The 71,787-nt window shown below is 37.9% G+C and overlaps 2 protein-coding genes across 2 annotated transcripts; both read right to left on the bottom strand.

The window, feature by feature from the left end:
• Nucleotides 1-12,229: 12,229 nt before the first annotated feature.
• Nucleotides 12,230-25,500, bottom strand: LOC308687608 (sodium/potassium-transporting ATPase subunit alpha-1-like). Its single transcript, XM_081360267.1, has 22 exons — nucleotides 25,271-25,500; nucleotides 20,775-20,894; nucleotides 20,620-20,679; nucleotides 20,305-20,508; nucleotides 20,090-20,203; nucleotides 19,873-20,007; nucleotides 19,674-19,791; nucleotides 19,322-19,590; nucleotides 18,894-19,202; nucleotides 18,395-18,529; nucleotides 18,117-18,315; nucleotides 17,859-18,034; nucleotides 17,644-17,780; nucleotides 17,406-17,556; nucleotides 16,902-17,070; nucleotides 16,662-16,816; nucleotides 16,448-16,571; nucleotides 16,168-16,313; nucleotides 15,955-16,085; nucleotides 15,778-15,879; nucleotides 15,434-15,525; nucleotides 12,230-15,053 (listed from the first exon to the last, which is right to left on the bottom strand). Exons 1-22 carry the CDS (start codon nucleotides 25,280-25,282, stop codon nucleotides 15,025-15,027), a joined length of 3,087 nt encoding a protein of 1,028 aa, XP_081216393.1. The 5' UTR covers nucleotides 25,283-25,500; the 3' UTR covers nucleotides 12,230-15,024.
• A 5,448-nt stretch (nucleotides 25,501-30,948) lies between these two features.
• atp1a1a.4 (ATPase Na+/K+ transporting subunit alpha 1a, tandem duplicate 4) lies at nucleotides 30,949-41,072 on the bottom strand. Its single transcript, XM_081360268.1, has 22 exons — nucleotides 40,932-41,072; nucleotides 40,670-40,783; nucleotides 40,499-40,558; nucleotides 39,605-39,808; nucleotides 39,394-39,507; nucleotides 39,176-39,310; nucleotides 38,240-38,357; nucleotides 36,843-37,111; nucleotides 36,415-36,723; nucleotides 36,132-36,266; nucleotides 35,860-36,052; nucleotides 35,606-35,781; nucleotides 35,207-35,343; nucleotides 34,970-35,120; nucleotides 34,709-34,877; nucleotides 34,467-34,621; nucleotides 33,634-33,757; nucleotides 32,205-32,350; nucleotides 31,640-31,770; nucleotides 31,447-31,548; nucleotides 31,269-31,360; nucleotides 30,949-31,086 (listed from the first exon to the last, which is right to left on the bottom strand). Exons 1-22 carry the CDS (start codon nucleotides 40,941-40,943, stop codon nucleotides 31,058-31,060), a joined length of 3,075 nt encoding a protein of 1,024 aa, XP_081216394.1. The 5' UTR covers nucleotides 40,944-41,072; the 3' UTR covers nucleotides 30,949-31,057.
• Nucleotides 41,073-71,787: the final 30,715 nt, after the last annotated feature.

Below are 71,787 nucleotides of genomic sequence, written 5' to 3'. Positions count from 1 at the left end.
GCCTGCTGGAAAAGCCCGCCGATACCAGCATGAATGTCCATGCGGGTTCAGATAATGCTCATCTGGTGGGATTCTAGCAGGCTTAGCTGGTAAAGTGGGTCGGTCAGCACGATCTGTGGGAAACTGGTTGACCAAAGTAGATTTGCAAGTTTCAGCTAATTACACATCTTAAAGCTACAATATGTATTTTTTTCACCACTAGGGGTCACTAACCTCTTATAATAACAAAGTTGATGACGATTAAGCGGAATTATGGAACTTGCCGTCATGCTGATGGATCTAATAAGTTTATGGATGAGTGATACCCTCAAGTGCTGAATTAATACTCACACAGGTCAGTTTATTAGACGAATGAAACTTGTGAGATAACGCAACTCTGTTTCACTGGGTCTACACGATCACACTAAACTGCATTTGAGTGTGTTGAAAGTTATAGGGCCCTATTTTAACAATCTGAAACGCAAGTATCACGTGCAAAACGCAAGTAACTTTGTAGGCGGATCTCGATGCAAATCTAAAATGTGCTGGTCTGAAGTCGCTTCATTACTCATAGGTGTGGTTTGGGCGTAACGTGAAATAAACCAATCAGAGCGTCATCTCACATTACCTTTAAGAGCAGGCGTGCTTGTTCCATGGCGGATTGCTATTATAACGGCGGATTTGCCAGGCGCGGTTCACAGCCGAGGAGACCGACATTCTCGTTAGGGCCGTAAAACAGAGAAGTGACATTGGGGATGGAGAAACACACCCAGATTAGCTTCGCTTAAACAGGCGTATGATAATTTGGGTAAATGTGTAAGCTAGATTTATGCCTATTTTTTCACATCTTCATGGACACCGCAATGATTTCCCTCGTGTGGTAATATTTTTCCTTGTAATAATGTATGATTTGCAAAAATGAGAACTGCTGCGTCTGTGTAGATGAGAGAGTCAAAGTGTATCATATTCTAACATTTCATCATGTTGAGCTATATAACATTGATTAGTTTTATGTTCATTTGCTCACCTCTACATTTGCACATCTAAGTCGGAGTTAATCGCGGACGCTAGCTCTCGCCATCTCGAAAACGCCTCACTGATACTGATCCTCGTTTTAGTTCTCCTTTTGTCCTAAAGTCTGCTAGCCATGGTCCATAATGTTTGAACGAAACAACAACAGTGTGAGCGCGCCGCTAGACGTAACGCAGTTGTCCACGTCTGTTGCCATGGTTACTACGGCAGTACGAGTGGTAACCAGGGATAACGCGGATATTACGTCATTGACAGGCGACAAGTGAACATGGACGAGCTATTAGTTAAAATGGGAATTTCTCTGAAATTAAAAATCTTTAGGAACTTTTGGGATATTGTAAGTACACAACTGCAGGAAATATATCACACAGTGCAAGTGATTTTTGGATATTTTATTACAAAAATCTTACATATTGTAGCTTTAATGGGGGCAAACCAGCAGACCGACATCACTACATACACTGGTGACTTCAGGAGTTCTTTCACTAAATTAATCTTGTGAATTTCACAAATGGACTTATGAAAGCTGAAACATAAGCAGGAGAAAAAAGAAACTGATTTAATAAAACTCTGAAGGAGTGGCTGTTGTGTGGAGAAACATCACCCATTAAGGTAGAGGCCCAAACTAATAAAGAAACATAAAGCACAAAATCCACATAAGATGTGGGATATTAGATCAATATATTTATATTACCACAGGGTATATATATTTATATATACAGAGATCAACCACAAGAGCTTTCAAAGCTCCTCTACAGCCGTGAGCAATAAAGGCTCATTGGTGGAGGAGGAGGAGTGGGCGGAGTTTAGAACAATCAAATAATTATTAAAACTAATTCTAAAGTCATTTAAAGTCATCTTTTAAATTTCAAAGTGCTTTACATTGGAATATTTAAAGAAGAGAGCGGGGAATAAAAACATTGATGATTTAAGTGAACAAAAACGAGAAAAAGAAGAAAGACTAAAATTACTAATTCTTTATGTAAAAATAGATTTTGTTGAGACTGTTGGCTCTGTGATGAAATGCTTATGTTCCTCTATTGTAAGTTGCTTTGGATAAAAGCGTATGATAAATGCATAAATGTAAAAAAACAAGGTGTAATAAAGATTTATACCACTAGTCTCCAGTATACTGATGCCCTCTTCATTAATGCCGTTTCACTCGTAGATGATTATTAGTAGTTTTTTTCCAGTAATGGAAATAGTTCCGGCGGAGGAGTGACCTCCGACCCGACACATGACCTCCGACCCGACACATGACCTCTGACCCGACACATGACGTAGGATGTAGGAGTAGCGTAAGTTTAGCTGAGAATAAACGGCACTCGCGGTTCAAACAAACTCGAGCTCCTCCCACATTTCTCTTTAAAAAATCTCGTTATAGACTTCTAATTCGTGACCAGTGTTTTGTTTTGCTCTATCTTCTGCACTTCCACGTTCGTCGTTACGTCATGCGTCGGGTCAGAGGTCATGCGTCGGGTCAGAGGTCACTCTTCCGCACGCACTACACTTATGTACGGCCGTTACCGGAAGCCAGCGATTATAGTTATAAATTATATACTGATTATATAAAGTTATAAATTCTTTCTGAAGGCCTTTATTAACCCCCTGGAGCCGTAACTCATCCTCAGGAAAGAAAAACATCAGTGAGATCTCTTCAACATCTCGATAATTTCTCTTGAACGCCAATGAGATTAAATGGAGAGCAAATCAAGAATAAAGCAATCAGACACTTTATCCTTCTTCCCAGTTTTTCAATTTCATTTCTCATCGGTTTCTTCCCAGACCAAAAGTTCGAAAGAGAAACATATCAAGTTAATTCCTAAATAAAGCCTAACTGAGGACTCCAGTCTCTTGAGTAATGAAGTGGAGCAATAAAACCTTCCTCTGGGAGAATCTTACACTCATTAATCCAGCAGATTTATAACTCCACACTTTTGTACCTGGCGGTGTGGCAAGAGTCCGGCTCGTCTCTCTCTGGGATAAGTCTGTTTTCGCCTGCAGAGATGAAAAGCCGCATTCGGCAGCATAAGGGAAGATGTTTATTTGTTTAGTTGTGTATGTGATGTTCTATTATAGGCGATCGTGGGATATGCTCCATGAGTTTCATAGAAAAACTGATTACTGTGGCACAGCAGCAGCTGCTCTTGCTTCTGGATTGCATCATGATAATTTCAAACTTCTCATTTTTATATATTTGCAACATGACTGGGGAAGACGCACATTAACCGATCTGAGAGGTGCGTTGGTCGAGAAGGAAACACATTAGCATGCGATATGGCAACGCATACGAGAGGATGAGCAAGATCTGTTTTATAAATACTAGCATTAACACATGCTTAGCTGTCATTAATATGAACGCCATGCGATATTGAGGGGGGAGAAAATGAGCTTGTGGATGGAGACCAGCTGCCGTGCAGCATTATATCATGAGAACTGTACAACACGTGTTGTTGACAGTGACGTCCATAAAGGATAACAATAATTTGAAAAGGAAAATGACCACTCCCTAGCAACTAATGCATTTAAACAGAATTCAATTGAGTGTAACGCCAGCTTCACCAAATATTAGCTCAGCGTTTGTCATCCAGTCACACAACACTCTGCAGTATTTCTGCGTGCATGAAATGCCCTACTATATTTAGTAAAACATTTGTACTATATCCAAGAATGCAATGTGCTCAACACACAGAAGACTAGCCAAGTGAAATCTAACCAACCATTACTGTGGGGTGGGGTGGGGATGTTTTGGTTGTTGTTGTTGTTTGTTGCACAACACTGAATTCACCTTTCAGAGAAGCATTGCCATTTCTCTTACGTTTAGCATCCAGTATTGGCTAATGCATTTCTATTAAGACTTCTGCAAGTTTTTAAAAGCTGAAGTTGTTTTTAACTTGACACGGCGCATAAAAACGAACAGATAAAACACAGTGAAAACTGTGTTCAGACTTCAGGCAAATCAGATATTTTCAGGCGGACCTTTCCGCAAGTGATAAAATGAGATTTGTGTCCAAAGATAACCCACTTATCCGTCACACAGGAAAAACTCATGCTGTGAAATGATTGGTCATCCCGTTACTGTATAAATACGTCTGGCATTTCCGTCACTTGGCGTTATTGCTGTGTGTCGTGTTAAGAGTGACGCAGAAGACCACATGAAATCTGATTTGAGCAGCCGGAGCATCCAGACTGAAGTCCTGTTTACAGCCGGTGTTTTAATCCCTCTCTTTTGTCCACTTTTAACTACTTCTGTCATGATTTCTTTGAGGGGAGGGTCTAACGTATGGGTTTTTCAGTACTTTCGATCTAAAATAAGCTAGCACAATTTACAAAGTATGAATGCGTCCAGAGACGACGAAAAAACACACGGAGAGCATCAGCTTTCGTTTCTGCTCTGACAGCCGCAAGACCAGCTGAACGAGTGAGTGAGTGTTAGAAATCAAGAGTGGCGAGAGAACATCGTGCTCCTCTTCAAACCATTTACATTTAGTCATTTAGCAGACGCTTTTGTCCAAAGCGACTTACAATTTAGGACTAAGTTAAGCGAGTCATCGTGAAGAGGCAAAAACAACACAAGAAGTGCTCAAAATACGAAGTTCAGGCATTGCTCAGAGTAGCGTAAGCCCGATAAGTTGAAGACAAGACGAGCTGCAGCGTTCTGAATCATTGGTAGAGGTTTAGTTGCACATGATGGAAGTCCAGCCAGAAGAGCATTGCAGTAATCAAGCCTAGATATGATCAGGGCGTGGACGAGACCAAACTTGGGTCTTCAGCCGACAAGTTTAAATCCCATCTGACGAGCAAACTTCTCACACTGTTTACGCTTTAGGTCAGTTGGCGGAGAGTTGGCGTCTTTTGTGGCAAAATCTGATGTTTCACGTTTTCGACTACCTCTGGAAGTGGTCGAAAGTGGACAAGCTCAAAACGTTTTACACCCCATTTACACCTGTATTTAGTGTCGTCCACTTGTGATCCGATCGACCAAAACGCAACAGGGCCTGAGATGCATCTGTGAAAATCTGAATGAAATTGCAATTCAAACCACCTCCAAATGTTGTTTGAATCTTATTTTTTTATTTTTAATCAGATTTCATGTGGTTTTTTTTGCAGTCCAGACTTTCAAAAACCCACCTGGATAAAATCCAGACATGCAAAAAAATCTGATTTTTGTTGACAGTATAAACATAGCCTAAGACATCCATTAAACGCATGTTTACATGGCTAGGTTAATACGTTAACATCCATCTCAGTTACCCTGTAGGCAGTGTATGGGCGGGTGTACAAGAGACATCTGTTGTACAAAAGCAGAACGACTGTGCATAATACATGGGTTGGTATAATGACTGCAGATCACAACATTCTCATAATGTTGACACAACATTTTAATGACAGCAGCAGCGTTGCAGGAAAACCCAGGGATCTGGTGTAGTGTTAATGGAGGGAGGGGCGTTGATGAAACAATGCACAACAGGAACCAACACAGACAGCAATAATGTGAATAATGATCCCCCCCGCAGAGAGAAACTTAATAAATCAACTGATGATAAATGACAACACTGAAAGAAAAGCATTAAAATTCACAGCTGGTGAATTACGGAGTTATGTCTGTCTAATCGGACACGATAAACAGGATTTAATAGAACTTGACAAAATCCCTCCTGCTGGATAATCATATTAACCAGTGCTATTCATTCACACTTCTTTGTCTTTCTTTTCTATTCCAAGTATAATCGCCTCCTTTTGAACAGCTACTGCTGAAAAGAACATTCAATTTCAAATTTCACACTATGCAAATTGCGGACCGATGTATTATGCAACGAATATTAATTCATTGTGAATCTGCGACTCAAAGGCTTGGGCAGGCACACGTTCAGGCGCCTCGACCCAATATTCTCGGTGTGGCCTGATGGATTTGTGGGCGGTGTTGACAGGACTGGTCCGGTGCGCTGGGACCCTGTGGAGATGCCAGGCTTAATGCCAGGGACTTACACACATGCAACCATAGGGCAGGGAACACAAAATCACAGGGCATATGCTCTGGTCTGGCAAATCTGGGGTTTAGAGGACTGTTAGGATGCAGTAATGCTGTTGCTTTTAGTGCTGCTGTACTTTAATCTTGTTAGCTTGAATGGAATTTAAATGGAATTTAAATGGAATTAATGGTGCTTAAACTATTTCTACTTTTAAATGCATACTTTTCTTGTGCAAGGATGCATTAAATTGATCAAAAGTGACAATAAAGACATTTATAATGTTGCAAAAAAAATCTATTTAAAAATACTTATGCATTTATATATATCATGGAATCCACAAAAAATGGAACTGTTTTCAACTCTGATAATTATTGAGCATAAATCAGCATATTACAATGATTTCTGAAGGATTATGTGACACTGAAGACTGGAGTAATGATGCTGAAAATTCAGCTTTGATCACAGGAATAAATTACACTTTACTCACATAGAAAACATCTATTTTAAATTATAATAATATTTCACTGTTCTTACTGTATTTTTGATCACATTAATGAAGCCTCGGTGAGCATTAGAGGCTTCTTTCAAAAACACTGAAAAATCGTAATTATTCCAAACTGAACGAAAATAAAAAAACAGCACATGTGTTAGTATGTGTGTGTGTGTGTGTGGTCTCGTGTGGGCTGCTCATTCGATTCTAATCATACCCGACCTACAGAGCTGAAGCCCAACAAGCTTCCCCAGGGGATCATCGGCCTAAAAATAGCCGCTCTGTGGAATGTGAAAATGTTTCTCCACTCCAGTCTCATGGTTTGGCCAAGATATTCCCAACACCTTGTCATATGTTCAGCGGCAGATGGTGTGTGGGATAATTACTGACTAAAAACTGAAGGGTGATCCTCAAAGGAACGATCAAAGGTGATGGCCGTGTGCAGCACGTAAGCGACAAGAAAAAAGATTCAAGGAACAGCAAATCCGGAATATATTTGAGGGGAAAAAATGTCAAGAAAGGATATAAAGATGCTTGGCTAAATGAAGCATTACAATTCGTATCTATCAAACTTAGTGTTTAAGAAAACACTTTAACTATTAACGAACTAAGAAAACTATTAATTTCTTTACTTTTTTTCTCATTTACGGTCATGAATGCACTTGCAATGTTTCTACACATACATGTGTTTTGGAAAGACTTTACAAAGCTGATTGTGTTAGGGGTCAAATTGACCCATCTATTGGTTTCCATGCAATTCACCAAAAAATCAACACTTTGAAAAACAGCAAGATTCTAAACTATAAAAATACATGAGAACTTATGCATTGCTCAACTTCTGGAGAATTTGCTGTCAAAAAAATAAAAATAAAAAAAATCTGTGAAAGAATATTTTTGGTTGATGGGTTTTTACGTACTTATTTGTAGTTATTTACACCTCAGTGTGCAAAGAGTCCCTTCAAGCAGTCATGCTATTTTTTTTGTCTATGCAGCTAATTATGAACATAAATATGTGGGTCAAATGACCACTAACACAATAGAAATTATACATTTTTGAAACAGAAAATTTCTCACACATTTTATATTTTTAGTCTCTGACAAGCTACGATAGGTTTCCTGTTTTTACATGATTCCTCAGTGTTCATTTTTGTCAAATTCATTGAAACCATTGGGGTGTCAATTTGACCCTAACACAAATTATTTGAAGTAAACTCTGACATAACTTTAATTATTCCTAGCAACCGCCTAGCAACTTCATAGAAACCACCTTGAAACCATCCAAAACACCATAGAAACCATCTAGCAATGTCCAACCTCTGAGCATTATCCTAGAAAGTAACCATTTTAAACATAACAACCACCTAGCAACACCCCAGCAACCACTCAAAACACCCCAGCAACCCCCTAGCAATGTACAGCTGCCTAGAAACACCATAGCAACCACCCCAAAAACCATAGAAACCACATAACAATGCCCAACCATCTAGTAACATCCCAGAAAAAAACCCAAAACATAATCACAACCATCTAGCAACACCCCAGAAACAATTCAAAACACCACAGAAACCCTTAGCAATGTACAACTGCCTAGAAACCCCCCCCCCCCCCCAAAACATCATAACAATCACATATAAAGACCCTAGCAACGACACCAAAAACCCTAGAAACCACCTAGCAATGTCCAACCATCTAGTAACATCCCAGGAACCACCCAAAACATAATCACAACCATCTAGCAACACCCCAGAAACAATTCAAAACACCACAGAAACCCTTAGCAATGTACAACTGCCTAGAAACCCCCCAAAACATCATAACAATCACATATAAACACCCTAGCAACCACCCCAAAAACCCTAGAAGCCACATAGCAATGCCCAACCAACTAGTAACATCCCAGAAACCACCCAAAACATCATCACAAGCACCTAGCAACACCCCAGCAACCACACCACATAAACCCCCTAGCAGTGCACAACCATCATGGCAACATCCTAAAAAAGCTTTTAGCAACAACTTTGCATTGCCCAACCACTATCAATCAATATCTCAGATACCACTCATATCACCATGGTAACTGCATAGCAACCATTAAGAAATGTCCTAGCAACCACCGCTTTCTCATGTTGTCTTCTCACAGAAACTCCCAGTAAAATCATGCACAACACAATGGCCTCACATGACTGTATTCTCCTCCGCTCTAACCTAATATTGTTAAAGCTCCGCAGTTTGTCAGAGCTCAAGCCTGGCATCTGTTAGGTATCTGGAGCTCAAAGCATCTGCCTTCTGTTTGTCTGGGAGAAATGAACATCACAGCATCTAGCCGTGGGGAACGAGTATACCTGCATCCCTCCTTTGCCATTATCAGCCAACGCTCGCATGCAACCATCCTTCATCGTCTCTCTTTATTTGTGTGTGTTTGAAGCGTTTGTGTGTGGTGTGTTTGTCTCATGCATGCATGCGGCTTATGGATCAGAAAGGCTGGGGATATTTTAATAAAATATCAGTGCCACACTTTGCCTCATGTATTATTCATGTGCACTGATACTCTGCACGGCAGAATCGTCCCCTAAGCTCTGACAACACCACAAACGGGGAAGAAAAAATATTCACTTCTTGATTCAATCATTTTCAGTGTGCATTCGCATGGCAAATCATTCTTGATCAATTAAAAGAGCGCACATGTCACTTTACCTCGATTTGATTTTGATTTATGAATCTGGGGACTGTGTGAAAACTGGTTTCAGGACAGAGCAATAATTAAACACACAGACTTTCATCGCAGAGCTTGCGTTTTAGATTTTTCTCCAGAGATGCAACTTGCTGAAGTTCTGTTGAGTTTATGCATTTTAGTGTTGATTTCACAGCAAAAGCAAGCAGAGGAAAAATTATTGGGGTGAGGCTGATCTTTCATAATGGTTTCATGAATTTATATTCATTTTAAGTGTGAATTACGCCTTGAGTTTTCTCTTCAAAACATTTCTTGAATCGGAAGTTGAAACAATTTTGGAACATTTTAATATTAGAATAGAACTGTTGTTTAAGTAGCCTACTAATTGTGTTTAGAAAACAAAACTAATGTCTGTGATAAGATACTAAACTGTAAAATGACTGTAAAAACTATGATTTCAAATAGGCTGTATGGTTTGATAAAAACACGTTTTATATAGTATTAAAGTTTTATAAAATGGCAAACCAAACATTTCAGCCTGATAAATGATTATGCATGTATGTTCTGAACAAAAATGGCATACGGACTTTGAAAATGCAAATTCACTCTCTGACAGTAGGTGGCGCTTATGGAAAAGCAGAAATACAGCGGTTACACACAGCAGCGCTGCGTTATTAAACACATCATATGGACGTAAGATGAAGAGAAAATACCATCAAAACTTTCCTGAACACAGTCAGTTTCCTTCATATGGATATGGAGGCTTGTTTCCGCCACTGAATACAGAACTTAAAACGGTAATTGCGACTTTTTATCTCACAATTCGAACTGTTTTTCTCGCAATTGCGAGTTACATCTGTAGTTCAATTTTTCCTCTGAATTGCGAGTTGTAAAGTCAGAATTGCGTACTTTAAAGTCGCAATTGCATGTTATAAAGCCAGAATTGTGAATTGACATAAAGTCGCAATTCTGAGAAATCAGTCTTTTTTTTTTCCTCAAAAAGATAAACTCGCTAGAAAAAAAGTTAATAGTAACCGACTTAATAGTTCACAATTGCGACATTATACAGTTGTAATCAAAGTAAAGTTTACAGACTTTCAGATGTTTGCAATGAACAAATCAAACTAAACTAATTGAAATAGCTCAACACAACAAATGTTTCAAGTGGTTTCCCCAAATTCAACTGAAAATGCAACTTTCAACTGTGAGAAAAAAATACAGAATTGTGAGATAAAAAGTTGCATTTTTTTATTTTTAAATGTTTAATCCGTGTTTCAAACAAGCTTCCCTTCCTTCATACATATATTTTTTAATAAAAACTCACACGAATGGCCGATTTCAACGTTAGAAGCGACGAGTTTGCTGGAATTAGAGAAGCCAATCCCAGAATGCACTTTGACAAGCTCTGTCGAAAAAAAAATAAAAATGATGAAAGATGAGGGAAAATTTGTTGGATTTTTTTTTTTATTTCATTATTTTCACAATAGTCTATTTGTTTTATATGTTATGCTTAATTGGACTATTGTTAATGTATGTCAAATTCTGCTTTGTATGAAAAGTGATATTTGAGAGCATTCAATTAATTTCAATCAATTTCACTTAAGCTAGGATGCTGCCTATATAGACAGATAGTTTTTGAAAAACAAAAGAAATAAAAGTGCAGTGTTGCTCGTGAACTTCTCAGACTCCATCTCTCTGCTTCACTGCCCCCAGCAGCCACTGGAAATGCTCCTAAAATCACATTTCATTTCCAATTGCGGGATGAAAACTGATTCCAAGAGAGCCTTTAGAGGGTTCTCAGAAATTGCACTTGGCCAAATTACAAAGACTGAGCCATCACGCTTTTGATTTGCCTCAGCGGGTCCTTTAGCGGGAGAAATTAGCAAAGCAAATGTGCTTGTGAATATATTATTCAAAAGTCTTGAGTTTTTTAATCATGTTTAAAGATATAGTATATCGGTCACTGTCTAATTTTATGCAGTATTAAAACAAAGCTGATGTGAGCAGAGGAAACATCCTTCTTAAGTGCCTGTGTGTGTTTGTTTGGACTCCTGCACATGAAAGAAAGCGCTCATTGGAAATTCTAATGGGATGTGTGGGCTTTGTAATTAGCACTGGAGCAAGACCGCTCTAATTAAATCAAGACTCAATGACAGGAAGAGCTTGAAACTGCAGCTCATCTCTGCTTTAAGGTTGATGTTAGTCTTACCTTCAATATTTTGAACTTGTAAACTTGCCTTGTGATATTGTGAGCGTTTTTCACAGTCTAAATCACATCAGTGACGTCTCCTCTCCCCGAGCACAAGAGATGGTTTGTGGAGATGTTGATTAAACGCCTCTTTCCTCGCACAAGTGGCTCTTTTGGGACAGATGACTGATCGTTTCAATAGAGGCTTTGGCTAGTCCAGGCTCAAAATGCCATAGAGAAGTTTGATGAAGTGCTGCAGCTGGATGCTTTGGATTCATTTTTGTCTTTGCTTCATTTTATCAGAGAGAAATGGTTTCATGGATCTTGTTTAAGCCCTGTTGCGACCGACAATCATTTCCTTGAGGATGCATGTTAATGGATGCTTGATGAATAGAAAGTGAACTTGAAAACAACACTGCGCTGTAAATCATCATTTGGATCCATGGTGTGTTATAGTCATGGCAGCGTGTTCATCGGTTTTTCCATATGCACTTGTTGGTGGAAAAATCCCAGGCACACAGGGAAGGAAACCAGAACAGCACAGAGACTCTTTTCACTTGAGCCAATTTTGTGACTTTTTCCATGTTTAGATGGGAAGATATTTATGGAGTACTTTATGGCATGACATTCTCACATATTCATCCAGATAAAGCTGTTTTGTGGTGTTGTTTACTGACTCTATTATTAAAGATGTGCACGAGTTTGTTGTTCTGAACATGTCGTAAAATAAACCCAATCCCAGGCTCCGACATGCTCCATTAAGGCTCTCAGCAGAAGTTAGTGGGGAATGTGCATTAGCAAACTGACTATGCACGAGACTCCAGGGCCCTTGTTTTACTGTCTTTACACACACACACACACACACTCAGAAATAGCTGATGCAATGCTTCCAATATACATGATACAAAGTCTGCTTTATTAGTTTCGTCATAACAGTCTTCATTCTCATACAATCACATTTGGGTTCTGCATATACAAACATGTTTCAATGAGCTAAAATGATCAACAAGCTTCATTTTTAACGGATTTAATTAGATTTTTGTGACATGCGTGTCTGTCCACTGTTGAGGGGGCTTCAAACATTAAAGCTGCTTTGAGGAGAGTTTATTTGCAGGCTCTCCAAAATGGTTTTCACTCCCTAACAAACCAAACACATTGGGGAACAACCTAGTTTTTAAATGCAAAGTGATGTGAAAGTCATGCAAAAATCATGCAGCAACACAACATGAACAAACATGGCTGGTACAAACTGAACAGAATTCTCTCCTCGCCTTTGTTATGCAATTGTCCCACTCCAGAAAAACTGATTAATTCTGGTTTCATTTTGTGTCTGCTCTGAACTTGCCCTGACCCTTCACCCTAGAGAATACTTCACCAGTATCTGCCATTGATTGACTGGGAAAAATAAAAATGATCAATTAACAGGAAGCATAACGTTAAATCAGGGGAAACATTAATGATACTACATCATGTAGAAATGGCTGGTCCATTAAGATTGTATTGGACTTTTATTTTATTAAAATCAGCATAAATTCCCCCAGTATGTGAATGCAAATACTTTCAGCTGTATTTTTGTAATAATTAAAGGGAATTACAGTAGCTACTGAGAACTGAGGGTTTTTTTTTGGTTTTGTTTTTTCATGAAAGCAATGCACAATTACTGGTCCTAAAATTAAGACTTTCTTTATGCAAGATTTAATTTCTTTTGATTTTAGGCTGAAAGTCCCAAATGATTTCATGCCATTCACCCTTTTGATGAGCAACTTTGACTGGGAGTGAATGGCAGTTAGTTAATAGTTTAAAAACTGTCCTTGTGCCTCAACTCAGACTTTGTACGTTACGTAATCGTTGGAAAAGTTGAATGAAAAAGGTCAAACAGCTTGTTATAACCTTGTGTTTCAGGAAAAGCACAAAATGAGCTTTTCTCAGCGGGTGGAGCGGATACTTCAAAACACAGAGAACACATGCTATCAGGTTTAATGGCGCATCTTTCCGTGAAACGGCAATGGAATGGACTGCAAGTTAATTGCGGGTAATTAAACTATCAACAGGCATCCTATGAACCCAAATAAAACACATGGAAGGTGCAGTTTCAACAGCCTCATTTGAGAGATAGAAAATAGCTGTTACTCAACAGAAAAAGATTCAAGCTCATCCAGGTTTGAACTTCACAACCCCTCTCTAGTCTCAACCCCACCCGACTGCATTTTCCCAGCATGGCCCTCAGCCAAAGTCCCCTGGGAAACAGATATGCACCTCAGGGAGATTGAGCCGTTAACCCGGAGCCATCATCCAAAGAGAGAGAGAGAGAACAAGGGAAGGTAAAACATGATGTTGAAAACTCAAATTATTGAAGAGTTTAAGACTACTTGTATGCAGATATGCACTGGTTATTGGTTTTACCGATATTTACTCATCTACTTGATCGGTTCTTCAATGTTAAGTCAATAAACAATCCATGCATCTTTCTCAAAATGATAAAACAAAAGATGCATTTACAAGTGTTCATCAGAGTACAAGACAGGACGGGTAAATAATTGAATGCATTACTTGCATACTCAACTTTTTACTTAACATGCAGAATTAAGTTAGACATAGTCTGAAATTAAACGCATTACTGTTTAGATGGCTAAAACATTCAATTATATTCACAATGCATATTTTTATTGTAGTGCATGATCAGATCTATTTAGATATTGCGTCAAAAGCAAAAACTGATTCTACATATTCCTGCCATTGTACTTCTTGGTTTTAGTAGTTGGTATCAGTCATTAATAAAGTAAAAACTGAATCGGTCAATCCCTTTCCCTGCCCTCTCTGGTGATTCGGACTCGAGATACTTTGACTGGAACCTTGTTGGACGTGTTTCCGTGCCAGATCTCAGTAGAGTGGGTGGAGAGAAGTGGATCTCCAGTCTCCTCCAGGCTTGAGACCCGGATTACACTTTCCAAACCCGTTTAAAACACACCCACTCTCATTAAGAAGGATATTGCACTGGAAAATGTTATTTTTCAGTAGCTGAGGCTGTTGAAATGGACAGAAGGCAAGAGCTTATTTCCCTTCCCAACATTTTTAACACACGTGCACAAACTAATGAAATTTTCCTTAGAGTAATAAAAATAATAATAATTTACCATGGTAACCACATCATAATTTTTTTCACCTAAGTTACTATGATTAATGTTATTATTGTTTTTTTCTGAAAATTGCTTGGAATGGAATTACTTCCATTGCTTTAACGACATTCCATGCATTTTTTACTTTTACAGCAGTAACAATAATTGCTTCAACATTGATATTTGTTGATATTTTGGTTGAAACTATGGTTATCATGGTACATTTTTGAAAGGGTTACATATAAAGGTAAAGCACCAAGAGTACCAAACAAACAGGGGCATTCTGGGCATGCACTCAAGCTCCGAGCACTTTACACATTAAAACAAAACTTATAAATGAAAAACAAGGAAATGACACAAATGTGGGACCTGACTGCAAGTTTATTTTTATATAACACTTTTAAAAACATGTATAAAATTGGTCCGGCTTTGGAAACAAGGCACGCAATGTCTTGATTCACGATCTCAGTGTTTGTATCAAGCATTCCCTATATAAAAACATCCAAATTACGGAGGATAAAATTCCGAGCAGCGAGACAACCATGCAAATAAACTTGTGATGCAGACTGAATGCTTTAATAGTAGGTCTCCCTCTCCACCCAACCTATGACAAAGATACAAAATTCAAATTAGTTTAGCAGGACAATTGCATGCATGTAAACTCTAATCTGTATATCCCTGTTCTTGTAAATGCATCCCCTTCAATTAACTGAACTGAAAAACATTAGTTCTTTACCAAAACACAGTGACCTAGGCAGCATTTCAAGTCAAACACTGGGCTCAATCACATATGTTCTTCACTAAGACAATCCCAGAATGCATTGCAACATGAAAAAATCCATCCGAGGTGGCAGATGGAGTCAATAGAAATCTTTAAATGATTAAAAATACTAACTAGGTTTTGAAAAACAAGATTTATCTCATTATGCAAATAAAAATGATCTCCGATGTTTTGAGGCATGGTGCGATTAAATATTCTCTTACCTCCTGGGCTGCGTCGAATGATAAGTTTTCGGATTTCATCATAAATAAAGATGAGGAGTGAGTAAGGGAAGGCGCAGAACCACCAGTTTGGTCTGGAGAAGAAAAGTACCAAAGTTACAAATCACACCTGTTCTAGACTATAGCTGTTTGATATGCATTAATTTAACAATACAATTTCTCGATAAACTCTCTCAACAAAATACATTTTCCCCTCAAAATTCATTTAACATTGAGTGTCACCAAACACAAGAGTTTAGTGACTTGCATGGAAAATATTAGTAAATTAATGCAACAAAATTAATACAAATATACAACAAATGACCCCAAAATATTGCAAGACTTACTTCAATGGATACATTCTGAGGGCAACATCCATGCCTGGACAGTAGGACAGGAAAGCAGCCAAAGCCGTTTCTTCAAACAGTCCAAAGATGAGAATCTTGTTCCTGCAAAGAACAAAAGTCACTTTATATCCGTTTTGAGCAAATCAAATTAGGACAAATTATTGGCCATCTACTTACTTCATTCCTTGCTGGAAGACTGAGTTTCTTCTGGTCTTGCAGATGATCAAATCAGCCCACTGTACTATTACAATACTGGTGAAGAAGGCTGTGTGGCATGTGAACTCCACAATCTTCCTCTGCTCGTACGTCTAAGATGGCCAAGAACATGAGTTCAGACGGGACTGTGGAAAAGCGGAATGACTGGAACATTGGATGATTGAAAACACTCACCCATTGCTGGCCATAACTGTCCTCCAGGTCGTTCATGTATTTGTCGTCCCAAAACACTCGAATGCCCAGCAATGACGATGGCAGGAAGCCATTTTCAGCCAAGATGACAAAATACGTGAAGAACCCGGCCAGAGCTTGAATCATACCTGTGGAGAAAGCAGAAGCAAGGAGATTCAATCATCCAACTTCTTTACGCAACTGCTTTGCACCAGGGACGCAGAGAAAAGGCACTGCACAAGATGATCATTTATAGTTATACTAATAAAATATGAACTCTTACCGATCTGACCGTAGGCTATGCTAATGAGTCTTTCATTTACAAGTTTGTCAGTCTTGGGGTTTCTGGGTTGACGCTTCATGATGTCACTCTCAGCAGCTTCATAGGCCAATGAGATAGCAGGAACCTTGAAGATAAGAGGACAATGGCATTTATGCAAGAACGTGATTTGGCTGACCAATCAAAGAAATAATTACTAGTCAAGTGTGGTGCTTACCATGTCTGTTCCCAGGTCAATGCAGAGAATGGTGACGGTACCCAAAGGAAGAGGGATGTTGGCAATGATGAAGAAGAGGAAGGGGGTGATCTCTGGGATGTTACTGGTCAGGGTGTAGGCAATGGACTTCTTCAAGTTGTCAAAGATCAGACGGCCTAAAGTGGAAGACACATTTGAGAATTAAGTCTTAAAGTAATCCTTATAACTCCTCATTCAATTAAGTTTCCAATAACATCATACCTTCTTCTACTCCAGTGACAATTGAGGCAAAGTTGTCGTCCAGAAGGATCATGTCAGCAGCCTGTTTGGAAACATCAGATCCAGCAATACCCATAGCCACACCAATGTCAGCCTTCTTCAGAGCAGGAGAATCATTGACACCATCACCGGTTACGGCTACAATTGCACCCTGTGGACAAACACAAATTAATCGTACGCCATGCCACGACACGCCTAAGTTCTTGTCCTAACCAACTACGAATGCAACAAGCCATTTAGTCAATCCTTTGGTTTCTACTGCTGTTGTGTCATGCTGGGTTGCTGCACCAACAGTTCAATCTCACTGATCCAAAATCCTGCTTCTCATAGCTTTATATTAGAATTCAAATATGTTCAGTGTGGGCAGAAGTTATTTGACGCTGGAAACTGGTCAAGTTGTACTAGCCAGGTCAAGTATTTACCTCTTATCTTATCAAAACAACCTGGTGAAGTTTTGATTGATCGGAGATCGTAATGACAACTAACCTGTCTCTGGCAGCCTTCAACGATAATCAGCTTCTGCTGAGGAGAAGTTCTGGCAAACACAATTTCTGTGTGGTACTTCAAGATGTCATCTAATTGCTCAGGGGTCAGATCCTTCAGGTCACCACCATGGATAACACAAGCCTTGGCATCCCTTCAAAGAACATTACATGAAATGAAAAACTAAACGCAATAAATATCCAGACAAAAACATTCAAATCAAGGAGGAGGAACCTGTTACCTTGGGTTGACCTCATTAATAGGAATGTTCAATCGAGCAGCAATGTCTTCAACGGTCTCGTTGCCCTCAGAGATGATACCCACTCCCTTGGCAATGGCCTTTGCTGTGATTGGATGATCACCAGTAACCATGATAACCTAGAAGTGCGAAAATCAAGATGTTTCTGGTTGTTTCTTCAAGACGACAAGCAGTTATTCACAATGACTATGACGTACCTTGATTCCAGCACTCCTGCACTTTCCCACAGCATCTGGTACAGCAGCACGAGGAGGATCAATCATGGACATAAGTCCAATGAAGCACAGGTTCTCAGTGGGGAAGTTCACCTCTTCTGTATCAAACTGGAAATCCTCAGGAAACTGTTCGTCAGGAAGGTTGAAGTGGCAGAATCCTGTGGAGAATCAACATGTTGAAGGAAAGCGTAGAATGGGCATGCATAGTTTAGAAACGGCATTACAAAAAAGCAAAATTACCAAGTACTCTTTCTCCAAGGCCACCAAGTTCCAAGTATGCATTCTGGAAGGCGTCCCTCATCTCATCATCAAGTGGCTGCTCTTTTCCTTGGATCAAAATAGAGGTGCACCTGTCCAGGATTCTCTCAGGAGCACCTTTCATTACCAGCAGGTGATTGGTTTCAGTTTTATTGCTATTGATGTTCTTATGGATGGATAGCTAAAAAGGTCCACAGACAGAAAGCGTTAGACATCATAAATGTATCCAAAGACTTGCCCCAAGAAGGAGATGGCTTTACCTGGTATTTGTTGGTGGAGTTGAATGGGATCTCTGCAATCTTGTTGTATCTCTCTCTCATCTCTTTCACTGATCCACAGCAGAGCTCGATACACTTCAGCAGGGCAGATTCGGAGGCGTCACCAGCCACGTCTCTCTGTGAGAGGAAACAGCAAAGTGTGAGAACAAGGAACAGTCTGTTTGTTGCATGTTAAGAAAGACTGCTTTGATGTTCCAGCAAATGCAGTTTAATTTGAGGTAACAGTCCAACAAATTAGTCCCATTACAAAACAAGTCAGAATTGGCAGAAATTGGAGGGTGTTTACAGGGAAACACTGTGTTCCAGTCAAAAGCTCAAGGGGCTAAAACAATCCCTGGAGGCAAACAGCAGAACTAAGCACAAGCAGTCAAACATGGCTAGCAAATAGTAAACAACTCTCCAATGGCGTCAGTAACATGCAAAACTACTTTGTGAAGATCTGTCAAAAGATTTTACAGTCTGACAAAGTATCAACACAGACCTTAAGAATTGCGATACTTTCTTGCTCAGCAAGGAAGACGGCACGGTTGCACAGACCAGCGACACGTGCGAGGGCAGCCCAAGTAGCAGAGCTCCTGTCAAACGAGGTTCCACTCTGGTTCTCTGTTGTGTCTGCTTCATGAATCTGGTTGTCAAACCACATGTGAGCGACGGTCATTCGGTTCTGGGTCAAAGTTCCAGTCTTGTCAGAGCAGATGGTGGAGGTTGAGCCAAGAGTCTCCACGGCTTCCAGATTCTTAACCAGGCAGTTCTTCTTTGCCATTCGTTTGGCGGTCAGAGTTAAGCACACCTGGAAATAACATGATAACAAGATAAATAGATAAAGCGGTTTATCTTTATTTGATATTACAAATAATCCAAGCTGTTATTGTTCTGCAACTACACAACTGCAATTATTCTGGCACTTACAGTTACAGTAGCCAAGAGACCCTCTGGCACATTAGCAACAATGATACCAATAAGGAAGATGACAGCTTCCAGCCAAGAGTATCCAAGGATCAGAGAGAGGATAAAGAAGGACACGCCCAGGAAGACAGCTACACCCGTGATGATGTGGATGAAGTGCTCGATCTCAATAGAGATGGGAGTGCGACCAACTTCAAGACCAGAAGCAAGAGTGGCGATACGACCCATGACAGTGCGGTCACCAGTGTTAATGACGACCCCTCTGGCAGTACCTACAAGCAAAACAAATTCCAATGAAAATGGCTACTTTTAACAAACACAAATTTGACTTCCAAAAGGCTTCATGTTTTTGTACCTTCAACACAGTTGGTAGAGAAGAATGCAATGTTCCTGGTCTCAAGTGGGTTTTCATTGGAGAAGTCAGGAGTACGACTCTGGGGCTCAGATTCGCCAGTGAGGGAGGAGTTGTCCACCTGGAAAGGACAAGATTGCTTGTAGAGATGGAATGTGCCAATGGAGAAGACATTTCACCATGATTTAAAATGGTACTTCACTTTGCATCCATGAGCAGAAATGATGCGCAGATCAGCAGGAATTCTGTCACCACCTTTGACTTCCACCAGATCTCCAATCACAACTTCTTCAGCATTGATATTACTCTTCTCACCATCACGGATAACCAAGGCTTGCTACGGACAAAGTGGAAATTCACTTAACAACACTTAAGAAAATAAAAAGATCCTGATAATATGTAAGGATTATTGTCAGTACCTGAGGGACAAGGTTCTTGAAAGAGTCCATGATCTTGGAGCTCTTGGCCTCTTGATAGTATGAGAAACATCCAGTGATCATCACAACAGCAGAGAGCACAATACCCAGATACAACTGCACAGGATAACAGAGGAGGCATTAGGGGTACTGCTAGAACAACAATGTAATCTTAAAAGGCATACCCTTAAGAAACACAAACAGGGTTTTCTCCTTACGTTATCATTGGCAGGTTCCTCCTCGGAGGCTGCCAGGATGCCATAGGCAAGAAAACAAAGGATGGCTCCAATCCACAGGAGAGTTGAGAATCCTCCAAAGAGCTGCTTGCAGAACTTGACCCATTCTGGGGTTGTTGGAGGTGGAGTCAAAGCATTGGGTCCATCACGTTCCAAGATCTCCTTAGCACGAGCGGATGACAGTCCCTGGAGAACGAGATAAGTTAGACAATGAAGATCCAGCCTGAGAGCTTTATGCCATTACACTTCAAAAACAGTCAATCCTTAATTTCAAATCCAGTACTGAATCAGATTTACCTTGTTTAAATCAGTGCCATATTTCCTATTGAGTTCATCCAGGGACAGTTTGTGATCATCCTACAACAGTGCAAAAAAAGAACATTTTACCATCTCATCAAAGACTACTGTAATAGTTTTGCCAACAAGTGTTTTGAATCACTAAACAGACTTACCAAGTCCACCTCTTTTTTTAGTTCATCCATGTCTTTATCCTTCTCTTTCTTGCCCTTGGGCTTTGACTTTTTGCCCCCCTGCTCAGAGGTGGCTGCCAGCTCATATTGTTCTCGACCTTCCTGTGGTGGAGCAGGCAAAAGCAAACATTAAAATCTCCTGTGCATTGTCTAACAATAGTATTTTTCTTAAAATGGATGCAACTATTTAGCCTGGTAATACCAAGCTCTGCTACTTCGCTTTGCTTCGTAGACAGAGTCTGGCATGGCATAATTGAAAAGCGTGTTCTTTCTTGTGGGGGGTGGGGTGGGGTGGGGGGTGCGCGCTTGTCTGAAGTTTAAAGTCATTGGTTACCCGTAAGCCAATCACATAACGTTTGGTTATGGCGTGTGTTATGCGCATGCTCAGCCGCATCTAACTGTAAACACATGTATGATGTGAAAACAAAACCATCGAGCGAAATACCAGAGTGAACATGGCTGTGAACGACTTTTGCAGATTATGTGAAGTAAATCTACGCATCCACGGTACAATCAGCATCTACGTCACTGCTCTCAGCCCGCCCTCTGTTCGTTGATTGGCCGGCTGTTTTGAGGCCGGAGGAAAATGGGGAAAACGGTCGCTATCTCAGACTGAGTACAGAAGTGAACTGAAATTGAGCGGAAATACGAAGTCTGACGTAGTCAGGCTAGCAACTACTATATAATCTGTGAAATCAATTCAGTAATCACAAAGTGTGATGCAAGACTAACTTTTAAATGCTAACATTTATTGATGGGATTGCTTTTTGGGACAGACTTGTAAATGCACAAGAAACTGGTATTATCCAACTTATGCGTGTAAGAGATGCATGTAAAATATTAGCAAGCGGTAACGTAGTGCTGATTGCACAATCCGAATGTGTAGTAATTAACATTTAACTTGAAGGACAATTAACTAAGTGACCTCTACTAGTGTTAAGCAACAGTTCTCACAGCGGCATTCTGTGAACACAATAGGTGACTCATTGTCTAGGCAAGCACATGAGCTGTTAAATGAACCACTAAAGTATAAAGCATGTGATTGCTAGTTTGCATTTGAACCAAGTTGATTGTCATTTTCAGTCAGCTCAGTAATCAACAGGCTCTTTGTTTGAAAAACCATGTGTCAATTTACTGAATAAATATGCAATTATACGTTTTTCAGTATACTGAAAAGAGAAAGTCCACAGCATGTATGAGCACATAAAGACAGTAAAAGATAGTCTAGTTTCAGAAAATATCTAACCTACAATCTTATCTAATCAAACTACCTAACTTTGTGGCATCATAGACATAGGCCATTAACATACAACTGACATATTTGATGACTACGGATCATCTTACTAAGATATTTATCTCAGCCTGAAATCTATTTGGTTTTGGTTTTTGGCAGGTCCTGATATAAATCTGCAAGTACATCTGACTGGATATTTTTTTGCACATGAAAGCAACAGCTGATGCAAGTGGCCACAAACAAAGAACTCAACACATGTAGTGCTCAACTGAACATGACAGCTTACTTCAGCGCTCTTTCTCGTCTGCTTATGCCTAGTCATCAGGTTCAATATGCATATGCACATGTGTGTGGAAAATGTCAAAAGGTTGAAAGAAAGTGAGCCAGAGGGTGAAAGATTAATCAACCATGGCAGAACCAACTCATAAATGGTCACATTTGTGAGAGAATATTCTGTTTGGATGCTACCATGTTAATATTCTTCCAAATATTTCCTACCTTGCACATAAGCCAAAATTGGTTCGCTCATGCATATCAGTCCTATCATACTGGGACTTTGCCCTGTTGCCATTGGAAACAGAGCCACACCTCTAGACCTGTGAATAGGTTAAGTCACGTGTCATACCCAACACTCTTTGTTTCAGAAGTGGCGAATGAACAGAGGAGGGTGAAAAGAAAACATGGTGTACAAACTCCTCCACACCAGACACAGGTCAATTAGTGCTAAACTACAGCTTTTCATAAGCTCATTTCAGTTTAGGAGCACGGATAGAAAATTAACAAAAAAGTACAGTGGGGCCCAAGAGTTTGCATTTTAATACCCAACCTGACATCAAAGATTAAATTTTTTAGCATAAAGAAAAAAAAACTGTAAACTTCAGAATAAATAGAATATTCTCTCACAAATGTGACCATTTATGGTATTATACATTCATGAACAAAACCTGATGATCATGCATGATTTGAGACGTTGCAAAGAGCATCTTGATTTTCAATGAATGAAGAACATCAAAGGGTCACACGGTCAATGACACTCATTTAACTAGTCGCCTAAAGATATTAACATTTTCAAAATTCGAAAAAGTCGCAAATTACAGATTTTCAATGTAGTCTGAGACTATTGGACCCCAATGTAGTTTAAAAAAAATGTCAAGATAAACATCTATGCATTCTGGAAAGTTATTTCTTTCTCCATTCGTGGAGGAAAAGCAACGTTTTAGAATGGAGGTTAAATGCATGTTACTATACACACAGTACCAAAAAAGGTAAGGGGGCCATGAGACAGCCTGTCGGGGTCGGCAGCCTCTGTCAGATAGGATTGTCAATGACAAAAGGTCTCACTAACACAGAGTGACCGATGAATGGAAAGAATGTTAAACCCTTGAGAGAGGGAATGTCAGTCTTAGCTTATATACACACTCGGGAGAGCGACTACACAGCTGTGGTCAACACCTGATGCTGGTCCTAAAACACACCGTATACTAACATTTATGTATGAAACAATACTTTACCGTAACTTCAAAGTACCGCACAGTATAGTTTAAATACTATGTATATGAATACGGTTACATGGCATATGTTTTTGGTACCACCATACAATGCCATCTACAGTACTTTAAAAGGTTAAATTAGCACATATATATGTCAATTCACATTCTTATTTCAATATGACCCACATCGCAAAATAGACTAAATGCTGTTATTTCATTTCGGTCTTTTGTACACATAGACTACAACAACCCTGTGTCTGCAGAGGCAAGACATCTGCCCCATTGCGGTGGGATTTAATGGGGCTGGGGGCGTAGCTCAATGCACCAAACCCAGATGAAACATGCGGATGGCTGTTTGCTCTCCATCACATGAAGCATCCTGGGACTGAATGCATAATTTACATTTACACGGGTGCTCAGAGCCTCACATTAGGGAGTGGTATTCAGCTCTTATGCAATGCCACTGCATACTGGAATCATATTAGGAGATAATGAACCCCACAGGAAGCAAATCATAAGAGTATGACTGAATGAGACAAGAGAAATGGAAATTTAAGCATATGAGATATTTTACAGCGATTAATATCCATTCACCTTGATTACAAGACACACAAAAACGATGCCCCCATTTATTTTAAGTCAAGCATTTGTTGAACCTACTCAGCCTGAGATAAAGATGACAAACAGAAACTAGTCCGCTAACACGAGACAACTTTATCGTGTCAGCTACACCCTCAAATGTGACATGGTTTACTTGGCGTTACTGTACGGTCAGAGACAAAACATGAACCACAACATCACGCCATTCCATTTGTACTTCAAATAGTTAAACTACCCGTCGCGTTCATTTAGAGGTTTTTGAAACTATCTCGTAGTTTTAAATGTAGCAGTTTGACGAAATAGCTCGTGGTAAATGGGAGTTAACTGTTTATCTTTTGTAGGAGTTGCATGAATAGTGATTTTATGGTTAAACGATACATTGAGGTTTTCAGTATACGGGTCGTTTAAAACGAGCAATACACGTGCTGGTGTTTTGTTGAAATAAAAATGTGGAGTATTTTTTTAAATACACACCTCTTTCATCTGGAACGTTTTAAAGGGATATTTAGACTCTTAAGTGGATGTATGTCAAGATTTTGAAACAATGTATCTACACCGAATATTTAAACTAAGCGCGGCGTTCCATTTCGACGTTTACGCGGTTAAATTGTTACAATGTATCTCGAGGTTTCGTTAGTCAGAAACACGTTGTCGGCCAAGCTAGATGTAAAGTAAAGGTAAAAAGCTGAAGATTTTTTTTCTCAGAGCTGCTAAACGTGAGGGTTACACACTTAGCTGTTCTCTTATTAGTTCAGCAATATAAAAGTCACGAGACTGACTTTTTTTGCTTCGACAAACAGGCCGTGCAACATCGCGGCCATATAGGAGGAAGTTTGTCTGCTACATTCCTGAAATCTTTGTACTGAACCAAGAAAGTCTTAAAGGGGTGCTTGACTCTCTTTTAAAGCCACAGACCTAAAACCTGTTGCTCCATCCGAGAATACAGACATTATATGGTTTAGACGAACCCTCGCGCACATTTCATTCATTTAAACCAACTAATTTGAATATTCGAACTGCGGAAGTCTCGCGCTCTGGGAAGCCATTTGGAACTCTTTACCAAAACATTCGAATTACTTTGAAACAACCTGTTTGAACACGGACATTCCAAAACAGCCTTTAAACATTAAACGACAAAACACGTTCACACTTACTCCTCGTCCCATTTTGCTTGTTTTGGTTAAAAACGACCACCTGAGTTTCCAAAAGAAAAATCCAAGTTTTCTTTAAAAACAACAAATTAAAAGTCCCCAATCCCGTTTCCTTTTTATTCGGGGCTGTTTTTCCTTGGTCACCGCTGGACTTGTCGTTCAACCCGGACACGCATCCAAGCCGCGTTACAGTCTCTGAACATTCAATGCTTATATATACAGTGGGGTTTTTCACTGTGACGTCTGCCCGGATTGTCATGGTAACGCGGAGGAAAGGGGCGTGGTCTGCAGGGGAGGCTAGATCTGGCCTGGGGGATTGTGTCAGACTTTTACCTCTGAACTTTGATCACGTTGAAAAAATGCCCATGAATCTCTTCTCCATATCAGAGTGAAGATACTATTTTTGTTTTATCTTATCTTTATGAAATGCCGGTGGTATATAAGTACTTATAAGTACCCTTGAAATCTCTTGAAAGTTACTACCCTGTTAGAAAATCCAGTATGAGATTATAGCTGTTTTACAGCATGCTTTCTAACTGGTAGTCAGGTTCATTATATTCAGATTTTAACCTTTGTGGGAATTTTTTGGGGATTTACTAAACTATACATTTTTGGAAAGGTTATTGTATAAGGAGGCAGAAAATCAATGTTTGCATTTGCTCAGATGTCTATATGGCGGCCATATTGAAGTTAAAAAAAATGGCCGCCATAAAATGTAAAATTGTAATATCTCGACTTCTGAATAAACTGGAATGTTGATTTTTACTGCTAAACTCACACTGTAAGGGTCAAGGAATCCAATGGTGCTAGTTACACTTTACCATATTGACCCTTCGATGCATGAGTAGGAAAAAAATGAGTAGGAAAATGTGGTTGTTTCCTTGCAATATCTTTGTAATGAAAAGTTATGATTTCATATTCCAGCTGTTCTTCAAAAAAATATTTTTTATATCACTCATTAAAACATTTAATATTTATTTTGGGAATTACAAAGACATGCACATTGCAAACCTACTAGAAAGGGTTCTGAGAGTGATCCACACACAAAGTAGTTCCTGTTGAAAGATTTTATTTGCAGTGATGTTTTGAGCCAATTGCCCTTCCTCAGACTTGCTATATCAGACTACAGAGCATCTAACACATGTATAGTAAGCATTATTTTCATTTTACCTCAGAAAATATGTTATACATTTCAACAACATATTCATACATATATGACTACAGCTAACTAAGCTAGCTAATATTACTGTATAGTGTGTGTCATATATGACTTTTGCTCCTCAGACTTCTGATATACTGGGATAGTTGTTTTGGAACACACAACATATTATATCAGCTGTGTCATCCCTCAAGAATATTGTTTTACAGAGCATCTGGTACATGTATAGTAAGTAGCATATTATCTTAATTTTTTACCTCAGAATGTCATATTCCAACAACATATACATTTATGACTGCTGCTAACAGGTTGCTAACATTACTGTATAGTGCGTGTCAGTGTCATAAATGACGATTGTTTGAAAGAGTATTTTTTCCCCTACAAATTAGCCTACTTTATTGTAAGCTAACACTAGCTAAACTAGCTAGCTAATATTAGGCTACTGTATGTACGAGTACATCAGGATTTATGGGAAGTGTTCCCGGTTCCCGTTGACCTAATCTATGCAGCCTTTAGTGCTTTAAGTAAGTAATCAGCACTATTTTAAAATTTATACGATGTTTAATAGGGAGCCAATGCAGTCTTGGCAGAACTGGGCTAATATGGTCATATTTCCTGGTTCTAGTAACAACTCAAACTGCGACATTTAGGTCCAGCTGTAGTTTGTTTATTAAGCGTGCAGGGCAACCACCCCGTAGAGCATTACAATAATCTAGCCTTGATATCATGAATGCATGAACTAATTGTTCCGCATTTGTCAATGAGAGCATATGCCGTAATTTAGATATATTTTTAAGATATATTTAAGAAGGGGTATGTCAAGCTGAGGAGTCCATTAGCTGGAAGCAGTGCATTTTCTGCCAGTCTGATGATAAAAAGAAAGGAGTCCTGGTCTAACACCCTAGATTAGAGTCCTATATGGTCTCATTCTTCAGGTAGTTCAAGAGAGGGCCAGTTTGAATGATGGGAACTATGTCCAAGTACAAAGGTGACTGCAAAACTGCACACCAGAAACAGTGTGCACAGAGAAGGCAGTCTGGCATCGCTCCTGTCACTCAAGTGCAACTAATAAGGTTGAAATACAATGTGCAAGAGACCACAATGCACATGCTTTAGCTACAGAACACTACACTGCCAAAAAGCGTGGACAGAAAAGAAGAAGCACAGAAATGGCTGAGCCAGACCCCTCAACATCTGGTTCTTCATTGCCATTCACACAATCCCATACAAATCCACTGGATAAGTGATGGCATCTCTTCTGCAAACATAGGGCAGAAAGTGACTAGCTCCCTCCAACACTTGGAGCTCTGAAGCAGCACATCTTGAGAGTCCATGCCCAAACAAGAGTATGGGCACAGGCAGCTAGCCTGGTCCTACCAGACTCTCATAAATTTTATTTGTACAGAGAGTCTGGCCACTCTCCATTGACAAGCGTTAACTTCCTTGAAGGCGGGTACTCTGTTGAAGTTTAAAACTATTGGCTAACGTTTGGTCGTGACGTATGTCTACAACTCAAACTAGCGCACCTCAACGTCATCGTTCTCAGCCACTCCCTCTGTTCGCTGATTGGACCGCCAAAAATTTGGCCGGAGAAAACCCAAGAATATACCGCAAACCCAGACGGAGTACTGAAGGAAAATTAAAATTGAGCGAAAGTACGTAGGAGGGCGGAGCCAGGCTAACAGGCAGCCATTGCTCTGCAGGATCCACAGCTAGATCCTCTGCAAAACGGATACTTCAAACACTCGCATGCTCAAACCAGTGACCACAGAGGTCCTCCCAGCCCCAAAGGCCATCCTTGAGTTGGTTCAATGCTAGTGTAAATCTGACTGCTCTTCTGGGAGGTGCTCCTACAGAGCTAAGGACTTAGCCTGTACTGACATGTGTCAGTGCAGCAGCCAGTGCCAGAATGATGACGCTTCCCAAGCCGTGATGTATGAAAGCGATGATGATTATGAGAAACTGTCTAACTAAAAAGGTTGCTTAATCATGTCGATAGTTCACGAACATCCATGTTTTACATTAGCGAATTTTAAACTCTTCAATAAAAGGAACTCTGAGATATCTGACCAACTGCTTGTGATGTTAAGTCTTTTTACCCAAATTGTGGATGTATTTCAATGGGATGATACAAAAACATGGTTTTTGAGGAACATGAAATATTAAATGCAAACAATTTTTCATTACAATGATATTGCAAGAAAACAACCACACCGGGTCATTTTTGACCCACTTATGCATCTATGGGTTAATGTGGCAAAGTCTTGTAGCTTTGTAACTAGCACCATTGGATTCCCTGACCCTGAAAATGTGGGTTTAGCAGTTAAAATCAACATTCCAGCTTATTCAGAAGCCGAGATATTACAAATTAAAGGTTTACGGCGGCTATTTTTTTTTAATTCAATATGGCCGCCACATAGACATCTGGGCAAATGCAAACATTGATTTTCTGACTCCTTATACAATAACCTTTCCAAAAATGTATAGTTTAGCAAATCCCCCAAAAATTCCCACAAAAATATATAGTGAACCTGACTATGGTCAGAAAACCAGTTAATCTATGATTTTCCATCTACATGGTTGCATGCAAACCTGGTTTAAAATGTGTTTAAAAGTATTAAACTGTTTACTTACTATTAACAGTTAAAAAGAATTGAACTATTTACTGTTAAACTATTAACATGGCCTTCTACTTGTGGTATGTGCTTAGAAAAGTGAATGTATGATGTTAATCAGTATAAAAATCACGACTTGCTTGGTTTTTCATTGTCTTATAGCCTACATACTAGTGCAATTTTGTTAAAAAAATACATTTAGCAAATTAAAAAGATTGTGTTCACTGTAAATAATGTGAATGTTGTTGCATTTACTCATTTAAATGGGTTAATATAGTATTAAGATACCATACACTAATTTGAGCTCAATTTGTCAGGCTATTTTTGATCTTATTTCATGGTCATTATGTATGTTTTTCAGGATTATCTTCATTAGAGGGATTATGCTCATTAAACACACGTATAGTGTGTGTTGATGATGGAAATTGACCAGTTGAAATGGTGCCTGTTGGAGACTGCATCTTCAAAGTAGGGGAGCTAAAAATATCTTGAATTTTATTTACAAGCTGTGGGCTCTAGCCTATAAATGTGTTGTCATGGAAACTATCATGTCACCCCCCTAATTTTAGACTTGAAGCACGCCCTCTAGTGACAGTAGTGAATTCTGATGCGCCTGATCACGTGCTGTGCCTTTGTTTCTTTGCTGAAATGTCAATAAAGCATATTTTAAATTCTTGTTGCTTAGTTAACGTTTGCTTTTTAGATAGATTGGTATTGGCAATTAATGTGTTGAAACTGAGCATTTGAGAGGAATTTTAAAATGTGTCAGATTGAGATAAATCACTAGTAAGCCCAATAATGTCATCATCACAAGTGTTTTTAATCATGATGGAATATTGCATCAGTTTCTATTGTTCTTAAATTAAACTGATTACAGTTACTGGAGACTGCCACTACCGTTGGTGTTTTGAAGTTGGTGTTTTGTTTTGAACTGAAGAAGACATACAGTAGTTTAATTAATCAATAAAGTGATTAAAGCAATTTTCCTATCAGTAATGTGATTTTTCTGGTTTTGCATTTTATGTCTCTGTGAGGTTCATTATTTGATGGTTGGCTTCAGTGTACACTCTTAAAAATGTTCTTTATTGGCATCGTTTGTTCCATGGAACCCCTAACGTTTCTTTATAACGAAAAAAGGTCCTTTAGTTTATTAAAATGTTTTTATGCTTAACTCTTAAAAATAAAGGTTCCATAAACTGCAGGGATCCATAGAACAATAATTTTTGGTTACAGAAAGAACCTTTCAGCGATCAGTTCTAAAAATAACCTTTTTTTTTTGCTCTTCCTAAGTGTGAAGTGCATTTTAAAAATCTAAAGAACCTTTTTCAAAATAAAGAACTTTTTATGGAATGGAAAGATTCCATAGATGTTAATGGTTCTTCATTACTACGGAGCTCCTAAAGGGACATGGTGATGGGAAAAAAAAAAAAAGATGGGAAGAGAAATAATAAGTCAATGCTTTTGCGATCTTTACGTCTTTGCGAGTGAAAGCAATGTTTCTCGGCAGCTCACAAAAGTTTTTTGCGAGGGAACACAAACTTTTGCGGGGGAACGCAAAATGGTTTGCGAGAGAACGCAAAAGCATTGACAAATATTTTAGGGGCTCCATAAGAACCTTTATTTTTAAGAGTGTAGGTAAAAAAATTATCTTTTAAGAACTGTTGACTGAAAGGTTCTTTGGTGAACCAAAACCAGTTCTTCTATTGCATCACTGTGAAAAAAAACCCTTTTGGAACCTTTATTTTTAAGAACAGAGACACAATGCTCACAGTCAATACTCTTAGGTTACCAAGAACTATAAAAAGAAAATGAGTGGGTGAAATCATGCTATCTTCCTCATATAAATCAACACTTCATCTTGCATCTTTTCAGATTCATAGAGCACATTGAAGACACAAAACCAAACTCAATAAGTTCACAGGTTTATTGATTGAAAATGACCAGATTGTGTATCATTTTGAAAATATCAAAACGAATGTCTTCTTGCATGTGTTTGCGACATAAAGTCTTCTTGTTTCAGTAGTATGTTTCTTTTTCCACCCAGCCTGAAACAAAACAGCACAGATATTAGAGCCAGTTCATTCTTAATCTCTCAAAGCACTGAAAAACAACAAAACGCTGTTAGGAAAGTTATCAGAAGTCCCATTCAAAATCCAGCGTTAACAGATACTTTAGCTTTAAAATGAAAGCAAACATAGTTGATATCAATGTCGAAGTTTGTTATTACCTCCTGGGCTCCGCCTAAGGATATATCTTCTAGCTTCATCATATACGAAGATGAGCAGCGAGTATGGGAAGGCACAGAACCACCAACATGGTCTAAATCATAATAACAATGTTAGGTGGTTAATGGTTTTCCAAAGTGCTATATGTTATAAAAATAAAAAATAAAGAAAAAAACCTACTTGAGAGGATACATTCTCAAAGCAACGTCCATGCCTGGGCAATAGGACAGGAACGCTGCCAGAGCAGTTTCTTCAAACAGTCCAAAGATAAGGATTTTGTTTCTATGAAAGAAAAGTGGTGAACATTATGGCATGGCCTTTTAAAATAACACATATTACACACGTTTATTTCTGGAACCCTTTGTTTACATACCTCATTCCCTGCTGTACAATGGAATTCCTTCTGGTTTTACAGATGATTAGATCAGCCCACTGCACAATCACAATACTGGCAAAGAATGCCGTATGGCATGTGAACTCCACAATCTTTCTGCGCTCATACGTCTAGGAATATAAACAGATGAGCAATATTAACATGATTGATAATTCACATTTGCAGACATCCCCCCTCTCCCGTAAGGTCCGGGACTCTCACGCATATTGATCTATTGCAAATTATATACAAGATCCCTGAAATCGAGCATGAGAGAGAGAAGCCCTGTTTCCACTCAGTATTACCAAGACAGCAACATAGTGTCGGCCCAGATCCTGGCCACATCTGGTACTTGTGGATTCTATGTGTACCAGATTTGGGCCGGATCTGGGCGAAACTGTCACGGTCTCGGTAAGGTGCATTTTTGGTGATCCAATCACTATTGGTCAGCCAAGAAATATCACCATTTTCACCTGGTATTATCGGAATTTTTTTTTTTGCTAGGTGGGACGTCTGCATTTGTTGTTTAATACATGTTTTTGATTTATAGAGCTGTGACACCTACCCATTGCTGGCCATAGCTGTCTTCCAGGTCGTTGAGATACTTATCATCCCAGTTGACTCGAATTCCTATTAAATCGGAGGGCAGGAATCCGTTCTCGGCAAGAATTACAAAGTAGGCAAAGAACCCTGCAACTGCTTGCATCATACCTAAAAATATGTATGATGACATTAAAATTTAAGTTAGGAGGGTCTGACAATAATTGTGTATAACCTGCAATTAAATGCAAATTTGCAAATGTTTGTTTGTTGTATGCATTTATGTAATACTTAGTATTTATTTTTGAAATTGTAGTGCATTCCATTTTAATTAAGTTATTTAGATATTCTTTAAAAAACAGTAGGTAGCGCTGTTGATAATTAGCAATTACGAAGTTTCGTTGACAATTTTAATGTGCTAAAGATATAGCTACCCTTCCTGGTTGTGCTTCATGAAGCCGTGGTTTACAGTGAATTTAGAACAGCTAAGCTTCGCTCCGCGTCGTGCCTCACAACGCCATAAATTCACTGTAAACCAATGCTTCTTGGGGCTTATTGCTTTAGGGTGTGTTCACACGTGTAGTTTGGTTCGCTTGGTTTGTTTGGTCTGGACCAAAAAAACATTTAGTCCTGGTCTGCCTAGCATTCACATTGGCACTTCAACGTTGAACCTAAAGATACCGACTCTAAAGGCATAGGGATGTCGTATTTCGAGATGGAACTTACCGAACATCCAAAACAATGCTGTGTGCTGGACTAAATGTGCTCGTTGTATGTGCAATTCAACTGATGGTATTTTGACAAGCTGAGAACTCGCAAAGAGCTTATAAAGTGTGTAAAGGCATCCAAAACAACAGGAATCCCTCTGTCACACACACAAATGAAGATCTGCTGCGATGAGACGTGGTTCTAATGCCTGTACTGAACTGTGATGGGCAACATCACGACTATGACGAGAAAAAACAGGTAAGCTTGAGCATTCTGTCCTTGTTAGGGTCCTTGTGACATTTGATCCGTGTTGCATTCGTATTTCTGTCGAACCACACCAGAGTTCGTTTGGAAGTGGAGCGAGACCCATCTTTTCAACAGTCTCGGTCCTCTTGTTTGGTGCGCACCACGGTTCGGATGGCAGTGTTCACACTTATTCAAATGAACAGCACTAACACAGCAATCGCACCAGGGTTCGTTTTAATCGAACCAAACATGCAAAGTGTGAACACACCCTTAATAAGTAACAAAGACTGCTGCAATGCATTAGTACCATCAAAGGTGTGTTTTGCTTATTGGTGATATTTTGTATGTTGAGCATCCATGCTAATTCATTTAAATGCTATGGTTAGAGTAAAATAGTTAACACTATTTAAGAACAATAAAGTTATTTTTTAAAACCAGGTCAATGAATGAACATAGAGCTAACAGGTATAAACATCTGCTTAGAATAACCATGCTCTTACCGATTTGACCGTAGGCCATACTGATTAGCCTTTCATTCACCAGTTTATCTGTTTGAGCGTTTCTGGGTTGTCTCTTCATGATGTCACTTTCAGCAGTTTCGTAGGCCAATGAGATAGCAGGAACCTGTGGAAACATTGAAAAACAAATCAAATGCAATGCAAGTGCAATTTCATTCTATGCATCCATTCATTGCCAAGATAAGGCCACATTTCCTGTTTGGGATGCTATTAATTGGCATCACCATACGATTATCTGAGAAAAAGCTGGGGAGGATCTGTAAGTTGGTTTATTTTAAAGATGGTGGAAACCATGATCCAATGAAGAAAAAGAATAACACTGTTCAAAGTTATTAGCAAAAATAAGTCAAACGATGAGCTGTTGGGTAAGTTAACTTAACATGGTTAAGTCTCTTCGATCAACTGAGCTCACAATGCTTTTGAGAAATGCAGCCCAGATTGTTTATAGAGATGCAAAGAGAATTCAGTTTTGCTGTAAAGTAGCTCTATACAATAGTATCATTGTTCAGCAGAAGTCAGTTCAGTGTTGATTCAGTTCAGTTCAATATCTGTAAAGTTAATCAATTAAGAAATTAGTTCAGTTCGACTGCAGAAAACAATCATGTCATCATCCAGCTCAGGTCAACTCTCATCCAAATGATCAATCAGTTCACCAAATTTCAATACGTTTTACCATATGGCTCTAAGGCTGCCAACCCAAAGACGAAGAGGAAAACTAATCTATACAACAGTTGCATATGCACCTTCAATGCTTGACACCCCTGATTCTCATCCTGAACAATATTCTACAAAAAAAAATGTGTCCTTTCACCTACCATGTCTGTTCCCAGGTCAATGCAGAGAATGGTGACTGTGCCCAAAGGTAGAGGAATATTAGCAATGATGAACAAGAGGAAAGGTGAGATTTCAGGGATGTTACTGGTCAGGGTGTAGGCAATGGACTTCTTCAAGTTGTCAAAGATCAAACGTCCTAAAATTGAAGACACATTTGAGAAATAAGTCTTAAAGAAACCTTAATAATTCCTCAGTCAATTAAGTTTCCATTAACATGTCATACCTTCTTCTACTCCAGTGACAATTGAGGCAAAGTTGTCGTCCAGAAGGATCATGTCAGCAGCCTGTTTGGAAACATCAGATCCAGCAATACCCATAGCCACACCAATGTCAGCCTTCTTCAGAGCAGGAGAATCATTGACGCCATCACCGGTTACGGCTACAATGGCACCCTGATAAGAGCAAAAAATCCATTAAAATGGTCCCTGTTGGGTAAAATCATCTACGATCAACTAGGATTAGATAGATAACTCTCTGGCGGTACCTGTCTCTGAAAACCTTCCACAATGATCAGCTTTTGTTGAGGAGAAGTTCTGGCGAACACAATTTCTGTATGATGTTTCAGAATATCATCCAACTCGTCTTCACTCATATTCTTCAGTTCTCCACCATGGACCACACAGGCCTTAGCATCTCTAGAGGCACACTTTGTGTTAGCAGACATCTAGAGTAAATGCAAAACGTGTTGTCCATAAAGTTTTTGTTTGAGATACGAGTTTACCTTGGATTAACCTCTCCAACAGGGATATTCAATCGAGCAGCAATGTCTTCCACAGTCTCGTTGCCTTCTGAGATGATACCAACACCCTTTGCAATAGCTTTAGCTGTAATTGGATGGTCACCAGTAACCATTATAACCTGTAATAGAAGATTCCGAATTAACATTTGATTAACTGAATGTCACTGCAACAAGAGCACAAAGGTGCAACATATTCAAACTGTGGATCTTGAATCAAGAACAACATCTTGATTCAAGACCCTTTACAATAGCCTTAGCTGTAATTGGATGTTCACAAGTAACCTGCGATAGAAGATATAATGCTTGATCATCTGATTAATTTACTTTAATACAGGTACAATATAATCAAGCCATCAGTCTTGAATCAAGGTGAAGCAACACCTTGATTCCAGCACTCCTGCACTTGCCCACAGCATCTGGTACAGCAGCACGAGGAGGATCGATCATGGATATAAGGCCAACAAAACACAGGTTCTCAGTGGGGAAGTTCACTTCATCAGTATCAAATGCAAAACCCTCAGGAAACTGGTCATCAGGGAGGCAAAAGTGGCAGAAACCTTTGAGAAAGAACACAATCACTAGTGTGCATAGTCATAGTTTTTTATGGCACATGGAACTTCATAAGGTGGCTTTACCCAGCACTCTTTCTCCAAGACCTCCGAGTTCTACATAAGCATTTTGGAATGAATCTTTCATTTCATCATCCAACGCCTGCTCTTTTCCTTGAATTAAAATGGAGGAGCATCGATCCAAGATTCTCTCAGGCGCTCCCTTCATTACCATCAGGTGCTTAGACTCTGAGGAATTGATATTCTTGTGGATTGAGAGCTGGAAAAAGCAGATTAGGTGTTGTTAGGGCGACCAGCCAAATCTGCAAATCTCCAAAGAATACATTAACAAAAAATACCTGATATTTGTTGGTGGAGTTGAAAGGGATTTCAGCAATCTTTGTGTACTTCTCTCTCATTTCAGTGACTGAACCACAGCACAGCTCAATACACTTCAACAAGGCAGACTCTGAGGCATCACCAGCTGTTTCTCGCTGCAAAAGATTGATTAAATTATTTTACTAATAGAGTCTTTACAAACATATATTTACTGCTGGACCTCTAAAAGTCACTCTAATGTAAAACATCTAGATATTTCCTTAAATATCCTAAAGTTATAAATATTGAGAAACTCAAGCACACCTTAAGAATTGGGAGATGGCTCTGATCAGCAAGGAAGACGGCACGATTGCACAAGCCAGCAACACGTGCAAGAGCAGACCAAGTAGCAGAGCTCTTGTCAAATGATGTTCCACTCTGGTTCTCTGTTGTGTCTGCTTCATGAATCTGGTTGTCAAACCACATGTGAGCGACGGTCATTCGGTTCTGGGTCAAAGTTCCAGTCTTGTCAGAGCAGATGGTGGAGGTCGAGCCAAGAGTCTCCACGGCTTCCAGATTCTTCACCAGGCAGTTCTTCTTTGCCATTCGTTTGGCAGTCAGAGTTAGACACACCTATATGAAGTTACAAATTCAGCAATCATTTTTGGATCTCAAGTGTTCTAGAAAAGAATTTGAAAAGTAGATACAGTTGACTAAACAAGAAGCATAACGAAAGAAGCACCCTGACTTACAGTTACAGTGGCAAGGAGACCTTCAGGTACATTAGCGACAATGATTCCAATCAGGAAGATGACAGCTTCCAACCAACCATATCCAAGAATCAGAGAAAGAATGAAGAAGGACACGCCCAGGAAGACAGCTACACCAGTGATTATGTGGATGAAGTGCTCGATCTCTTTAGCAATAGGTGTTTTTCCACCATCCAGGCTGGAGGCAAGAGTGGCGATGCGACCCATGACGGTGCGGTCACCGGTGTTGATGACAATCCCTCTGGCAGTACCTATTGAATATTGTAACTTTTAATTACATAATTAGGGGTTCAAGCACATCGCTCTGAAACCCAATTGTATTGTTAGAATTTCCAAGGATCAGTATTCTCCCCTAAAAGTGATCGGGCAGACCAAACCATAAGTTGTAAGGACTTGAATCTTTGAGGGATAGTAGTACTTACCCCATCTACAACGTCACCAAAGCTTGCCCCAATCAGCCTGATCAAAAGTACGGAATGGCTCATTACTCCTAAACCTTTTGTCTCAGGCTCAAGTGTCTTATATCGTTGTAATCCTTGATCCTCGAATCCAGATTCGATTGACACCATGGCGAAATTTTCGGGTATTTTGGATTTTTAGAAAAATCTACTTTTGCAAAGTAGTCCTTGGTTTTACGCCCAATCGGAGCCAAACCAGTGCATAACGATTCTCTGGAGTCTGATTGTAAATAATTACAAAAAAATGTCGGAATTTCAATTCACGTCAATTGGCTACTTTTACTAAAACGGCTATCCCTCTTGAACGGAATGAGATAATTTCATCAATCTTGGTACACCTACCTATGTATGGGCTCAGTCTGTGGTCATGTGTAATAGGACGCAGTGACTGGCTAATAAAAACACAAAAATGACAATAGCTACACAACTGTCAGAACAATTGAAAACTGCCATGCGGTGTCTTTGTCAAAGGTGCCGCAGTTGTCTACGAGGACATTCGCATATCTCAAAAACATGGCCACCGTCGGCCAATGATGTTTGAGCATCTGTCAGACAAGGTTAATGTTTTGTCCTTGTCTGTTAATGTTTTGGTTCCAATCGGAACGAAACTCGCTGGGCCTGTTTGACCCACGGCCCTAGAGGCCCAACTTTCCATCAAGAACAACCACTGTCAATCGAATTGTTCATTAAATATTGGAGATTATTTCAAAAACCAACTTTCACGAACTAGTCCTAGATTTTTGGCTCAACCTCGCTAACTGTTAAAAAGCTTTAAAAACATATATTTGCTTAGTAATTTCCCTGTTTTTGCTTTAAATGGTATTTTCCATCTATGAAAAATAAAACATAATACCTTTATAGGCATGTGCTTCTGTCATTGTTTTTGTTATCCAACAAACTTTAGCTGTCTTATCATTGTACCTTCAACGCAGTTGGTAGAGAAGAATGCAATGTTTCTGGTTTCCAGGGGATTTTCATTGGAGAAGTCAGGAGCACGAGTCTGGGGTTCAGATTCACCAGTGAGTGAAGAGTTGTCCACCTGCACAGAAGGAAGGAAGATTTCCATGTATATCCATGTTGGTCCAGGCTTGTTTATGCTGGTTAGCACTGGTTTGGTGTTGGTCTAGCTCAGGGGTGTCCAATGCTGTTTTACCTCTATACATTGGCCCACCAGGAGCAGGTTTGGACACCCCTGGTAGACCAGCATAGACAACCTGTTCACCAACAAAACCTTGGTTGACTTGCATAATAACTAGGGATGCACAATATATCAGCCACCATATGGGTATCCGCCGATATATGTTATCGTTATCGGCCATATAAGAAAATCTGGCTGATATATCAAAGCCGATAAACAATGGATTATTTCCTTTAGCTGAGATACTTCAGATCCGCACTGTTCGCCATGATGGTTTAATTTGAATTGCTTGAAATATGATTGGAATCACTTCAAAGAAGGAAAATACAGTTCTGTGCACCCCAAGTCTGTCATATAGGCTACATATAATTATAATAAGAACATTATAATTGTGTGCTTGGGACATGGCTTTTAATGGTGAGACTTCAGGCTCTAAAAAACTTTATAAAAATTTGGATTTAGATTTAGCGGCCAATATATCGATTATCAGCTTTCAAATATAAATAATTATCGGTTATCGGTATCGGTATCGGACAAATTTTTTATATCCGTGCATACCTACTGGCAACCAGTTAGACAAAAAAAAATCGTTCTGGTTATGCTACTTAAGAAGCCTGGTTGCTGGCGACCAGCATTCAAAACACAACATATCTATGCCAGTCTTTTCAACAGTATAGGAGTATGTTACTTTTGTCATTCTAATGAGCTTTAGGTCTTACCTTGCATCCATGTGCAGAGATGATACGAAGATCAGCTGGGATTCGGTCTCCACCTTTGACCTCCACAAGATCTCCAGCGACGACCTCCTCAGCATTGATGTTCTTTTTCTCTCCATCACGCACAACCAGGGCTTGCTACAAAACCAGAATGTATTAAAACGACTAGTTTTTTTGTGAGAGCTAAAATGTCTATCAGAATAATTTTTGAATTCCAGTACCTGAGGAACAAGGTTCTTAAAAGATTCCATGATCTTAGAGCTCTTGGCTTCTTGGTAGTATGAGAAGCATCCTGTGATTATGACAACACCAGCAAGCACAATCCCCAGGTAAAGCTGCAAAAATTATGCAATACAAACAAAGAAGTGATGTTTGTTGAGATATTAACTATTTATGCATAATTAAGAGAAGACCATTTTTGCTCCATAGTACATTGTCATTTGCGGGTTCGTCTTCGGAGGCAGCCTGGATTCCATATGCCAGGAAACAAAGGATCGCTCCAATCCACAGCAGCGTTGAGAACCCACCAAAGAGCTGTTTGCAGAACTTGACCCATTCTGGAGTCGTAGGAGGTGGGGTCAGTGCATTCGGCCCATCCCGAGCTAAGATCTCCTTTGCACGGGAAGAAGACAAGCCCTGCCAAAAATGATTAAAAAAAATGAGTCAATGAGTTGTCGTAGGGTAAGCAAACTCAAAAAATAAAATAAAATAAAATAAAATGAACATAAATATGAGACTCCAGGTAGATATTGTGTAATAACTGAAAGGGGCATGCTGTCCTTGAGCCGTTGGAGTGAACTGAAGGTCAAGGTAGGGCAGAGGGTTTGGTCCAGGTAGGGGCGGAGCTAACAGTCGGACACTACCCACTGCCCTATGTCCGGGTTTGCTTAGGACAGCTCGAATAATATTAGGCACATAGGTTTCAGATCCATAGTTACATAAGTTGCAAGTGCCTGAATTAGAATATTTCCATTACAATTTATAATCTTCTGTTTCCAATACATATAATCTGCTGTTTCCAATACATAACAATTTACTGTTTTGCCTTGAACATGTCTTCTGTGATCTGGTTAACATCTTACACAGACGTGTAGGGGATATATACATATATATATTAAAAAAAAAAAATGTTTGAGTAAAAGCGCTTTGATTTGACAGAAAAGAGCTTAATATTACATAATTTCAATGATTTTTTTATTCAGGTTACTAGCTGTTCTTTAAAGGTAGATGATAACAATAATCATTTATGCTCACCTAATTAGATAAAAGATGCATATAAATTATTTTAGATGCAATAAGTTTTCCCAAAAGTGTCACTAAACTCACCCTGGTCAGGTCAGTGCCGTATTTGCGGTGAAGCTCGTCCAGCGTCAACTTGTGGTCGTCCTGTGGAAATGAAAAGATCCTTGAAATCTCAGTTCCCCACATTATGATTAAATGGAGTGTTAAAAGTATGTTAATGCAATGTGTATTTTCTAAATGCACGTATATACACACCAGATCCACTTCTTTTTTAAGATCGTCCATGTCCTTCTGCTTTTTTTTCCCCTTTTTTGGCATTTTGGCTCCATCCTCTGAAGTTGCCGCCAATTTGTACTTGTCATTCCCCGTCTATCAAGAATAACAATACTTTGCATAAGCAATAAACACATTGCTGATTTAAAAAAAGCAGAGCATGAGATAAAATAAAAAACACAACAAATGGAGCAACAAGAGTAGGAAAGCAAACTGCCAGTATAATAAAATATGGTCCACTCACGCCAAGCCCCATTTTCCTCGATTATTCCAAATCAAAATGTGTGGATTTTAGATGTCGTCGTTCTCCTGATAGCCTCTCCGGAGACAAAAAGCTCCTGTGTGTCCAAGCCAGGTTCACAAAATTTATACCCCGCCAACTCACCTGTTTCAAGGAGGAGTTTGAGGAGATTAGGGAGGAGTTTGGCTGCTGTCATCGAGCTTTAACATTTATTCAACCTTCATCCAAACAGGTAGGTCATGTCATTGACACCAAGATGAGGAACTATAATAATCTATAATAACTACAAGACCTGTGGTAGTTTACACAACAATTTACTAGTATTTAAAAAACCTTCCCTGTGCACTGATTTGTCTTCAACATGAATCATTTATTTGCCGATGATCAGGCACCAGCTTATTTTTATGACCTTTGGCCACTGCTCCATTTCCAAGGTAAGTGATGAATGACTGAGTAAATTGTGTCCGTTGGCATTCAACACCCAGTAATAAATCTGATAGATCAAACTACGTTTGCACACGGCCACAAACGTATCTCAAGAATTCTGAATGTGAGTTTTGCATAGGCTTTGTCCGTGTTTTGTAAACGGCTCGCAATCTTTTCTCTGTCAACAGTGGATTAAGTTGAGTCCATATTTACGCTTTTCAACAGCTTAGCACCACTTATATGTCGGTGAGCATGGTTTGCACATTTCCTTTTGAGTTTGCATCCATTTGTTTGGTAAATAGTCCAGGAAAACCAGGAGCAGCTGGAGCCTGTTAATGACAGCATGCCTTAGGAAGAAGGGGATGAAGTGTGCAGATATTCAAGGTGAAAAGAGGGTTGTGGGAAAGTCAACAGTGACGATCGGCCTTTCTGACAGTCGCAGAAATCCATTTTAGTGGTTACATTTTAATATTTATTTCCTTATAGGTCTGGCACTCATTAACTTGATTGGATCATGAAATGGGGCTTTAAAATAGATACCTAACCTGTTTTAAAGACGCAGTCCAGTCTCTGAAAGGAAACATTATATACTAAAGTAGGCGTCTATGACTTAATAATCGAGAATATACAATATTAACTAGTGCACTCTTTGAAAACAGCAATGCCTGGATCAAATCAGGTAACAGCTAATAATATACCTGTAAACAGTGAAAACTATTATTTAGCGATCCGGTTCCAGCGCTTCATCCCATGATTGGTGTGTCTGACACAGGGATTATTGACTAAAAGAAAGGATGATGTGTTGAAGTGGCTCATTCTGTGAAGGGGGAAGGGCTCGTGCTGTATCTCTCTGGCACACGTGATTACAGCAGCCGCTCTATGATCACAAATGCAAAAGAACCTCGTTGATCGAAGGCCATCTAATGCTATAGTGTCTGGCCCATACAAAAATGTAATGTGATGTAACAGTAAATTAATTACTTTACAAATGAAAGGTGCTTCATGTTATTGCATTATTATGGAATTCGAGAGATGCAAACCATAATATAATATAATATAATATAATATAATATAATATAATATAATATAATATAATATAATATAATATAATATAATATAATATAATATAATATAATATAATATAATATAATATAATATAATGCTCGGCCAAAAAAAAAAAAAAAACATCATGGCCATTATTTCAGTGACAAAGCTGTCAATTTCCATCAAGAGGTGTAGGTGGAGAGTGCAACACACACACACACACACACACATTATGTTTTCATGTTTAATTAATGGGGACTTTCCATAGACGTAATGGTTTGTATATTGTACAAACTGTATATTCTCTCCTCTTACACTAACCCGACCCCTCATAGAAAACTTTCTGCATTTTTACATTTTCAAAAAACATCACTTAGTATGATTTATAATCTGTTTTCCTCATGGGGATTAAAAAATGTCCCCACAAGGACAAGGATTTTGGATGTTGCCATCTTTGTGGGGACATTTTGTCCTCATAATGTGGGGTTTACCTGAACCACACACACACACACACACACACACACACACACGTGTCACCCCAAATTGAGTGATTCCAGTCTCTCTGCCGCTTCTTTATTTTCACAATATGAATGTCAGCGTTGTAAGTGCACTCTTCTGCTCATCAATGTGCAATAAGCCGTGTGGAGTGTCTCTCTCAGGCACGCAGCTGTGAGTGTGGAGGGAAATGTCAGACACTGAGAGAGAGAGAACGAGAGAGAATAGTAAACATGACAACTGTGAAAGAAGGCAGTGTCTCTGGTTCGCACGGCTCTCCGTGAAGAACACTGCAGAAAGCAGTATGTCACTTCTAGTATGTCCCCACGATTCAGCGGCTTTATAAAAAGAGACCAACCTTAGGTCTGTATTCCACAGCATTCATGAAATATTTAAAGGGATAGTTCACCCAAAAATAAAAATTCTGTCATCATTTACTCACTATGGAAGTCAGTGGGGCCCATCAGCTGTTTGGTGACCCATATTCTTCAAAATGTCTTCGTTTGTGTTCAGCACAAGAGAGAAATTGGATGCTTGACGCGCAAAAATGAATGAGGTTTATTCTCGTGTTACGAAAGCTCTCAGATTTCATCAAACAGATTTTGATTTATGTTGCAAAAATGAATGAAAGTCTTACGGAATTTAGTAATTAATGACAGAATTTTCATTTTTTGGGTGAACTAACCCTTTAACTGCGGGTTAGATTAGCAGTGTTCAGCAACCGTAAACAACTAAACTCTGCTTTCTGCCTAACAAACACCCTTTAATAACAAGTTTAGTCTCATGCATGATATGTTTGGGTCACACTCAACCGGCTGACACATTTTTTCTATGGCACGATGAGCACTGGTGACAGAATTGTGGTTTTTGGGTAAGCTACTCCTTTAAAAGGACCATTCTAAGGCACCAGTAATCACACTCGGAGAAACTCAGCACATGATGTCCTTTCACTGCGCTCCGTCCCCGGAGACCCGGATCACTCAGCTCGCTCACATATAAGGGATATTGTGTGAGCGAGGCTTGTCGCATGTGAGAGAGCATTGTTCCCTCTCAGAGACTGTAGCTTTACCTAAGATTTGTGTCTCCATGGTTCAGGTTACCAGCCGTCATCCCCCCACCTCTATCTACCCACTTTGTTCCTGAACAGAATTTTCCACTCGTCTTTTCCAGGGAAGACACCTACATTCATCCGCTGCACTTCTCATCCTCTCATTATACACACGCCTAAAGCAAGAAATAGACACTAATTGTGAGGGATCGAGTGCTGCGAGTGTAAACACAGAAGAGGAGAGAGTAACTTAACCATAGAAAATCCTCCAGAAGAGTCAAACTAATTATTTTAAGTGATGAAGATAGGTAGTATTTTATCTGGTTCATTGGTGCATAAACTTTCATGAAACATATGTTGCACAAGGCTAAATTACATATGGCCTCTTGCTGCAAACAAACATCTTTTCAGTAATTATATCCTTTAAGCAAAACATTTAAAATGCCTTGCGTTGTGACCGTGTGTCAAAAATAAGCCCATAAACGTTTACCAGAAACTACAAATGTTTGGGAAAGAAATTAATTCTTTTATTCAGCAAGGATGCATTAAATTGATTGATTGTTTCAGTAAACATATTTAAAATGTTACAAAATTGCAAATCAGCATATTAGAATGATTTTTGAAGGATCACGTGACACGAAGTAAGGACTGCACAGTTATTTTAAATTTGATTATTATTCCACTGTTTTTACTCTATTTTTGATCAAATAAAAGCAGCCTTGGTGAGCAGGAGAGATTTCTTTCGATTCAATTGAAAGAATTTCAATTTCATTTTAAAGTCTCGCTGTAGTCAATCATTTTATCCCTTAAATTCATTTTTGATCACCAAAATGACATATTTAAACTTTTTTTCCTTGAAAAAAATTCTTCATGCATTAAAATAGTTTGAATGTAACTCGACACTCTTGCCTCATTGAGTATGTACGCGGTTCTATGAATATGCAAATGAGCCCCTCCTCCACTCACTCTCTCCCTCAGCTCAGAGATCCACTGGTTGACGATCACACGTTGATCTGATTGGTTACAAGGTAGTTTGTGACGTCAGAAACACCAGCGATTTCAAAGCGTGTTTTTGAGACTGTCTTTGGTTCACTGCAGTTTTAAGGAGGAAATACTCAGCAATGCTGTCGACTTATGAATTTACACATGGTTTGTCTTAAAGCGTATTAAAAACACCACATAGACACATAAACTACATTAAAAGCTGGATTTACACCACAGGGGGACTTTAAAAAATCTTACCAACCCCAAAACATTTGAACGGGAAAAAACTGCCCAAAATTGCTTTTTTAAAATCAAAATAACAATTAAAAAACCACAACAATAAAAGGAAAAGAAAATGCATGTGCAAAAAAGCAAGCTGCATGAATCAACTTACATAAGACATAAGTTAAAATTAAAATGTCTGTTAATATGTTACCATTTCCATTATTTATTATCTGTCATTAAACTTTTAAATATCTGTACTCTGTACTGCTAATTTATTTGCATGACACCCATTACGCTTTGCCCGTGAACCTTGAACAGTTCTGCCCTCGAGACGTCTTTGCTTACCTATAAACAGCAGGAGAAAGCAGAAACGTAGAAAAGAGTAACACGAACGTCTGAACGCAGAATGGACAGTGAAAGTAAAGATCTCGCAGGTTGACACAACAAACACTATATGTCACACAGGGCCATGGAAAAGCACTCTACCGAAACTCTTTGTGAAACATTGTCCCATAAGGGCTCGACAAAGTTCTCTGGTGAAATTGTTTTAGCCCTGATAGCGATTAGCATGAAGTTTAATTTCGATGGCCCTCTACTAACTATAAGTATCTTTCCAACTACATGTCAACTATTAGTCATTAGAGTATTAAACTTTCTGCTAACTCTTTATTTTGATGCTCCTCGATACTGACTCAAAGTAACTTTGCAACTATATATTCTATTTACCCTAACCCTAACTTAACAGTCTACTAATACTCTAATGACTGCTAGTTGCAAAGTTACTTATATAATGTCTAAAGTGGACCATAAAATTAAAGTGTAACCTTATTAGCATTAGGCCTACAAGCTCCATTAATGATTGATCTCATCCAGAACTTCTTGACTTGTCTAAGTCCTCCACACAGCAAACCCTCATATATTGGTTTGGATATGTGAAAGAACTGGCCGAAGAACACACTGATCATAAACATGTTCATCAGTTCACACGGGAATGAGGACATCAGACTCCCTGCGGTCTGGTCTACAGGAACACAAATTAGAGGTCACCAGAGTTCACTAATGTGAATGAACTTAAAACTTTACAACCACTTATTATATACACACACATATATATATATATATATATATATATATATATATATATATATATATATATATATATATATATATATATATATATATATATATATATATATATATATATTAAACAGATCAGAAGTGATAGTTACAAAAGATTAAATTTCGAATAAAAATGCAGTTCATTGGAACTTTCTTCATCAAAAGATGTTTTCATGAGATCAAATGTTTTTAACATTGATAATAATAATGTTTCTTGAGCAGCAAATCATCATATTAGAATGATTTCCGAAGGATCATGTGGAGGAACGATGCTGAAAATTCACTTAAATTACACATTAAATTACCAATCACAAAGTGGAATAAAAGTCTATTCACATAGAAAACAACTGTTTTCATTTTATTATATATATATATACATATACACACACACACACACACACACACACACACACACACACACACACACACACACATCTGTTAAAACAGCTTGTTTTTGTGATTTAAAAAAAACTCAAATTTTGAGCAGAGCTTGTTTAGATTTATGGCTTTAATTTTCTCACAATTTTATGTAAAACATTTTTTTTGTGCATTTTTTACAACAATAAATGTAAAATGTATAACTTTTTAAAGTTCGCTTTTTAAAACTTAAAACTTCACTTGAGCAATAATCTGGGACAAGTGTCGTCTTTAAAAAGAGACCACATTTAATTCTTTAAAGCATTCAAGATGATTGACATTTTAAGTTGGAAATTAAGTGAATAAATGGATTATAACTACTCCATAAATCTAATTTAGTACCACAAAATCCCCTAAAAATACAAAATATCGAACTAAAAGAGTACAATCATTTAATTTGACAAGTATTTCATTAATATGTATATTATTCCAGCCTTCTATTGTATGCTTTAGCCAGCTAATGTAAGTGCACCACTCATTACGCTTCACTCTTGAACAGTTTTGCCCTCGAGACATCTTTGCTTACACTGTAAAAAAAAACTGTAAATTTACAGGAAACGGTCTGTATTTTTTTACAGAATTTTGCCGTTTTGTCATTATACAGTGAATACCTGTTATTTTACAGATATTTGTTGTAATTTAAAGGTCCACTATTAAATTTACAGGTAATTGCTTTTATTTTGGTTTTACATTAATTTTACGTTTTTTAAAGGAAATTCTCTGTAATTTTATATGGTTATGTGTAATTTTACATACAAAATTAAGTAATATTTTACAGATTATTTCTGTGGAATTAGAAAACAAAGAAAATAAGGTATAACTGCAGAAATCAGCAGTCACTTAACATGTTTTCCTTAAAGATTATTAAGCATGTGGGGGTTAAAGTGAGTTTTAAGATTTGTACACACATTAGGCAAGCCTATTTAATTATTTATAGTCTTTTAATTTTGTCTTGCAAATAGATGTTCATTTTGATCATCATTTGTATTTGCCCGTAAATTTCATTTAGGCCTATATTTTATGTCTTTTATGAATCGTTTTTCCAAATCTGCGTGGCTTTGTGTGCGTTTGTATGTATGTGTGTGTGTGTGTGTGTGTGTGTTTGTGTGTGTGCCCGCGCGCGCGCAGATTCAAATTATCCGCCATTACGTTTCGTTGCTGCTAGTCCCGCCCACAACAGTTAGCTACAGGTCTGTCTCTGTCGTCGATCTGTGTCAAGGGCAAGCGGGAGATTTGAAGTTTCAGTCTACGCTCGTGAAGTAGTCGTGGATTGTGATCACAGTGGTTCAAAGCTATAATCGTATTCGACAGAAGCAGCCAGCCGTGAGCAGGAGCGCTGAACACATATTAGTTGTTTGTAGTCTGGGTGTCAGTCCAGAAATAACGCGCCCTTTTTCAGTGAGCCTGGTTCGTCGTCACAGCGGACCTCATCCCGACCGATCAACGGCTGAGGTAAGAGTCTCATACTACATGTGTGTACGATATTTTATATTACATTTGTGTTAAGTGGTTAGACAGTTTCCATGCTAACGTTAGCATTCTTAAATGATGTTCAGTTATAACTGGGTCAGGGCAAAACACTGAAAATGCAGCATGCGTTTTTTAATTATCGATCTGTGTTAAGAAAGATCAGTTGAACCCAACCCACATCTCTACTTGTTAACTTAAAGACCTAAAACAATCTTTTGTAGACTTGTTATTCATATTAAAGTCCATAATTGTGTATAAAATCTTCGTTATGATAGTCAGTAACATTAAACCAATAAATGGCGGGATATTTTGAAACACTGTCTGGAAGCTGAAAACTTTTCTCTTAAAAAACATACTTTATTTTATTATAATAAAATTGTAGTAAACACGTTTTTAGCTGATTTTTTACCATTGTAACGTTAATAGCCACAGTTTTACTAAAAATAGGCCTACCGTGTTTCTTTTGTTTATTTCGTAATAGTTAACATGACTAACTTTATTAAGACCGTTAAGAAATCGAAATACTGTAACTTAACGTACTTGTTAATGATACAGGAAAGCCTAGAACAGGAAGACTAGAATATGAATACAACATGATGAACCCCTAGGACCTAGGTGTGCAGCTAGGTCACAGTAAATCATATTCATTTAACATTACTTTCTATAAATGTAACTTAGCTAAAATCACATGGCAGCTCAAAATATTACTGTTAGCCTTTCCAGCTCAGCTTCAAGATCATAGTCATTTGAGTTTTTGCATTGTCCCAATGGAACATATTCTGACATGTGTAAATCTAATACTGAGTTTTAAAATAACGTGTGTGTGTGTGTGTGTGTGTGTGTGATTTCAGGTCACGTGGAAAGCAGATGATCATGGCAAACAAGGTATGGGAAGAATTCACTAAAACATAAAAATCATAACGGTTCTGATTCCATATGTTCATAACAGTCTTCTGATTCCAAATGATTGCACTAAAAGTATGCACAAGGTTTGGATTTGCTACAGCAAGATTACGATTGTGTTAGATTCCACCCATCTTTCTTTCTTTTTTTCATTTTTTTTTAACTACCCACTAAGCAAAATGATGTCTGAAAGACTTCTTTTCAATGTCTTTGTTACAAAAATCAGACGTTGAAATGCCGTCCACTGAGGAGCCAGAATGAAAGTTATGACGTCTTTTTTTGACGTGTTCTGCACGTCCGATATAGACGTTCATCGAACCTTCGTACAAGGTTAAAACTAGTTCAGATGTGGCCATTGTGGACATATTTCAACATCATTTATGGTCTCATTTAGACATAATTACTTTGACTATTGCTGTCTTATGATCTTAGTGAGAATGAACAGAGGTTTAGATGTTGATATTCGTTTAATTTGAAGTGTCACCATTGTGGTGATCAATGTTTGCTTTAGTTGGGCTCTTGGTCCCCGTTCCTTTTATTTTAACTTTTCTTTGGCTGCTGTAACAGTGTGTTTGTGTAACACAATTGTTGTGGCAGAGAAAGCCTAGAAAAAGTATGAGGTGTTATCAGTTCAATGTTGATGATGACATAATTATCACAAAAATGGGCCTTTAATATTGTGTTTAAAGTTTTGTGTTTATATTTGCCGTTAATAACCACCAACCTTTTGGAACTGCATTATTGGTGAAGGTGTATTTATTTGAAGGTGTATAAAAAGCATGTGCACATTATGTTTTGAGCAAGAGTATCATACAGTCACACACAGACATCAAGATTTTGGATATGAATCACAACAACGGTGACAACCAAAAAAAGCTTGGGAATTAAGGATGAGTTTTGTACTATGAAAGCTACCCATCATGCATTGCAGCATGAAGCTTTTTTTTAAATTGTCACCATTGTTGGAAATCATATGCACAATCTTGATGTCTGTGTGTGACTGTATGATACTCTTGCTCAAAACATCATGTGCACATGGTTTTTATACACCTTCAAATAAGTGATCATTTTAATGTTTTTGGCACCAATAATGCAGTTCCACAAGGTTGTTGGTTATTAATGGCAAATATAAACACAAAACTTTAAACACAATATTAAAGGCCCATTTTGTGATGATTATGGAGTCATCAACATTGAGCTGATAACACCTCAAACTTTTTCTAGGCTTTCTCTGCCACAACAATTGTGTTACACAAACACACTGTTACAGCAGCCAAAGAAAAGTTAAAGTAAAAGGAACGGGGACCAAGAGCCCAACTAAAGCAAACATTGATCACCACAATGGTGACACTTCAAATTAAACGAATATCAACATCTAAACCTCTGTTCATTCTCACTAAGATCATCTGACAGCAATAATCAAAGTAATTATGTCTAAATGAGACCATAAATGATGTTGAAATATGTCCACAATGGCCACATTTTAACTAGTTTTAACCTTGTACGAAGGTTCGATGAACATCTATATCGGATGTGCAGAACACGTCAAAAAAAGACGTCATAACTTTCATTCAGGCTCCTCAGTGGACGGCATTTCAACCTTCGATTTTTGTAACAAAGACATTGAAAAGACGTCTTTCGGACATCACTTTGCTTAGTGGGGCTCTTTCATTTAGAAACATGACTTTTCCTATCACTACTATCTTAATGACACATATCTTTTAATCCAGCTAGATGATCTGACGGTTGCTGCTCGCATCTCAGCCTACCTGATGGAAAATTCTTGCTGGATGAATGACCTTCACCTTTAAATCAGCCTTGCCAAGACAGAACTGCTTATGGCTCAGCTTTCAGCCAAAACATACTTGCTGTGATCCTGCTGATTTGCCTTATCATTAGGAGGATCAGGCCCTTCCTATCGGAGCTACACAACTCTCTTGTTCTATCCAGACTGGGCTATTGTAATGCTCTCCTGGCAGCTCTTCCAGTGTCAGTCAAACCTCTGCAACTGATCCAGATGCTGCAGCAAGAGTTGTCTTTAAAGGTAGCCCTATGCCTAAACTCACTGCTTCCGATCTATGTGTCTCCAGAAGCATGTGTTCTGCAAGTGAACCGCGCCTTGTGGTGCCATCATCCCAAAGAGACACAAAACCACTTTCACTGACATTTACCTGGACTGTTTCCTGGTGGTGGAATGACCGGCGCAACGCAACACATTTTCAAGAAACTGCTAAAGATCCATCTTTTTCATAAACACTTCACCCAATAATACTAAATCTTTGTTAAAAAAAATAAAACACCTTTCTATGTGTACTGTGCTAGACTAACTGGGACTTGTCACTGCACTTGTTGCTTTTTATTATCTTTAATTATTATCTTAATTGGTTAGTCACTTTGGATAAAATGTAATTGTAAATGTTAAAATAAGTTATACTGTAAAGGAATACGGTAATTGCTTTTTATTGTGGATATTTTTACATGTTCTAAATTATATACTAAGCTTCTATTTCCTATCAATCACTTATCTTGATGTTTAGTGTTTGTTCAATTACTAATACTGTAAATATGCAGGTAATTTGTACTCATACATTTAGTTAATTTAAAAGAAATTGACTGTACATTTGCTATTATTAAGAACTTAATTAGAGATGTTGTGAAATTGGATCTGTACAAATAAAAATTAAAACTGTAAATTTACAAACATTTGTATTTGAATTTATGTACTTGTGTGCATTTTTATACATATTTTCATTGTTATTTTACACATAAAAACTATATTAAAAGAAAATTACTGTAGATAGACAGCATTATTATATAAAATAATTTTATAAAACCTTAAATTTACAGTATTTAATTGTTTTAAAGGTGTATATGACTTTTTAAAACATTAAAAATCCCAATAATTACATAAGATTTAATGTAATATTAAAGATATAATCTGTTATTTAATTATGGAAAATTACTGTATTTTAACGAGATTGTTTTTTCCCGTTATTTTACGGTAATTTTCTGGCGCCCCAGCTGCCGGAATAATACCGTTTTTTTACAGGTTTTTTTTTTACAGTGTACCTATAAACAGCAAGAAAGCAGAATTACAAAAGAAGGAAGAACACATGTGTAAACTCAAAACAGTGAAAGTATTATTATATGCTGCGGGTGCACGCAGGATCATGCAATACATAATCACTCCATATATATATATATATATATATATAATTTTACAGACGTATTAGCCCTGTGACAGTGATAAAAAGGGTATTGTAACAGACGGTGTCTTAAATCAGCCAATGCTGAAAGCACTTTTAGGTTTCGACACTAGACGGTGCAGATCCAGAGCACCACAGATATGCATGGAAAGCATTTATTGTGCGTTTTCAGAGTCGTTCAGGGCAGCTTTGGCTAGCAAGTGCTCTCAGAATAACACAGACGTCAAGTCTGACCACTTCATAAGACTCAAAAGATGGATTTATTCGCTGGACGGGCATTCCTGTTTTACAAACTGCTCATTTTTCCACACGAACAACATCTACAAACAAGGCTCAATGCCCAACAGCATGGCAGATTTACAATCAGAACAAAGGTAGCTCAACATTTAAAGAGCCTCATGCTTAAAAAACAGCTTTATTCATAAACTCGGAAAGAAATAGCAAACTTTTTAGTCTCTCAGCTTGGCAAGGGCTGAGAAACGAGCTGGCTCATTTGGGAACAGATCCCAGCTGACAAAATATGTCCAGTGCTAACATTCCCACTAAGTTATATCAAAACCTCCAGTTTTTTAAAAATGTTTTAAAAATGCTTTTTCTTGGTTATGAATGTGCACATTCCAAACGTTTGTTCATAACTTTGCAGGACGTTCGGTCAGCTGGGGGAGTGGACACTTCTTATGTAATAGTTGACATAATCAGCATTCGGTGATTACTCTCAGACGGGAAGTTACTGAATGACTTACTGAGGACACAAGGGAGTAAAGCGGAGGAGAAAAGCATGTGTGTGTGTGTGTGTGTGTGTGTGTGTGTGTGTGTGTGTGTGTGGTCACTGTGATTTTGCCAAGTAAGACATGTTCCTGCGGTTCAACACATTTTGTTGATCCTGGAACAACATTCCTGTCTGGAAATTAGTCCTAACCCTACACATAATTTATCCCGAGAATCAGAGTGGAATGATGTAGAAGCCCCTAGCCCTGGTTTTAAGCCTAAACTTGACATAAACTGTAAACTTGTCCATCAAATCTGATTGGTCGACTGGAATGTTGTTCCAGGAACATGTACTTATGACATCATCGAGCTTCAAACACGCCAAGGCGAGGCAAAGCTTTTAATGAGCAAACACAAGGCCACAAAATGAAGACTAGAGCAAACAAAAGATACAAAAGGTGAGCCGTTCACTTGCTTAGGCTTGCCTGTGTGGTTTTGACAAAACAAATATTGTGTATTATCCCATAGGAAAGAAAAATCACACTTTTATCCAAGACAGGAGTGACAGTAATGGAGAGATCAATCCTGCGACTCAGATTTATTAAGACCTCAGACACTATAATCTCATTTTAGAAATAATGTCTCAATACCCACTATATCTACATTAAAGTTTTATATATATATAATTATATATTATATAAATGTAACATAAATAACTATATTATAAATTAATACAGTCTATAATAGAGTACATTATAAACATATAGTCTTTTTATTTCTCTTAGTGAATCTTTTGAGAAACAGCTGACAAAATAAAATAAAATAAAATAAAATAAAATAAAATAATAAAAAACAAAATACAAAAACCTCAAGATCAACTGATCTGAGCCAGTTTATTTTGATATTATTACAGTTTTTATTAATATTTTATAATGACAATAAATATTTTCTATTTTTAGATATCAGGTTTTCATTTTAATTTTAGTTAATGTTTTAGTAATTTTGTTGCGATTTTGGCATTTTTTTTACATTTTTGTTTATATACATTTTTTTTTTTTTTTTTTTTTAGTTTTACTTATTTTAGTACATCAAGTTAAACTAAATGACAGTGATGAATGCAGCCTTGGTAACTATTAAAGTTTGTTAATATGTTATTTTATTTCAGTTAACGTTTATAACAACATTTTTAATAGTTATAGTTTTATTTAAATATAAATAAATATATTTATGTTTATAAATTGAACATTTTTAATATAAATATACAATTTATAATAAAGAGTATTCTAATTTATTAATGTATACATATATGTTTATTTTTATTCTATATTTTCATTTAATTGTAATGAATTTTAAGAGAAACAATAAAAAAGATAATTTCCCAAGATCAACTGATCTGAGCTGTTCCATTTATTTTTTATAATATATATATATATATATATATATATATATATATAGTATTATTATTATTATTATTGATGTTTTTATAAATAATAATAATTATATATATATATATATAGTATTATTATTATTATTATTATTGATGTTTTTATAAATAATAATAATAATATATATATATATATATATATATATATATATATATATATATATATATATATATATATATATATATATATATATAAATGAATGGAACAGCTCAGATCAGTTGATCTTGGGAAATTATCTTTTTATACTGTATATATATAATATTATAATTATAATTTTAGAATGAACAGCTAAGACAATCTATCTAAATAAAATAATAATAAACTAATGTTCCTCTGGCACTTTATCAACCCAAAAAGCGACATAAAGAACAGAACATCTCAGAACAGTTTCCCAGTACCTGACCTTCTACACTGTCTCTGTAAGTCCCTGTGAAACACTCATCAGTCCCGCGTGAGGAAGAGGAGGAGAAGTTCCTCACAGACGCTCCGGATCTGCAGAGGTCATTCCTCTGGTCCGGCACACTTCTCTTGTTCATTCTTCAGTTGTGCTGGAGGGTTTCAGACTAACCTGCAGTTGTCATTGCACAATGTCATTTCCAAACAGCTAAAGTTACGGGAAGGCCAGCGATGCATTAACAGTTTCAGAAGATAATCCCTGACACATTCCAGGACACACATTCACCTCCAAACAGATGGCAGTCTATTAACATGTGTGTGTGTGTGTGTGTGTGTGTGTGTGTGTGTGTGCGTGCGTGCGTGCGCGCGTGTGTGTGTGTGTGTGTGTGTGTGTGTGTGTGTGACCGGGGAAAAGGACACTGGGAGAATGTTGACTTTCAGAGTTTAGAGACTCTAAACAATTCAGCTTCAACTTTGGATCTAAAAATAGAAACCACATTTGCAAGCAGTAATGTGACGTCCTGTTTGGAACAGGATATTAAACAAAAAGAAAATAATAGGGATTGATTTTATCCTTTAGGAATCATCAACAACAAGGTTTTAATACACAGACACCAGTGTTATTTTACCAGTGTTGAGATATAGTTTATATTCATATAAAAGATTATATAGATTTTTACTTTTGTATTTTTAGATTTTGCATATTTATTTTAATTTTAGCTTCATTTTTATTAATTTTATTGTATGCTTTTGTCATTTTAATTATTTTTGTGCTTTTTAAATGTCTATTTAGTTTATATTATTTATAGATAGATAGATAGATAGATAGATAGATAGATAGATAGATAGATAGATAGATAGATAGATAGATAGATAGATAGATAGATAGATAGATAGATAGATAGATAGATAGATAGATAGATAGATAGATAGATAGATAGATAGATAGATAGATGGAAATGAGGCAAGAGTCCTGAGTTACATTCAAGATATTTTATTTTTAAGGAAAAAACGTTTAATTATGTCATTTTGGTGATCAAAGATGAGTTTTAAGGGATAAAATGATTGACTACAGGGGGACTTTAATGCTTTTAGTTTTGTTAACGATAATAACGCTGATGCACACACTGATAACATGAATAAGTGTCTTTGCATAAAAGTGTAATAATGCTAAATGATGGTAAAAAGTAGGATTTCCATACCAAAAGGCAGAAGACAAATGATATTGAAATATTAATGAGACCAAGACCATGTATAAAGGATGTTAATCTAGATTTCATGTTGACTTTAAAGACTCCACAAGAAATAAAGTGACACCGTCTCGTCGTCGGTTCACTGATAATCGTGTGTAATCAGATTATGGTTGATTTTAATGTGACTGATCAAACACTGATGCGCTGGTGTGTTAATACTCCTAACACCACGATTAACAGAGACTCCTGCGGTCACTGATCACAGAGAACAACACCATGGATTCATATTCACAGTAACAGATTAATATGTGCCTGAAATCCCCTCGCTGACTGAGTCCTGTCGATGAGGAATATATGATATGCTCAAGAGGAGGATGGGTGTAAAGATGAGTCTATAGCCAAACACAATCATTCCAAGAGTGCATTTATACACTTCATGAACAGGTTTGGTAAGGTTTTTAATGTTTCTGAAAGCTCACCAAAGCTGCATTTATTTGATCAAAAATACAGTAACAATTTTGAAATATTATTACAAAGTAAAACTGCTGTTTTCTATGTGAATATATAGTAAAATATCAGTTATATCCAGTGATCAAAGCTGAATTTTCAGCATCATTACTCCAGTCTTCAGTGTCACATGATCCTTCAGAAATCACTCTAATATGAGGATTTTCTCTAATGTAATTTCAAAAGTCAATAGTTGTCATACAGTACAAGTATAGGAGCTAAAAAGCAGCTCAGGGGCCTCATTTATAAAACTGTGCGTAGGAACCTTACTAAAAGTGTACGTGCGCCCGAAAGCCAAAAATGGTGTACGCAAAAAAATATTCAGAATTATAAAACCGTTCGTACGCCAGAACCTGCGCAGAATTCACTTTTTAAATCCCAGTCAGCAGAAGATTGTGCGTACATGCGTCTCCACCCGAAATAACCATATATGGAGCTTACAACGCCTAGTTTTACTATGCAGATCCTCATCTACATATCATTTGCATATGATTATTCATCCACGTGATAACTTAAACGTTATCACGTGGATGAATAATCATATGCAAATGATATAAACGGTACAAGAAACATTACATTAATACAAATCAAGTAGTTGTCTATCCTTGCCTTGTTTTTGAATAGCTTACATAAATCAAATAGTGTAAAATACATTTCAGAGAAAGTTTTTCTCAATCTTTTCCACTTGCCGAATTGTATTTTTAATTGATTTATATTTTTAATGGAAACCGATAGGCCTTGGGCATTATTTGCACGAAACTATTTTCTCAGACAATCTGGTATTATCATGATAAGCAATTATCTCTGTGGTTAAAACATTAAAGCACGCCACAGGAAAAGTGTTCAGAAACAATCGCATCCACAACAAATATTTCTAATGATTGAATTTAAAAAAATGTTGTAACTTCAGTAATGATTTCATGTTTAAGTGTTTAACTCCATTAATTTGAATGGCAAATTTAATATAAATGTTTATATCAGAAGTATTTTATTTATTTACACTGTTATTTGCGTTAGTTTCACTAAACGGCTCAACACGCTCGCTGCCGCGGACATTTAAGAAGGAATGGATATTTGCTTCAAGTGACAGGCTTGGTGATTGAAATTGTATTTGTATAATCTTTCTTTGTATAAAAGTGACCAAAAATACATTTAACTCCAGCTCACCATCGGTGTCGCCAAACTGCTCCATCTCCAAAACGTTCGTACGCATGGGTCAGAGTTTGCGTGCAGGTGCGCAAATTTTCCCGTCAAGTTTGTTTTTACAAATCCCCCCTTTTGCGCAGGAACTGGCGTACGCATGTTTTCAGCCCCGTTTTGTGCGTACGCCAGCTTTATAAATGAGGCCCCTGGTCATTTGGCATGAAATTAGTTCATATTGAAATAGCTATTAGACTTTTGAATGCAGACTTTAGCATCAAATCTAAAACCCCACGGTTCCATGTCCAGTTAGATATTTTTCCAATTAACTATTTTTCCTTCTCTGGTTATGATCACAAAAAGAACATTTGATTGTTTTTTTTTTATTTAAGAGGTGCAGTGGAGAGCCATCAAGATCACATTATGCCAGAGAGAGAGAGAGAGAGAGAGAGAGAGAGAGAGAGAGAGAGAGAGAGAGAGAGAGAGAGAGAGAGAGAGAGCTGTTGCTAGGCAGCCTGTGCATGCCTGAGATTATTGTGCACAATCCATGAGGCTCAAATGTCTTTTCAAATTACCGCGCGACACAAGACGAGCAATCTGAACACTGATTTCCTCAAGAGTACGGCCACTGTGAAGGAACGACTGAATAGCTTTGCTGCTAAAACAAGTTCATATTGAACTTTCCCACGCTGCAATGCCCAAACATGCTAATGTTCATAGATTAGATCCGCATGGAGGGCCTCGGTCTCCTGTCATGCGTTCGGGGACCGCGGGGGGGAAATCAGCCTCTAATACAGTGGACACAGTTCAGTGGCTAATGCATTATCTCAGTTATTCACGAAGGAATTGCAGGCTCACTGGACAAACGCGCCTGTGGCGATCGATGTTTGTGGGAAACAACCTTACATTGCTTCTTGTGCATTTAGCGACAGATTCAAAGTGAAATGTGAGATGCGCGTTCAGTTCGATAGACATTTGTCAGCATGTTTAAAGGGTAACTAAACCCCTGGTCAGAGCCTGACTCCACCCACACTGAAAAAATGGCAATGGGCAGATTGTTGAATTTGCACAAATGCATTTCGTATTTCCTACATGATTATTTTATGTTTCTCATCTAAACATATTTTAATCTTGTGCCATTCATTTAATGCTGAAGGATGTTCAACCTTTTAGAAATAATCATGTTTAAATGAAATAAATTAGTTATGTTTCTCTGGAAACTCCGCCCCCTGCGAACACGCAAAGGAAAAAAAAAAATCAGTTAACTGCTCTGCTGCGTGCTGCAGTCCGCCATTTTCTCTCTCGATTTGGAAGGTGGAAGCTGCAAGTTATCGTGGTGGAACGCTGCCGAAGCCTGAAGGTAATTAACATTTTGAACTAAAATGTCATCGAGAAACAGTTAGTAGTCCGTTTGAACGTATTTTCACCGAGGTAAAGTTTTTATTTAAGTTACCTTACTGATTTTATGGAAAGGCAAAAGTTAGTGCGAATGTTTAAAGGTGGTTGTTAATGGTCACAGTAACCCCTGTTTAATAGCATGACTTGTATTAACGTTTTTCAAATTGTGTGTACAGTCCTTAAGGCATGTATTCGTGTTTTATTCTGTGTATGACAACTAATTCGCGTCAGGGATTGATGGCGCCAAATACTTTTGGGTGGGTGGGGGAGGGGATATTACTTAAAATAACGTAAAAGGCCGTCTAGCTGAACTGTAAGTAACGTATATTTTTTAAACTTGATTACAAAGAAAATACTTATTCTCTGTTTATTGTGAATTCTTTCAAAGAAAATCATTTCACTGCAACGGAAAATCCTGTCAGGGAGTGACTTGAGACAACGGGGTGGGGGAGGGGATGTTCCAGTAATCAACTTAAATTGGGAAATACTGAAATCTCATAAGATGCATGCCACACTCAAATTTACTTAAATATTTCAAATCTTACAAAATTGTCTTAAAATTGTGTTTTATGCTGTAAAAAAAAGCTTCAGGTTGGCCCGACTCAAGACACTGTTTCTATGGCCTGTAGCAGCTAGCTCCAGTTGCAGTGACATGCTTGGCTCTCTAATGCTGCCTTCACGTGCTATCGGAATTAAAATAAATGATAATAATCATACGGCAGCGTCTTCTTTGAAAAGCCCCTGGCTGCAGCTTTCCCGCGGATGAATTCAAGTTAGTGAACATGTTTAACATTAACGTTATAATGGAAAGTAACGTTAAGCTTGTCAGCTAACTGTTACTCCGCTAATGTAAGATCAGCATAGATCTGATGCAATAGAATACCTATTGACATTTTCGTCAACGAATAAAAACTAGACGAAAATGTTAGATAGTGACGATTTGGGAAGTGATCCATTCAGAACTGATAGTACAGTAGATGTGCACATTTGTACTGTAACGTGATGATGTGCCCAGCGGGACACGAGTTGGCATGCGCTGCATGTCTCATGTCTCATCTTTCTGTGCGCACGCACACACACGACCCGAAGCGTGCAGCCATAGACACCTATACAGCGCGCGAGTACTGAATTGAGCTCTGTTTCGTGTCTGAATGGACAAATACACACAACATTATGTCTAAATGTCCGTTTTGCGGAGTATTCACATAAAATATGTCGGTTATGTGAGTGTATCGGATGTGCATCAGTGTAATTCTGGATCCGCATGTCATTGGAAATGATCCGATGTCTTAAAGTGATAGTAATCTAATGCGGTCTGTGTCCTTATTGGGTCCTAATATTGATCAAGCAACAAAAGAAATAGAAAAGCATTCACTGCTCATTAATAGCTTTAATAAAGATTCATTATATTTTATTCATTTAAATATGTCTACTTGAAAGAATAAAGAATGATGTATGCAAGTAGTTATAAATAATGCATATATCATTAATTGAAAAGGAGACTGTGTTCTACTTTAGGAAAAGTGGTTTTATTTAATCTTAAGATATTTTTAAAATCACAGTAGTTAAATCTGTATCTGTATTGCATGCTCAAACTTTAAAATCAATTATATTAACAAGTTAATAGATGTTTTATCCAGGAGATACCACCTGCTGTTGGTGTGGCCCGAAAGAGGCACATGGCAAAACCGAGAAAACGGGCCCTTGAAAGGCTGGACCAGGCCAAAAGACTAAAAAAAAGACAAAACTTTTGCAAATGATAATCTTTCAGGTCTATGGTGGTTAAATTAAGCCTATCATTAGTCAGTAGGAATCACGGATAGACTACGATCTATTATAACTACTAGTCAGCTCATTGTAAGCCTTATTGTTAACACTGCTACAATAAGAATTGATCATTTTTTCTTTCTTTTTTTTAAAGAAGGAAATGTGCTCAATTCTCTAAAATCCTCAACTAGCCTACCTTTGGGATAATGTTATTGCTTTAAAACTAATGCATTATTTTTTATATTTTACAGATATCAGATTCATCTCGTCAAGTGCAATTTGACTTGCAAATGCTCTATAGTTGTGGTGAGTATTTTTGTACTGCAAGTATATATGCTTTTTTCCATTTTCAGCATTCCTCTCTATTAGGGCTGGGTAAAAAAATATAGATTTCTCGATTTAAATCAATTCTCATTTTTACAAACCGATATCGATTCTTAAATACCAGGAATCGATTAGTCATCCTGTTTTCAGTTGATGAATGAATGGAACATTGTAGCACACATCCCATCCAATAACTCACAATAATTTTTGTGCTTTGTTATTATTGATTTGAAACAAAGTCTCAGATTTCAAATTACGTCCATTTTCTTACGAAATTCAAAAACATAAATACCGTTTTGCTGCTGTGGCATGAGATTGCTCAGGCTCAGCTCAAGAGAAGCACATGATCTTCTCTTCCTCCTTAATAATACCAGTTACAGTGCAAAATAAACATGAATGAGCATCTGAAAAGTGTGTTAAAAGGTAGAGTACAACTCGAAATCCGTGTTCAATCACTGTTTCAACCGTGGAAAGACGTCAGTAAATCAGCTTGTAAACAATGTCATGTAACGTCACATTTACCTCAAAAAACATATCCAGTGATGAACTCCTTAGTCAGCTAGAAAAATTTACTTGGAGCATTTTGCTAAATATTTGCACCAAATTAAATATTCATTGTAATTTTTTTATGTTCTTCAATATTTAATGCATGTTTGAATAAATCTGTCAAGTTTTTATGACAGCCATTGTACCTGATATCCAAAATAATCGATATTGAGTCGAATTGAAAGCTGAATTGAATCGAATTTTGTCATTTGTGTCAATACCCAGCCTTACTCTCTATGCAAATGTAAAAATCAATTAATTCTTTTTTTCTTTTTTTGTCTCTCTCTCTCTCTCTCTCTCTCCAGTGAATGTGGCAGTGTAAAGGGTGCTCAGTAGCAGTTCCAAATAGATTGGCATTACTAAACCATTATAAACTCAAACATCCACACTTTGGACGTACAAGCCATTATCCATGTACGTATTCAGAATGCACATGCACATTTAAGACATGGAATGCATTAATTGTACATCAAAGTAGAGTGCATTCTACACAAGAAAGTCAGACACTAAAAGATTTGTCTATACATATTGTCAAACACTTCTGGTGGCTTAACCTCGTGCTGGGAGTTTAGGATTCCATGAGCAATCCAGTCATTTATATAGATCAGTGGGGGTATTAAAAAAATGTCTTAAAAAAACCTCTGCTCTGCTTGTCACCCATGGCCAGGATGATGATGTCGATATAGGCTGAGAGTGTATTATCAAGGGGCTCTGCGTATACCTCAACGAGGACCCAGACAATTTAGTGAAAGAGTATGTGGCGAGTACAATTTATCTTTTGTAAAAAAAAAAAAAAAAATGCTAGTTAGATAATTAATCAGTCCCTTTCACAGGATTTTTTTCACGGCCTAAAATGACTACATTTGCATTGAAAATATACCACAGATAACAACAAGAACGTAGTATCATGCATTCTATCAGTTGCTGTTCTGTCCCAACATACTGAACAACGCGATGTTTATTCACATGAAATGTTAGCAGAGCGGGACACTGCAGTTCACAAAAGTTCATAATTTGCATGTGCTTTAATGCCTTGTTGGTTAAACGTTTAATTTGCGTGCTGATGCGCTGTTCTAACGTGTGCGTTTCTCAGCACGTAGATGTGAAGCTCACATGCACTAAAAGCCTGTCTACCAGCGCCTGGATATTGGACTAAGTTATCTTTCAAGTCTTATTGTGCTAATACTGTCAAATTCACACAAGGTTTACATAAACAAAGTCTGTTATGTCAATGCGTCGTGCGCAACTCTTAAAGGGATACTCCACCATTTTTTCATATTAAACTGTTATTTCTAGGGCTGCACGATTTGGGGAAAATGTCATATTGCGATAATTGAGGTCAATATTGCGATATAATAAACAAATGGTTTCATGAGTCAACTTGCTTGCTTCACAAGGAAAATAAATGCACACACAGATAGAAAAAATGCACACTAAAGAAAAAAGTTCTTTAGTCAAGAGCAGTGAGTGTTTTTCTCTGTTCCCTTTGTTCTTTGATTAACTTTAGCAACAGATATAATTAGTGGCTACTGTGTACAGTACTGTCCCTTTAAGACCAGCCGCTGCTGTCAGAGACGCGGATCTCACACACACCTCATTCTTCACGAGTCACAACTCTACACGTTCATCATAAGACTACTCTTATGTTATGAAGATACTCGACAAAAAGACATTTTGGCATAATTGTTTGTGTTCTTGTTCGTTCAAGATCGAAAGAGAACTGTATTCTGGCATGCTGTTTTGTGCGCACGCACGATATTAGCGCAAGTTTTTCTGTGTGTCAGTTAGGACATTCACAGGCAGCGCGTTCATTTTGGCATACATGTGTGTTGTTCATTCTACCGCGAAAGAGAACTTGATTCTGGCGCGCGTCTATCTGTGGGTCGTGTGTGTCAGGAGGACATTTACAGGCATCGCGTTCTTTTTTGTCTTAACGTGCATGAATGGTTTAAAAGCATTTGCATGAATAAGAGCGGGATCATGTAACACTAGCCAAAGGATGCCAAAAATTAACAGATGCTGCGTTAATTGCGTTAACAGCGCTAATTTGTTTATTTAATATAAAATCACAGCATTTTGCATCATATAATCGCGTAGGCTTGACATCGCGATTGCGATACAATTAATCGTGCAGTTCTAGTTATTTCCTTAACTAAGACGAGTTGATACATACCCCTCTCATCTCAGTGCGTGCACTCAATCGCTCTAGTGTGCGGCGACACTTTGATAGCACTTAGCTTAGCCCAGTTCATTCATTAGGAACCAAACAGAGATGAAGTTAGAAGCGACCAAACACCTCCACGTTTTCCCTATTTAAATACAGTTACACGAGTAGTTACACGACCAAGTATGGTGACACAAAATAAAACGTGGCGCTTTCTAAGCAGGTAAAAAGGATAACTATATTGTATGGCGGAATAGCACTTGAAGTTGGGAGCACTTCGACTGTGTGTGCATGTGTTTGCTTGTTCAGGAAGTCGCAGTGACAAACAGTTACATTCCAATAATTTTGAAAGAACAGTGTTTTTGGCTAAAAATCAACTTAAACTATTTCACAGTGTAGCTTTAATTACTTGCGTCTCGACTCCCTTTGTCATTGTATGCTACTGCGACAAAGCATGTCGGTACATTATTATAGGTTATAGTCTATTGCTGAACTGATGCCAAATCGTCCCTCTCTGCATCGTGATGCATCATAGAATTTCGACACCCCTATTGCATATGGACATATATTTTGAGGCAATCATTCCACATCGTCAAATAGCATGTTTTATTGAGTATTGAGAAAAATATTAGTAAAGTTTCAGAAAGCACAGATCCAAAAAAACATTCTGTGATTATCCATCTGCCTGCTGTAAGGTTGCTGACCACTTCACAATTGGATATCTTGGATCTAAACTTGTAGGACTACCATCCACAATAGAACTGAGGTCTAACAGTAATCTCATTTTGTCTGTGCATTCTGCAGGATGGTGACGAAGCCTTCATCCAAAAATCCACAGAGGAGACCACAGTGGGAATTTACATTCTAAAATTCCGTGACAGATCAGACGACATCGGGATTATCCTGGAAGGCCAGAACATCTTGCAAGGCTTAGACAACTTTGCATTAGCTACGGCAATGCTTTTTGGTCTTATGTATGCCTTAAATCTCAACTACCCACCTGAAATGAAAAGTACATTTGAGGTACTGCAGAAGATAGTCATGGAGCTGGAAGGCTCCACTCTATCCAAGAAAGCACAAGTTCTCAGAAACAGACTCTATGAGTGAGCGGTTTCCATGGTATGGCAGGATGGACACAAGGTAGTTTCCCATTTCTTGCAATAAGGACCATTTCCTTTACATTTCACACACTCGCAAAGAACTTGCTTTGGTAAAAAGTTGAATGTGTTTGATATGAGTAGGTTGGCCACTGTTTATTTTTATGGTTGTTTTAACATGTGCATAGTTTTTTGGTTAAACCTATTGGTTAAAAGGACACTCTGATGAGAGTAAAGTGTGATGAGAGTAAAGTGTGATGAGAGTAAAGTGTGATGAGAGTAAAGTGAGATGCTGTCATTGTTCATTGACATTTGTTCATGGATTTTAAGCTTTTTAACACACAGAGAACTACTTGCTTCTGTAGCCCATACTGTGAAAAAAATGAGTTGTACTGTTAAAAGAAATACATCAATTTGACTTGCGTATCTTATGCTTTTAAAATTGAAAACAAAAATGTCAAGGTATGCTTTGGAGTACTTGATACTCATACTGTTAACCTTTTCTTCTACACCTGTTTGACGGTGTCCTTGTCTTCTACTGTTTGTTTTGTTTTGTTGCTGTTTACTGTATCTGAATGATCATTACTGCTCACCTTTTCCACAGCATGTTTGTCTGTGCCTTGTCTTTGACTTAAAGTGATGAGTAAATGAGATTTTTTTTGTAAATTTAAAAAAGAATACAGTGATTTGATTCAAGAAATGTGTTTGCTTGTCTTACTGTACACAGTAATATTGTGAATGTACTTAAAAACAAGTGGATGTAAAAAATACATTTACCAGCTTATAGTATTCTAAAACTTAATCAGGTTAGTTTTATTTATTGAAACCACAGCATATATGAATGGAAAAACATAAAATGTTAGTTTAACAAGCACAAATTATATATCTTGAACATATATAAATCATGTTTATTTAAACAAACAAATTATGCATCTTTAACATACAAAAATCATGTTCGTTTAACAAGCAAAAATTATGTATCTTTAACATATATAAATCATGTTCGTTTAACAAGCACAAATTATGTATCTTTAACATATAAAAATCATGTTCGTTTAACAAGTACAAATTATGTAGCTTTAACATGTATAAATCATGTTGCATAAACCTAACTTTATTATGTGCAACCGATGTACATATTTTTTTTATGTTAATCCAACAGGTTTTTTTTTTCAGTGCACTGGCAATATTTGAAAAATGCTGGAAAAGTGGGGGGGCATCTAAGACACTCTCTCTGTAGGCAAGGGCGTGGTTAGCTGGTACCCTCTGACGTCACAAGGTATCACAACTTCCAATAGGAAAATTCAACTGCAGTAGCCACCGTTCAACCTGAAGAGGGCAGCGCTCAGACGTTTTTACACCATATATTGTAGAATTAAAACACTTAGGCCTATGTCCCAAAATGTAAAAAAAGTTAGCCTACTTGAATCAATGAACAGCACTAATAAAGCCCCAGACTTACAGATCATTAACTAAAAAAAGTTGTTTTAGGGTTTACGTTTAATTACCGTTTAAAGGCCCCCTGAAATCAAAATGTAAATTTTTTTACTTTTAGTATGAATATGTTAGCCTTATAGGTTATAAATAAGCTGGTGTGTTCCAAATCAATGTCAGAATCCGCATTTAAGAGATATAAGCATTCAAAATGTACAGTCTCTCACTTCCGCTAAAATTGATCAGGGGTTTTTATGATGTCACCGCTTCTCATCACATCTTCTGTCCAATCAAATGCTCTAGAATCTAAAGCTCCGCCCCCTACGCTATAAATAACCAGGCATTGACAGAGCAATATGTGTTGGAGTGTGTGTTCGTTTACTCAAACGCTCGAGTTTTATTCCGTTTTCAACTGTACGTTGGTTAAGAATGAAGTGGATAGAATTTATTGACACTTCTACTATTGAATCCAGCGTATCATCAGCGCTCGATTCGCTTCCATGGTGCTGTCAGTCTGTGAGGGAAACTAAACGCTATTGGCTATTAGAAAAGGGGGAGGAGCCATTCAACATGACCCGCCTTAGCTTCCCGTTTCAGTGGAAATTACATCAACGCATCAGACAAAGCTGCGTGTTTCAAGGCACTTGAGTGGGGCTTTAAATTTTTAGAAATGCCTCCAAAAACCAAGATATGGGTCAAAAAGATTATAGATTATAGTTTATAAAGTTATAAATATGAATATTTTTTTCTTGGCTTCAGAAGGCCCGGAGTCGTATGGATTACTTTAATCATGGATGGATGCGCTTTTTAGGGCTTCAAAATCTCAGGCTGGGAAGAGCCAGGACATTAATAACTCCGATTGTGTTTGGCTGAAAGAAGAAAGTCACAGGGCGAGTAAAGGATACTTTTATTTGTGGGTGAACTAACCCTTTAACTTTACGTTGAAAAAGCCATGTTTATTTGATCATGTTTCTAAGGTGGTTTGTTCAAATCATAAGCCTAACTATGAGAAGTATATGTGATGGCTCAGCAAACACCACTTATTATGGTAGTTTTCAGCTGTTCTATATATAAATGCATGTTAAAAGTGAAGAATGCATCGTAATAATCAGTTGTGCCGCTTTTTTCTTAACGGGCACTTGTTAGTCATTTTGTGTTGCTACTTTCTCAAAGTGTTCTTGACTCTTTCCCTGCGATCACATTCAGTGTTCAGCACGTCTGTCCTGCAGCTGTTCTCACTGCATATCTGGAACGATAGCATGAAATAACCCTGCTGGCAAACAATAGACATTCTACAATCAGCCTGTTTGTCTGACTCCTAAGCTCATCTTAAAGACCGAAATCAAAAATTGGACTCTTGTGGTTTTAGTGAAATTAAGCTTGTCTATTGTATTGTCAGATGTAGGCCTACTGTCTATGCATTTTTAAAAATGACTTTTTCTTCTAAAAGAATGAACAAAATATTGATGCATGCACTCCAGATGTTTGTCTAATAAACACAACGGCTGTGATGTAAAACATAAAAAATTATATCGAAAAGTCTCTCGTATCACTCCACGCTCTTTCTTCTCACATAATAAGATCAATTGCACTCAAATCAATATTTCATATGACCAGTGCTTTCAAATGAGAATAGTGCTGCATATTTGGAGAATATTCGGTTGATTAGAAGATCTAAAAGAGAAGCTTAAGGTCAGTGGTGTCAGTCTGTGAATCTGAGAGCTCAACACAGACGCGCTTCATCAACTGTCAGTCAAAATGATGGGCGGAGTCTATGAGACACGAGATATGGCAAAGCCGTTTTGACTTTTATTCATTCTCAGGAAATGAATTCTTGATATCCATAATTCAATTTACACTAGATAAAATACTAATTATTTTGAATACGACTAGCAAGGGACACACATGAATGCCCAGAATTATCAGCAGCAGAATTTCCTTTCAGTGACATTTATACTGTATTCGCAGTCAAAAACACACATGTGAACTCATTGTGATTCTGGCTTAATGTGCCTCTCGGGACTCGGTGAAGAAGATAAAGGAAGTAAATATCGTGTCATGTCTCTGAAGTCATTTCCCATCTGTGGGAGCTTTGTCAGCGAGAGACCTTTTGACCCGCGGCTTCTATCGGCTCATCCTTTAGGGAATAAAAAAAAAAGTGCTGTGGTTTATGTTTGGCTTATCATTGATCTGTGGTTCTGCGTGTCGTGATTGTCTCTTGAAGAGAAAACGAAAGTGGCTTCAGAACATGTGACGGAAGAATAATCTCGCACGCATCCCAGGCCTTTTTAAAAAGCTTTCTAGCCTGGACTTTGTCCAGAATAATGTATTCAAATCCCAACCTTTATGATTATAAAGTAATCTACAAAGCTGGATTCAAATCCCCTTTCAGCATCATAATCTGTTCCATATACAAAGCAAAGATGCGTTTCTTCAAATATATGACGACAGTCATTAATGTAACTCAAAATGGGGTCAAGATGATTTAAAGACGCTAGAAAGCGAATCTCCTGCTGTGGGAGACGGTGACCTGTTAGAATGAGCCATTCCTCATGGATCTAGTGGCTCTCAGACCCTGATGTTTAGCATATTCTTGCTCTCTCCATATCATAGTTTTCACTTCTTTAAAGTCAACATGAAATTATAGCTGTGGATAATGCATCATTGCACATTATTCTTTTTTGGTTGGCATCATCAAACCCTCGTATTTTACAATAACCTGTCATATTTACATGTATGCATTAGTATAAAAAGTGACTTACATTGCATTCAAGGCATATTTTAAAATATATTTTGCCTATGTCATGTCTCACGCAGAAATAGGTCACATTGTGGAAGTAAAGTGGGTTGGAAGTAAAGTTCTCCGCTGTGTTGCATGATCTACTATCACTTATCATGTGTTTTTGTAACCTTAAATCCTTGTATTCATCATTTTGCATTGCATTAAATCATCTGTCACAGTGATTTCTGATACAGACGATATGATTCATATAACATTCCCACTTACACAGAACATTTCTAGACCTGAATATCACCTCATTTATTATGATGTTGAAGGCCACTGCGTCATAAAGACGCTCACGAACATCTGTTTTACTGAAACGCCATCCTACACAGGATTCATTTTTAAACAGAATTTGCCTGCCATAACTCTAATTAACATCCACTCCACAATGTTAATTGGGGCGCTTGTGGCCTGAAGAAAAAGCGTGATTCTGTAAATGAAGTTTTTAATCATTTGAATGCTCCTTGTACAATACCATATATTCATATAACAGCCTTACGGCTTCACAGCTCAGATGAATGAAATTAGCTGATCAGAATCAAACCGATAACAACCGATGATTCCTTTACCAGCTCACAGAGAGTGTTCTCAGAACGTTCTGACAAGGTTCCTCAAAGTAACATTAAAAGAATGTTACTAATGTTCAGAGAACATTCAAAAGTAACGTTCACACATAATGATTACAAAATGGAATGTTTCCTTAAAGGGGATGTATCATGAAAATCTGACTTTTTCCATGTTTAAGTGCTATAATCGTGTCCCCGGTGCATCAACCAACCCAGAAAACGTGAAAAGTGAAACCCAGTAACTTTGTTCTGGTGAGCCTTTCTCTGTAAGCATGTGAAAAAATAAGCCGATCAGACTTCGCTCTCCTTCTGACGTATGAACCTTCTGGCCGTCATGGTGCCCTCAAGTCACCTTGTAAAGATCGTATTTACGAGTTGAGCGCACATGAACGCCACCACATGTCGTAAATATGAGTGGGAAGCTCAGGGTTTTTTTTTTTTTTACAGCAAAGTAAGCTAATTGCCTGCACATAATATGATGGCATTATAATATAACACTGTAATATGTAAAGATAAAGTTTGCAGTTGCTTCATTAATTAATTAAAAACATAAAAAACCTAAAGCACACCTGATGCACGTTTCTCCGTTCTTCATTTTCTAGAACTAGAGTTTAAGAAACTTGCTCTATTTTTGTGTAATTAATGAAGAGAAAGTACACCGTCATCTTACTCTGACGAAAGTGACTTGAACACACATGCCGTTGTAAACACGACTTCCCACCTCGTAAGTATGAACTTCCCAGGAGGACTTGAACGCTCCATTAATCTGCACGTTTACACCCACCAGCCGACATTTGGTTTCACAGGCGACAACAGAGACCAGTTCTAGAGCAATGGCAAAAGATCCAGCAAAGCATGAAACTGTTCATCATTGAGCACAGACGAGCACTTAACACTATTAAGAGTCCCAGCCTCAGGTGAGACAAGAGAGGATTCATTTTAGTTGGAAATTTCCCAGAAACAGATGAATAACAACTACATAAATGTATCCACTCACCATTCAGAAACGTCCAGGAGCATCTAAGTGAAACTCTTTCTGAAAGGCTGCACTCGCTACTACAGTTATTTCTGAGATTTGGATGAGTGAGATTCACTTGTTTTGTATCTGAAGCTCGTGTAAAGGATCAGCCTCTTCTCGGGAAAAGCAGCACATTTCAACGCTATCTCACGACCAATTCGTACAAATTCGTACGAATGATAAAAAGTTGGCTAATTCGTACTAATTCGTACGACCTCACTCGTACGAATTTGTACGATTTGTCTAAACCCACGTGATGGGTAGGTTTAGGGGCGGGGTCAGGGGTAGGTCATTCGTATGAATTCATACGAATTGGCCAATTCGTAAAATATGTACGATTTTGCAAAAAAACGTACTAATTCGTACGAGTCAGGTCGTATGAATTCGTACGAATAAGCCACCTCGTAGAATTTGTACGTTTTCCCGTGAGATCGGGCTCCACATTTGCATTTAAAGGGACACACACAAAAACGGTGCGTTTTTACTCATGCCAAAAAAGTGGCAAATTTGACAAGATATAATAAAAATATCTGGGTGGTATTTTGAGCTGAAAAAAAAAAAAAAAAAAAATATGGATGCTTTGAACATTCAGAGAACATTCAGACATAACTTCATAGCTTAACTTGAACATTCTTGGAGCGTTTTTTTTTTATTATAATTTTTTTAGCTGGGTTAGTTTGATTATTTCAAAACCTTTGACTTATTTCAGCAAGCAAGCATCCAGAATCCAGCGATGCCCTAGAAAGCATCCAGAACACACCAGCATGGTTTCAGCTTTACCACAACAGACCTGTGACCCGCTTTCAAGTTTGTGACCTGCTTGAAAGCCACTGTAATAGATCACCTGTATTTGTGTCTGCACCTGCATGCACTGCTCTCTCTCTCTCTCTCTCTCTCTCTCTCTCTCTCTCTCTCTCTCTCTCTCTCTCTCTCTCTCTCTCTCTCTCTCTCTCTCTCTCTCTCTCTCCTCTCTCTCTCTCTCTCTCTCTCTCTCTCTCTGAATGAGAGTATAGATTGGTGCTGGATGTGTCAGC

This window comes from Scardinius erythrophthalmus, assembly GCF_964197995.2.
Source record: "Scardinius erythrophthalmus genome assembly, chromosome: 3".
In the NCBI taxonomy this organism is placed as follows: domain Eukaryota; kingdom Metazoa; phylum Chordata; class Actinopteri; order Cypriniformes; family Leuciscidae; genus Scardinius; species Scardinius erythrophthalmus.
This window is presented reverse-complemented; position numbering and strand designations above follow the sequence as displayed.

Excerpts from the sequence above, each read along its gene's own strand:
- LOC308687608 (XM_081360267.1), bottom strand. Across the intron at positions 18,316-18,394 it reads ACTCCACCAACAAATACCAG|CTATCCATCCATAAGAACAT; the intron begins GTAAAGCCATCT and ends GGACCTTTTTAG. Across the intron at positions 15,054-15,433 it reads CATTCGACGCAGCCCAGGAG|GTTGGGTGGAGAGGGAGACC; the intron begins GTAAGAGAATAT and ends TCTTTGTCATAG.
- atp1a1a.4 (XM_081360268.1), bottom strand. Across the intron at positions 40,559-40,669 it reads TTAAAAAAGAAGTGGATCTG|GACGACCACAAGTTGACGCT; the intron begins GTGTGTATATAC and ends TCATTTCCACAG. Across the intron at positions 35,344-35,605 it reads GCAGGAGTGCTGGAATCAAG|GTTATAATGGTTACTGGTGA; the intron begins GTGTTGCTTCAC and ends CTTCTATTACAG.